Source organism: Lingula anatina, chromosome 3 (assembly GCF_051362555.1).
Source record: "Lingula anatina isolate TDL-2025a chromosome 3, LinAna3.0, whole genome shotgun sequence".
NCBI lineage: Eukaryota > Metazoa > Brachiopoda > Lingulata > Lingulida > Lingulidae > Lingula > Lingula anatina.
In genome coordinates, this window is record NC_141769.1 from 18,486,768 (window position 1) to 18,558,013 (window position 71,246).

The 71,246-nt window shown below is 38.0% G+C and overlaps 7 protein-coding genes and 1 long non-coding RNA gene across 10 annotated transcripts in view; 4 read left to right on the forward strand and 4 right to left on the reverse strand.

The window, feature by feature from the left end:
• LOC106153060 (uncharacterized) overlaps window positions 1–8,407 on the reverse strand; it is an 8,665-nt gene extending 258 nt beyond the window's left edge. The window contains exons 1-5 of one of the 2 annotated variants that reach the window (XM_013526830.2): window positions 8,324–8,407; window positions 8,032–8,088; window positions 2,740–4,724; window positions 2,263–2,476; window positions 1–2,018 (exon numbers count right to left, since the gene is read on the reverse strand). The exon at window positions 1–2,018 is cut by the window's left edge and continues 258 nt beyond it. In XM_013526830.2, the coding sequence (XP_013382284.2) occupies window positions 1,471–2,018; window positions 2,263–2,476; window positions 2,740–4,724; window positions 8,032–8,050 (2,766 nt within the window). In that variant the 5' untranslated portion in view covers window positions 8,051–8,088; window positions 8,324–8,407 and the 3' untranslated portion in view covers window positions 1–1,470. Of the gene's footprint in view, window positions 2,019–2,262; window positions 2,477–2,739; window positions 4,725–8,031; window positions 8,092–8,323 lie in introns of both variants that reach the window. The other variant, XM_013526829.2, reaches the window with a different exon arrangement.
• Window positions 8,408–16,463: 8,056 nt separating this feature from the next.
• On the forward strand, window positions 16,464–19,751 carry LOC147763012 (carbohydrate sulfotransferase 3-like). Its single transcript, XM_087009353.1, has 3 exons — window positions 16,464–16,620; window positions 17,240–17,577; window positions 17,800–19,751. The coding sequence occupies exons 2-3, from the start codon at window positions 17,388–17,390 to the stop codon at window positions 18,276–18,278; spliced, it is 669 nt and encodes a 222-aa protein (XP_086865479.1). The 5' UTR covers window positions 16,464–16,620; window positions 17,240–17,387; the 3' UTR covers window positions 18,279–19,751.
• A 4,989-nt stretch (window positions 19,752–24,740) lies between these two features.
• On the forward strand, window positions 24,741–27,818 carry LOC106153056 (FMRFamide peptide receptor frpr-18). Its single transcript, XM_013526825.3, has 3 exons — window positions 24,741–24,897; window positions 25,611–26,473; window positions 26,726–27,818. The coding sequence occupies exons 2-3, from the start codon at window positions 25,611–25,613 to the stop codon at window positions 27,480–27,482; spliced, it is 1,620 nt and encodes a 539-aa protein (XP_013382279.3). The 5' UTR covers window positions 24,741–24,897; the 3' UTR covers window positions 27,483–27,818.
• Window positions 27,819–29,717: 1,899 nt separating this feature from the next.
• Window positions 29,718–30,629, forward strand: LOC147763013 (uncharacterized). The gene is made up of 3 exons (XR_015333453.1): window positions 29,718–29,828; window positions 30,072–30,208; window positions 30,449–30,629. It is a non-coding gene; the product is annotated as an uncharacterized LOC147763013 (long non-coding RNA).
• A 2,896-nt stretch (window positions 30,630–33,525) lies between these two features.
• Window positions 33,526–41,952, reverse strand: LOC106153029 (uncharacterized). 2 transcript variants are annotated; one of them, XM_024077462.2, is made up of 5 exons: window positions 41,756–41,948; window positions 37,847–38,031; window positions 37,067–37,322; window positions 35,935–36,149; window positions 33,526–34,830 (listed from the first exon to the last, which is right to left on the reverse strand). In XM_024077462.2, exons 1-5 carry the CDS (start codon window positions 41,802–41,804, stop codon window positions 34,504–34,506), a joined length of 1,032 nt encoding a protein of 343 aa, XP_023933230.2. In that variant the 5' UTR covers window positions 41,805–41,948; the 3' UTR covers window positions 33,526–34,503. The 2 variants fall into 2 exon arrangements, with proteins under 2 accessions (XP_023933230.2, XP_086864754.1); XM_087008628.1 differs by lacking the exon at window positions 33,526–34,830 and adding an exon at window positions 35,079–35,132 and having other exon boundaries at window positions 41,756–41,952.
• A 204-nt stretch (window positions 41,953–42,156) lies between these two features.
• Window positions 42,157–46,999, reverse strand: LOC106153028 (uncharacterized). The gene is made up of 5 exons (XM_013526794.3): window positions 46,523–46,999; window positions 45,488–45,684; window positions 44,217–44,466; window positions 43,770–43,972; window positions 42,157–43,169 (listed from the first exon to the last, which is right to left on the reverse strand). Exons 1-5 carry the CDS (start codon window positions 46,587–46,589, stop codon window positions 42,843–42,845), a joined length of 1,044 nt encoding a protein of 347 aa, XP_013382248.3. The 5' UTR covers window positions 46,590–46,999; the 3' UTR covers window positions 42,157–42,842.
• Window positions 47,000–49,085: 2,086 nt separating this feature from the next.
• Window positions 49,086–65,699, forward strand: LOC106160472 (contactin-associated protein-like 2). Its single transcript, XM_013537094.3, has 17 exons — window positions 49,086–49,556; window positions 52,370–52,684; window positions 52,896–53,198; window positions 53,403–53,531; window positions 55,233–55,400; window positions 55,858–56,057; window positions 56,320–56,421; window positions 56,658–56,799; window positions 57,539–57,796; window positions 58,164–58,351; window positions 58,576–58,744; window positions 59,227–59,304; window positions 59,976–60,143; window positions 60,808–61,023; window positions 61,269–61,559; window positions 64,456–64,671; window positions 65,012–65,699. Exons 1-17 carry the CDS (start codon window positions 49,205–49,207, stop codon window positions 65,164–65,166), a joined length of 3,450 nt encoding a protein of 1,149 aa, XP_013392548.2. The 5' UTR covers window positions 49,086–49,204; the 3' UTR covers window positions 65,167–65,699.
• Window positions 65,700–66,289: 590 nt separating this feature from the next.
• LOC106160468 (uncharacterized) overlaps window positions 66,290–71,246 on the reverse strand; it is a 6,502-nt gene continuing 1,545 nt past the window's right edge. The window contains exons 2-5 of the mRNA XM_013537089.3: window positions 69,301–69,491; window positions 68,419–68,641; window positions 67,877–68,073; window positions 66,290–67,439 (exon numbers count right to left, since the gene is read on the reverse strand). Of these exons, the coding sequence (XP_013392543.2) occupies window positions 67,113–67,439; window positions 67,877–68,073; window positions 68,419–68,641; window positions 69,301–69,491 (938 nt within the window). The 3' untranslated portion in view covers window positions 66,290–67,112. The remainder of the gene's footprint in view (window positions 67,440–67,876; window positions 68,074–68,418; window positions 68,642–69,300; window positions 69,492–71,246) is intronic.

Here is a 71,246-nt window from a genome sequence, read left to right on the forward strand (position 1 = left end):
AGGACAATATTGTAATCTGACAGAAATATAGCAGGTCAGGAATAACTTGGTTTAATAATAATAAAACTTGATCAACAGCATACTGAACACATTTGCTAGTACACTGTACATGCATGTCTGTTTGCTTCTAAGAAATGGGGATACATTTTTGCAGTATCAGTCACATCCCCAGAAATGCACTGCATGACGTCACCCTTAGCCCACTGCGCATGCGTGCACTTTTAATGAGTTGCTAGATTGCCATAGGAAAATGAATGGGTTCGCGATTCGTGGGTAATTCGTGATAATTGACAAACTAACGGCCTGATGCCGATAGACAGCAACGCTGTGCTATGCTTCAAGCAACTCCTGACCAAATATCAATAGGGTTTTAAAAAAAATTCTGTTGTACACACGTACTAAGAAGTTTGCCGTGTATTGCCTATCCTACCCTCAGCAAAACGCACATATTTTCAGAAATAGTGATTTTAGATTCACTCAGAAACAAAGGCAAACTAATTCGTTGCCGATAGCACCAGCAGATAGCAGCACAATACAGAGTCTAATTAAAAACTTTCATGGCAACTGAAGAACTTTTACCACTGTACAGTGGAGTCCAAAAAAGCACTTGGCACAAATGTGAAACTGCCCAGTGCAAGGCCAAGAATTCAATCAGTATTTTCAATCATATTATCAGATTCTACATAAATTGACTGACAATATCACTACTCAGTATTTAACTAATCTCTTAATCCAAAATTCCTATCATCATTTAATAATAATGCAAAATTCTTCTTTCAGATTGCTATTTATTTTAAATTTTTATGCTGCAACTGTTCCAAAATAATCTTGTAGTAAAGGATAAATGCAAATAAGAAGTGGAAGACAAATTTTACCCACATTATTCAATTGTTTGAATATAAAAAGAATAAGATCACAATTTAACAAATTAAAATAATCTTTCATGAACTTTTTCATGAATAACATATTAAACAAAATTAAAGTTATAAATTAGTGGTAATGGCTTATTCTGGAATATATGACTTCTGCACATCATCAGCACCTGACTTGGTACAGTATAGTTACTACTTGGATACAGAGTTAATTTTAATAATGTAACAATAAGAACAATATATTTTACAATGAACTTCTCTACTCATGTCAGACGCTTGTTACCATGAACTAACACTACTTGACAATGGGCTGAGCACTTATCACAGAGTCTGTGTGCGATGCCATTGTTGTGCTGTGATTGGCTAGTTGAGTCACGTGAAGCCCTACTGTAGCGCCCTCGCGTATCGCGTGAATGCTGCGCATTTCTGGCCATGGCAAGATCGTGACAATGACCTGTTTTGTTCACAAACCCACCGTCCATTATTTTACATCTAGGCATAAATTTGATTTCACAAAGTCACCAACATCACTTAGCACAGTTGGTCAGCCTCAACAAAAATGTCAGTTTCTTTCACAAAGGCCTAAACTATGTATCGATCATTCCAACAAAGAACACTCTATCTTGTGCCAATCATGGTCTTTAGTAGGTCGCCTACTTGGAACATAAACCTGAAGCTCTTTGGGGATTGAGGGCTCTCCTTGCCCCTTGGTTTCTCTCACAATAGGTATCACATACGAAGCCTTTCTTGTCAGTCCCTCATAAACAGCCTGATGTAGCTCGTATTGCCAGTTAGAGTCCCCTACAGCTTCGTGGGATATCACTACAATGGTCTTCATGCTGTTTGCCATTCCTGCTGTAATATTTTCCAACACCTTACTCCCAGGAAGAAAATCCCTGTCGCGGAGACACCCTCTGAACTTCAGGGATACTTCCAGCGTTGTGAGCAGATGGTAACAGACCCAGTCTCGGTCGCCGTCAGCATACACTACGTAGAAGTCATTCTCAAGTTCGGCGTTTCTTGCCTGTGCGGGTTGGTCGGGTATGCTGTAGCTGATTTCGGCAGGGACAGTGATTGAATCACAGACTGAGAGCTCATTTGTGAGAAGGGCGGTGGATTGCTGTGGATCATTTCTTCTAGTAACAGCTAAATTGCAGAAAAAATGTTAGTATAGAATCTTAAATCCCTGACTGGTTCAAGGTCATACAAATAAAGGTCATGAATGCCCTGTATAAAATTTGGAGGGCAAAAGTAATAATTATAATAATAATAATATCATCAAATAAAATATTTAAGTATTATGATAAAGAAAATTAATCTCAAATAGAATAAAGATGTAAATCATCCTGCATATTGTTATCTGGTCTACAATCATTTAAGAATGATTTACCTCGTTCGGTTTCCTGGTTGACACCGATATATTGACTTGGTGTAATCTTTGCTTCCATAGCAACGGACTGCAAAGTTTGCATTTTATAGGCTCTCTTTGTTTCATCGACCAGATCTCTATCATCATCTCCCGATTCACGGGGTTTTATAGGGTTTGAAGTGCCTAAGGAACTTGGCTTTTGTTCTTCTGTCGGTTTCGCTGCCCCCTTCTCACTCTGTAATAATAGGGTGCTATACTATGAGACTCACTGGTAAAATCTTACAGAACATTACCATTAAACAGGATCTCAACTGATAATATTTGAAAGACTTCAAGAGAAGAATTATAAAAAACATAAACAAAATTCAAACTGCAATGTTGTATGTCTTACCTCTAAGGGAATTTTTCTCAGATGTATAACTAAGATAAATAAATAAAGACAAAGACTACATTAAAAAAATATTTCCTTAATAAAATTCGCATTGAAAGAAAAATTACCTTTTCTGAGAGGCTGTTTTTCGTCAAATCCAGAAAATCTTTTAAATTCTCCAATTTTTCGACATCTGAGAGCTCTTCTTGCGCGGTGACGTCTGCCAGGAAAGTCTTAAGTACTTCCGTCAAAAATATAGCTGCATTTCTCTCCATCCCTCTCTCACTCTTCATCAATTCTCCAACGAGACTTTTCAAAACCGTCGGACTGGTTGGATTTCCGGAGAAAGGATCCCAAAGCAATGTTACCTCCTTTTGCAAGTTTGTTAGTTTAAATTTTGAATAAGCTGTGATAAAACAATACTTCAATTCACCTAAGTATTTCTTCCCTTTCTTGCCGTCTCGCTCTTGTACGCATGCTTCATATTTATCCATCAGCAAGTTAACCAACTGTACAAAACTGAAAAGAAATGTGCTGTTGGCTTGTTGGGTATAGACGGCGTTCTTGAAACTTTCAATTGCGCTTCGATCCTGACCAAGATCTTGAAGACATTTTCCTCTTCTTTGATGTATATCCGGGCACTTCTCACCCTCCATGTGTTCCACGGCATATTTGAACTGAAAGAGAGATTTTCTCATCATCTTCTCATTGACGACTCGACGGTTAATATCTATGCCGAGAAAGTGGTACATCTCGGCCAGATTTGCAAAATCGGTTGGAGTCGGGTTAAGACAGACGGCCATTTTGATTTTCTTCTTTGCCTTTTGTGCCAGCGCCCAATTCAAAACTTCCCCTCTTCTGCCTTCGTTGCTTTTCTCGGCCTGATACCACTGGTTTTTGTACAACAGTCGCAGATTATCCCCCATGGACTTGAAGGCATACCAGTTGCTTTCCGATGAGTCCAATTCAATGGACTTTTTGTGAAGTTGTTCCGCTTTCTCTCTGCTTTTCTCGTCGCCCTTTCTCCACAGAAAGTAAGCATATCGGTTCAAAATGTCGGTTCTGTTTGGGGTAAGCTCATTCGCGAGTCTGTAACACTTTTCAGCGTGAGCAAGACATTCTTCTGGGGAAGCAAAATTTTCTTTATGAACACCGTGGATATGAAGCTCTTTCACAACTGCAGGAACTTTGATAGGGAGTGAACTGTGGTCCGAAGAACTTGGTTCGCCCATCGGGCTCGCTTCTTCTTTCAAATCTTTCAAAACATTCTCAGATAGTCTCCTTTCCCAGAAACTTTCCAAGAAATCCACGAAATGATTTTGTTCTGTCTCGTTGTCGGAGTGTCGTTGACTTTGACCTGCATCATGTGATCTTTGTGAAGGTTTTATGTCATACCTATATTTGTTTTTTCTTCCTTTGAGTAACGCAAAATATTTCCCTCCCAGAACCTTTCCCAGCTGCATCCACGCTTGAGCTTGATAATTGGTATCTGCGATACAAGTGACAGCAAAGAAGAATTTGACGATTAACGAAAACGCTATTTCATAATCTATCCCTAACTGAGATCGCGCAATTGGATGTCTACTTATATGTCCTAGATTGCAAGCGATGTCTTTGCACCATTCTAAAACTTCACTGTACTCAAAAGCCTCAAAGTTGTCATCCACAATCTTGAGAGCCGTCATGTAAAATTTTTGAGCGCGGATGTTGGCTTGCCCGCTCACGTCTTGTCTGGCCTCGACGAACACGTCGTAAGCCAGCATATAGCCTTGCTCGAACAGGCATCTTGCCCGGCTGGTCACCTTTGGCTTACACTCTTCGAGCCGTTTTGCGTACTTCCCTGCCTCGCTGGAAAACAAAACCTCGCTGAAGATGAACCCCAAATTGGCTAGGGCATTGAGATTCTCGGCATCAATATCTAGGACCTCTTCAAATGTTTTCACGCTCTTTTCTATGGCGCCGTCCTGGTACTCGAATACACCCTTTAGGTTCAGCATGACACTTCTGTGGGCCCCGGTCTGCAACAGCCGCATGTAGTTGTGGATGCTCTTCTTGTATTTCAAGTGTTGCTTGTTGGTCTTTGGGTTGACTTTGAGGTTCAGAATATGAAACCCTGCCAAGAAAAAATTATGAGATAAAACAATAGTTTTTTCAGGTCACAAATATAATCCCCAGACTAGTTATGTTTCCTTGGGTTTTCTTAAAGCGACTTAACGTAAAGCTGACACGAACCATGGAATTGCGGATTGTGTTTTGGGCTTTATAAAAAGTATTATTTCATTAATATAAAAAGTTTCATATCACTTGTAATAAAGTAGCACAATACGTAATACATAATATCCACGAGAAAATTATATGAATGATGTAAAAAAAAAAAAGATGAAACAAATAGATAAATAATACGACTGCATTTCGAACTCAGAGACAGTGAATACTTTAATTCATTATGTAGTTTTGTGCGAGACTTATAGGCACTTGCTGGCCCAGACATATGCATATACGCTCTTTGCTAAAAAGTTTGTGCCATCTTTAGTCCTATGTGCTTTTGTTTACAAATGATCAGATGACAGCTTTTAACTGTTTTAAATAGTGGTTGTAATATGTTATTGTTTAGTGCTTTTGATGTGGTAAAATGACATTACGAAGCTGATGTTATTTTACATGACTGCACATCTTAACTAGTAAAAAAGAATGCGGATAATCTATTTTTAAAAATTACATAATGAGGAAAAATTCAAAGCAGGCCGACCATGTTGAGACAAGAGATCATTATACAATATTCTTTATCCTATTAATATATATTTATATATATATCTGATAGTTTAGAGTCAGCCTCTATAACTCACTGAATATACAACCACAAGTAGGATGTGCTTCATGGGTACTGGGTACTGACTTAATCTTATAAATTCTCTGCCCTGCATTTTAACGCAAATGTGTTAGAGAAGCTGGACCAAATAAGTAATTGTGTTGAAGTGATAATACTATGAAGTATCTTAACATACGTCCTATTGATATTACAGCCAATCCTGCCAGAAAATCGTTCACTGATTATCGTTGTTTTTTTTTTCCTGGTTGGAATCAATATTCAAGGTGCGATAGAAAAAGAAAAAAACAATGAAAAAGAATGTTTAGACAGAGGGATGTCGATGCTTTTGCAGGTAGGGCCAGGTATGTGGATTTAGAACTTACTGGTATAGCAAGTAATGGAAGTACGATCAAATGTTTAAGGACATCGGGAAATTCCGCTTATTGCGTCTTTTGGCGTTAACATCCCGGTTAGTGTCAAAGACGCAGAGAGCAGGAGTGGAAAATTTAACATGATATACATACTGTTTATTCAGTCAACAGTATAGGCTTCCGAATTCCTAAAAATGAAAAAAACTTAGCCAGTAGGATTGACTCACTTTTGTTTGTGCAAATAACTGTTACAGAAAGGGACGCAACAACTGAACGCGGCTGAACTCAAGAAGTCACTTGTACAGAGTGTTAACAGTGGAATGACCGATATTAAGAGATTTTAAAGACCAATGACCCTGGCGAAGGAGGGGGGGGGGGGGTTCACACCGTATCTCTCTTTTTCCGCCATTGATAAACTAAGGGTGCTTTCTTAGAGATTTAGATCGACCTAACTCCCTGGGGGTCACGCTAAATTGCAGTCAGCCGAGCGGACACCATAGTTAATTACTCCCTTACAGCGTTTAGTAGGCGGGACAGACGTTTAAGCCGGCCAAGCTGACAGTAATCTAGTGAGACTCCCCACAGGGATAGATCGATCTAAAAATCTATCGAAATGGGGTGTAAAACAGGCTCGTAGGCAGGAAGAAGGTCGGCGGCGCGGGGGGGGGGGGGGGGGGGGATTTAAGAAAAGCTGCCAGAATAAGTCCACTATAAATAAAAAATTGACCTAGAATCAATGCCATTTCTCAGGTTGAGTAAGTAGATAACGAGGATAAAAGTTCAGGTCCACACTTTCAGAAAAGACTCCCCCTCTCCCGAACTTTGAAATTACTGGTTATAGGAATGTAAGGTTGTATTACCATTAGACGTACTTGTGTATATGACAGCCAGTCCGGGGCTGAGGCCTACAGTTGGGCCAATGCAGTTACTGTCAAGTGCCATAAACTCGATCCATTTATAACCTGCACATACCGACTTAAGAATAATTTGTTAGTTTGATGATTATGTGATTTTGGTATTGCGTAAGCAGGAGTCGTCATATTCTAGCTGTGGTGTTGATGGTGGGAAAACACATAATCATTAAAGGTGGGGAAAGTAGAGCGCCTCTATACACTCTGAAGCGATATTTATTGACCATCATTAAATGACGTAAGCCCTCAATTCCAAGTCTTTTATTTCAACTAAGCGTCATCATTAATCTTCAACATGTGAAGGGTAACAGGAGCCTCAGCTTTGATCTTTGAAATACTTAACATCAAAGTTCAAAAGATAAGAATCCTGATTCAGCTAACTGTCTCAGGTTAACAGTTTCATTTTCGATGTGACCTAAATATAACGCAAATTGCTCTATATGGCGACTCACTATTCATATTGTATTAATTGCATGGATCAACTACATGTCTAGCCTGGAATTTATATTGTTGCTTGCGTTGCCCATGTGGTATTTCTGTGACATTTGATGCTAACTTGGGCTTGTTCAGTGGTTTATTAGTCGTCCAGCCAATGTTTGTGAATTTCTTTCATTCTCTGCTGAAGTAGAAACAGTTCTTTGTAGGTGTACATTGTTCAGACAAGTAATTTATTCAATCTGAGTCGGGCTTGAGCGCGCGACACGTAATACGTGTCAATAGAAGTTTATAGCTCTTAATTTAAGTTAATCTCTTTTCTTATCTTATCTCCTTTAATTATAGTAAAGTCTCAATAAAGATGCAAGTCTGTCACGCAAAGTTAGGTATAAAATCAGGCTGCGACCTGGCAATAAACGAGTTTTGATTTTTGTAACTAAACAGTGGTGTTGCGTTACTCTTCTCTCCGGGCATAACCCAAGTCGGGAATCGCGTACCGTACCTAGAATCTTTCAACGGTGGATTAGAGCCCCTAGCGTCTAGATTATACCCGCGGTATATCGAAGAACTTAGTACAACATGTACCATGCTTTTGCTGTATAGACAGGCCCGTAACTTGGGGGGGGGGGGGGGGCTGGGTTCGAAAGAACCCCCTACTTAGATGGGAAAAGGTCCCCTCTAGAAAAAAAATCTAGGTACGCGAAGGTTACATGGTAAAAGGACCACTTTTTCAGCAAAAGAACCCCCCCCCCACCCCATTGAAATTGCATACAGATTGCACGTCTAGAAAAAAAATCTTATCTTTGTTTATTCCATTCATATTTGTGTTACACTTTGCGTGAATATAGCTTCCAGCGGTCCATTAATGTTAACTACATGTGATACGTTACTAACCTGGTTCAATTTCTTCCATTTTGCAGTTTTACTTGGAAACAACTGGTAGATAAACCTCTTCTGGAAAGAAGAGTTAAAACGTACAAGAAAACGCAGAATTTTATTCACTGAACGATTATTCGACGTACGAGTGGTTCGTCGCTAAATGTACGATAAAATGTAGACATGCTATCTGGCACAACATGTTTCTCATAGACTCGCAAATGCACCAAATATGCATATTTACCATTACCCACGCGTGTGCATATTCCTATGAAACCAATCACAATACTTAATACTTCCTCTAGCTTACCTTACTCGGTTTGGTTCTGTTATCTACCTGCATGCATAGCAGCTATGGAAGGCTTATATGGCATAAAGCAATGTCTGTTATTGGTCCACTTCCAATTGAAATAATCATCCAATAGATGGCGATACCAGTTGCTATTAAATTTTGTCCCTAATCTATGTAATAAGTATAACTTTTCATAAATAAAAAATTTGAAAAATTTGACAAAGTGGACACCAGAAAACGAATAAAATTAATTGCAAAAAGTTTATAATCACAAAGTGTACATTTAAGCCGACATAATTTAATCTAATTTCGATCGGTTTTTGCAATGGGACATATAGCCAGTAAAGCCCTTATGTCCAAATGTGTCAGTGACACTAAAGCTGGGATGAATTTGTGTTTGCGAAAAATACACGCATTTATCTCCACATATTACATTAAGTGTTGTTTGTTTTTTAAGTCACCGATGACGTAATGAAACACAATTTTTCATGCAGGCAGACCTCAATACAGAAAACGTGCTCCACGTTATTACCGTAGTACGTGCGTGTCAGACAGTCGACTGGACTGTAGCCGTAGCTGTAGAACGGAGCCAGTGTAGTGCAGGAATTCCTTGTCTGAGTGGTGCAAGTGTACATACCGTCAGACTAATATACGTAAAGCGTATATAGAGAGATATGTGCGCGCGTGTGTGTGTGTGTGTGTTTGAGAGAGAGAGAGTGAGAGAGAGAGGGATGTGTGTGTGTGTGTGTGTGCTTGTGTGTGTGTGTGTGTGTGTGTGTGTGTGAGAGAGAGAGAGAGAGAGAGAGAGAGAGAGAGAAAGAGAGAGGGGGGTAGGCATATGGCGGTATGGGGTTGGAGGGGAGATAAGTAGGGTTGACAAAGAAGGTGTATGTGTGTGTGAAAGAAATTTAGATAGAAAGACACGTACATTATACATGTACGTGTCAAACTTAAATTCAGACCCCATTACAGCTGCATAAAGGATCTGGTTTCAATAAAGTACTAATTTTACATTTTAACTTTCTCAACACTCATCTATTTACAATGGTCGGGTGAAGTGTGCGTACTTTGTTCGATAGCTGGCAAGCTAAAAGCTTGCCGAGATAAAGCAGTAAAAGCACATTCTGAGACTGTTTATAATACCACCATTTACTGGTTACTCAACTGTTTATGAAAACACGAGAAAATGCCATCGAACAATGATGTAGCGACACAACATGGCACAAGGGGGCATGCGAAAGAAAATTGGTTGAAAAACAGGCGCTGGAAGCATAAATATTAGCCGAGTTGATACATGTAGTATCCTATTTAAAGACAAATTTTCGATCGAATTCACAGTTTTGTTATTTATGGGCAGTACTTGCCTGCGCATTCGAATTTAAAGAATAGGAATTACATACAGTATGTGTATAACCTGATTAGCTTGGTGGGTACATGTTATCTATGACATCAAAGCGGTTTTGTGTCCCTTTCTTAAAACAAATGGGCTGAATCCACATAATCTAACTCCCCCCCACCCCAATATCCTCCAATATCCATCTATGATAAAACTGTTTATCTGTGATTCGAACTATATATATACAGCAGTGTTTAAAAATTAGAGGAATCCATTTTTTTCTTTTTTTTCTACTTTTCTCATCCCTGAACACCATCATATCCTTTCGGCATTGAAGACGTGGAAGACAGTAGAATTAGACACATGATATATGGGTTGTATACTCTGTCAACACTATGGGTTTCCGAACCGCGAAAGAGTTTTTCCGGATAAATAAAAAGGGATTGATTGAGGACGTTATGCTAGTACAAGTAACAAAAGAGGAAGATCGCGTTTAAATGAGACAAAAAATTCGCCGCGTGGAATAAAATAGAGATTTAATTGTTAAAAAAGTGAAATGAAAAACATTACTTTTAACTTCTTATTTGAGTCAGTTCTTACTTCATTTTTATTAATCTGTCATTATAATTTTTTAACCTAGTCATTATAATTTCCGTTTTATCGGTATTTTATAATGTACATGTACAGGTATATGAATTGGCTAAATAGTAATTAATAATAATTAATATGATATATACTTAAATAAATATAAAATGAGTGATGTGGAAAAATCCCACAGCAAATGGTACAATACGGAAGGTAATAAATCACTGAGCTTTAAGGCGACATTATTTCTTTACTCTTTCTTAATGAACAGTATTAAGGTTTCTTACAAGACCAGTAAGAACCTGTAGTATATATACGTATACATTTAAATACATATGTAGTATCCCCAGAATAAGACTAAATAGCAGCGTTGGTGAGAAGAGTCCATCTACGGCTTCAGCTCTTACATATGGGCCATTCCACAAAAAGAGTGAACATTTGATCAGAGTCTGGGACACCAATGTATTTTGGGTAATATTTGAATAATTTTGACATGCCCTGTTATTTTGCTGTTTTAAGCAATACATCTACCTGTATTTGTCTATTGACCCCCCCCCCCCCCCCCCCCCCGTATGGAAAAAAAACTTTGATATAAAACAGTTAAACAAATATTGCACAAATGTCTGCGTAACTGACGTGCTTCATTAATGTTCGCTAGGCACTTGACCCGTTTAAAGCATGTGCTGCACACGTCTCGTGATATACATGTACTAGCGGGGGTACACGTTACTGGTGATTCATTCCATCAAGTGTGTATTAACAAGAACATTGGTTCATGCATGTCTAGCATAATTATGGTGAATAATATCAGTTTGAATTTAACTGATATACGGGTATGGATCGACATATGCAAGCTCCAACCGGGAAGTGAAATACGCGCACTGAATAGGCCTACACTGTATAGGTTGGTTTGATGTAATGTAACACTACATGAACGCTCTCCCGCCGAGTAAAATCAAGGAAAACTTATTGGCCTGTAAATTTTTAAGTTTTTTTTTTCTTCACCACACCCTACATAAACATTTACAAAGCTGATGCACGCTAGACCACGTGATGTCTGCTGACCTTCAAATGACCTTTGTTGACCTTACAGTTAATTATCAATGTACCATTGGTCGCTTTTTCAAATGTAGGAAAGCTAAATTGTGTTGTAAAATAAGTTCTCAATACTTTTCGAAATAGCTATTATCCTGCTTGGCAGCGCAAGGCAATGAAGGGGAAATATTTTTGATTGCAAAGGACAAAAATCATTAAATCAGCGAACAACAGATGGATAGGGCCTATGTACAGTGTACATGTAGGCTATATGTTTTACACGCCTTAATGGTAATTTAATGCTTGGTGTTACTTTTTAAACAGCATTATTTATTCAGCCATGATAAGAGATAAACTCTGTGTTAATGGACATCTATTTAATGGACAAACCCACGCAGCATACCCCAGAATACGGAACCACCGCCATGCCCTGCAACCCAGAGAGCCACGGATCACGGGCAAGCCCCCCAAAGCGCGCCAACATATATATAGCGACGTTACGCGTTTTGTTACAAGACTTTTTCAACCGCGTGAGGGACGACAGCCAATGGAAGAGTCTCCGCATTCCGATGGAGTTAATACTGGTGAACGAGAATAAATTGATTTAATATCAAAGAAACATATGCATATGACATATGACAGAACTAAGAATAGCCACCCTGAATTGCAGGGGACTAGGATGTGTGGAGAAAAGAAAAGATGTGTTTGACTACTTAAAAAAAAAAAGCAATATTCGCTAATTTGTTTACAAGATACGCATTTCACGGAAAGCCAGAAAAACACAATAAGAAGTTGTTGGGGTTTTGAGATTTATTTAAGCCCAGGCAGATCAAATGCTCGAGGCGTGGCGATATTGTTTAGTAATACTTTTGAGTATAAAGTGTTAACAAGTAAATGTGATGCTATTGGAAATATTCTTATTCCCTGCAAAGCATTTTGCAGGGTAAGTGCTCGTTTGCTGAGCTGCATTAAATGAAGCTCAAAGATCCAGAGTAGAGACGAACGCGACATGGGTGGTGTCTATCTCGCATCTATGGAGTTCAGTTAGTGGCAAAACAGACTCAGTCATGTCATTTTTGGGGCTCAAAGCTCTGCAGTAAAAGACGAATGCGGTATCGGCCTTGTCAATTCCGCTGCTATAGGGATTAATAACATACGAAAAAGACACGGTGCATGTCGTTTTCGCATGTAAAGGGGCGTCTAAAACACGCACGCGTAGGCTCCTATGGGCCATGGTTCAATCCCTGGTGTTGCGTGTGACTTTTTTTTTTTTTGCTTTATTTTGTTTCTATTTTTTGCTGCATATTTAAGCATATGTTAACATTTTTTTATTTATTTATATGCCTTTTTTTGTGGTAAAATAGAATATATTATATTTCTATGATTTATTTACAACGTATTTATTGTGAAATATAGATATCATACGAAAAGTTGTTATCCTTTTGAGTACAAGGTTAAAAATCTTAGCCTCAGTTGTAGAATACCTGGCAAAAGTGCTCGAGGCAAACTACGGAGGACCTCCCTTGACAATTTTGATTTATCAGCGAGACACCTTTGGTCATGGAAGAGAACCAGAGCCCTTTGGCAAAATATCAACGTTCGTCAAACCAAGGAGTTGTTATAACCCCTTGGTCAAACGCCGCACCGGTAATGACACAAGAAGAAAAATAAGAAGAACAAAGTGCATAACTTCACCCTTAATTGAGGAGATAAAAGGCGAGACGAAGTCCATTTAAGCTAACATTCACCCGATCTTTAACCCTCGGTGTATTTTAGCGCGACCATGCGCCAATTTTCTACTTTATCACCCGCTGGAAATTTTCGCAACCTGTCAATAAAGGGAACCGGAGAAGATCAGCATTGGTCAGAATTGTGCCGGAAGTGACGTGCAGTGGTGTTAGAAACGAAGCTGAGTGGTCATTTTAACATAGAGGTGAACGGCAGTGAAGACGGGTTGTCGGAGGAAAAAGAAGTTTTCTAAACAACATGGTAAGATAACACTTTTTCTTTACGCATTTTGGGCAGAGAAAACTTGTAGAAATAATAAATGCATGATATGAAAACGTGACACGGAACTTGAAGGTGCAAAATCGTGCTTAATTGACGGTCAACTTGTTTTAAAATGAATGCTGCATCGACCGCCATTGCGACAAAGAGTGTAAATGGAAAATAATTCCCGGGAGGCTGTAAATCGTTGCCATGTGGAAATTTGGCATTAATATAATCCGATATGTCCATATCTAAGTATTTTTGGGGTGTATGAGCTGCAATTAGAACGAAGTTTTAGAGGTCTTGAAGGACCTTGTGAAAACAAGGAAGTAGTTCGTAACTAACAAGTGAAATGTACCGATCTCCGACTGCTGTGCACAGCTGTATCTTTTTTCAATATATTGACGAATTTTTGTCACAGGACAAATAAAACATTTCACTGACAAGATCTTCCCAAAAAGACAAAAAGAGAATTAAGGTGAGCTGACAGGTAATTAAGACTAGCTCAAAGTACTAATAATTGACATTATTATGCAATACTCAGTTGGTAAAACGATTCTCACAGGTAGATAACATGTAACATGACCAATTTCTATAGGCTAATGATTGCCAGCCTGAGGAAATTGATTGCCAGTCTCTTTTGTCAGTGATTTTTAACTCAGATAAGAGGCTGTCAGAATGTCACCTTTGTCTTGGCATTTGTCACTGATTAGCGCCTTCCCCAGTGTAAAAGGTATATCAGTGTGATCATGTGTGTGGAATTTCATGCCAGATGGACATATAAAGATCTAAAAGTTCGTCAATATATTGAAAAAAAGATACAGCTGTGCACAGCAGTCGGAGATCGGTACATTCCACTTGTTAGTTACGAACTACTTCCTGGTTTTCACAAGGTCCTTCAAGACCTCTAAAACATCGTTGTAATTGCAGCCCATACCATAAAACACCCAAAAATACTTAGATATGGACATATCGGATTATATTTATGCCAAATTTCCACATGACAACGATTTATAGACTCCCGGGAATTATTTCCCCTTTACGCTTTTTGTCGCGCTGGCGGTCGACGCAGCATTTATTTCTAAACAAGTTGACCGCAAATTAAGCACGATTTTGCACCTTCAAGTTCCGTGTCACGTTTTCATATCATGCATTCATTATTTCTACAAGTTTTCTCTGCCCAAAATGCGAAAAAAAAGAGAGTTATCTTACCATGTTGTTTAGAAAACTTCTTTTTCCTCCGACAACCCGTCTTCACTGCCGTTCACCTCTATGTTAAAATGACCACTCAGCTTCGTTTCTAACACCACTGCACGTCACTTCCGGCACAATTCTGACCAATGCTGATCTTCTCCGGTTCCCTTTATTATCTTGACAGTTTTGAAACGTATGCAACCCGGAAGTTAGTGGTGTGGTAAAATTTGAAACCCACACTTAGGGCCTTCATGTAAGTTTGTATTTCGCGTAAAGCTTTGCAAAAAGTGTTTTACTTTTTATCTAAGATGGCAGTTATAGCAGAAGTCATAAGTCCACTCCGTGCTCTGTCTTGCAGTCATTCGAGTTGTGTTTCGATCTCTTTATACATGTACACGGGGTAAAACTCGTCGTGGGTTTTTGCTTTTTGCTTGGAGAAATCTCTTGCCGTGCGTTCTGTTTGTAAAGGAAGAGCATGGAAAAGAACAGCCAGCCGAGTGATATCACACGGATAGGAGTCACCGTATTTCTGGTGGCATTAATATGTGCTAGTCTCTTCGCTTTGAAGTCCACAACTCGAACGATCCAGTGGAAGTATACATCACCGCAATCAAATCCAAGTGAGTTTAAGTGATCATCTGGGGGGTGGGGGTGGGGGGCACAAGAATAAGAGAGGCTTCGCTTCACCGTGCGAAATCTCGTATTAAATTTATTGGCATTATTTTTATCATTATCATTTTTATTTTAATTTTTTAAAAATATTATTATTACTGTTGCTATTATTATTATTATGACATTTCGTATGTATACTATATTGTTGTATTGTACGGTGAAAAAAACTATCACGGTGAAAAAACTATCACTATCACTTGAATAATATAAAACAACAGAGTAGGATAGCTATTCATGGCTTACTTGCGCCAAATGTTATCATTTTGATGTTAAAAGAGCAAATTTTAGTCTCAAAATGCAGTTAATAATGTAATTATAAAGTAAATAAATATTTTGAATGTAATGTAAAAATTACTAAATGATTTAATATGAAAAGGATTTATGAGCCTTATAAATTATTATTTAGATGATTTTTGAATACTTTCTTTTCAAATGTGATTACATTTGACAGAATACTTCATGTAAATGGTGTCAAAAGATAACACGTTTTTATTTGATTATAATAAAACAACAAAGTTAGCACTTTCCTCTCACCGTGAAATACAGATTGGTTGTTGTTGTTAATGGCGAGTATGAAGAGAGAACAGAAAAAATCAAGAGGGCGTTGCTCCAACATCATGCGGTGTCGTCACTTGTTAAGTTGAAGGGCAGTTTGGTGTATTACCGGACGTCGCCCTCATACATGGAGACATCTAGGTTCCACCGTGCGTTCAGTTGGTAAACTAAGGCTATGAATGAGAACAGCCAGGCGAGTGTTATCGCCCGGATAGGAGCCACCGTATTTCTGGTTACATTAATATGTGCTGGTCTCTTCACTTTGAAGTCCACAACTCGAACGATCCAATGGACGTATACATCAAAGCCGGTTGGCGCGGGGTTCGGGGCCCGCTGAAGGGACTCGAAAATTGTTGATACTTTAAAGGGCGAACGGTGCCATTTGGTACGGTTTAGAACTATAATGTTACTAGTCAAAACTCTAACTTTAAGAGGGGAACATTGGTGTGATTTTTTTCAGAAACCGAAGGGGGGTCAAGACCCCCTGGCTGCCCCTCAAACGTGCGCTAGATTTTGAGCTAATAATAAATAACAAAATGATTTTTAAATAATAAAAATACTTATGCTTTGACAATTTCGAGTCTCTACTTCTTATCTGTTTTTCTTGAGCAAAAATGTTCATTAGCTTTGTAGTTGGATCATAAATGATAATTAACAAACACAAGCGGAAAAAACTTTCATACCGTTAGCTTACGAGCAACCTGGACGTAAGTTTATCAGACTGATGTGAGCAGATGTTGCCACTCACTGACCGCTGGATCTTTTTTTTTTCTTCTAGATGTCATTGCCAAACAAGTGATTCTTTTAACTCATGACAGATTTGGATCGTCCTGGTTGGGGAGCTCCTGAATTACAACCCTAATGCCTTATACTACTTTGAACCTCTACACGCTCTTAACGGAGATATCGAAAGAAGGAGACAGCTCCTATACACATCAGAGAAAACAGAGTGAGCAGTTACCGATAGCCCCCTGTTTCCCAAAGAACAGATGTCAAATTTGAGCTGTAAACATAGCGACCTCATTTTTTCACTGGATAAGTCTATAGTGTTTCTGCAGAAGTGGGTGGATAATGACTTTTCTTTGTCTCTTTTTTTTTTTAATTTTAGGGTGAAGAGGAATGATGAATTCCTTGGTAGCTAAGATGGGGTTAGGGGTGGGTTCGTCATTGTCTTGTGTTCAAATTCAAATATGGCCGTTGTTCTTTTGTGAAACAGACCAAATTTAGTAAATCATTTTAGTAAAATTGTACTTGTGCCATTATGTCATGATGTGCATTTCTGCTAGTTAGTTTATTTTTCTTGTGTTTTAAATACATTTTTGCCGCTTTACAGGTTAGGTTGTGTAACATTTTAAAAATGTGCTTAATTTTCTGTCTCACTTTTTATTTCGTAATGTCTGGATTAATGGTATAAAAATTATCTGTAGAACTCTATAAATTTGTCTATAAAACCCTATGCTTACTTTTCATTTGAGTATCAGTCGGCTTATTTGTTCGTTCGTTTAATAATCAAACAAAAAAAAAAAAACAATATAAAACAATTAAACATTCTATGTACATTTTTACAGACAAGCACCGTTTCCAAAAGAATCGAGAGTTTCAATACGGATAACAGAAAATTTCTTGAACTGCCACTTCGAGAATGTCCCTCTCTCCGTGCTCGCTCCTGGCGGACTAAAACACAATTGGTTTACTACAGGAGGACGTCACCGCCAGATGACGAGATTTAAGTCATGTATTTTATCCGAAAACGACGACCGGACATGCATACCGCTGTTAACATCTGCGTGCCGCAATGCCAGCATCGTGTCATTTAAAACCATCCGAATGACCTTACGGATGACAGCAGGCATGTTGGAGAGAAACCCGGCTCTGAAAATCCTGTACTTAATACGTGACCCTAGAGGTAATTTGATTTAACCAAGTGTTCTGTTATATATATATATTTCATTACTTATTTATCAGACTTTTTGTATATACAGACCACGAACTTATTTTTTGCTGAATATTTTGTTCAAAGTAATTAATTTTGTTGTGGTGAAACAAAAAACTAATCGTCAAATCCTACTCGTAATATTTGTATCAAATTCAATGGCATGCATCAGACCCTTTTAAATTTTCTTTGTAGCTACGATGCTTTCGGCATGGAAAACATTTGAAAAGCTGAGGACCGAAACAATATCACCCGTTGGGATAAATTTGTTAATTTTTATACGGGAATACTGCAACAACGTAGGGGATAACGCCAACTTGTATCGAGAACTGGAAACTAAGTTCCCTGGAAGAATTCTTGTCATACGTTACGAGGATGCCATTAAAGATCCCGTGCGAAAGGCAGAAGAGGTGTATCAGTTTCTAGGACATCGTATGCCTTCAGAAGTAAGAGATTTCGTACGGGATAGCGCCTCAGCGAAAGAAGACAACGGGGTTTTTGGTACGTCACGTACGGATCCCGCTCAGACGGCGTACAAGTGGGTTCCCACCATCCCGTTGAAACTTGTGGAACTCGTTGAGGACGCGTGCTCCCATGGGATGAGGCATTTCAACTACACGCCATATGACAAACTTAGGAGCAAATATGATGAAATTCTATCTCAACTTGAATGAAGGACAGGAGTAAACATGAGGACTTAACAGTCCATGCTGGTGAAATGTTTGTTATGGAAGACGTTTCCAAGCCAGCCCCTCCTCAGATCGCACTCTGCGTTCAACCGACAGTCCCCTGGTTTGTTTAAGTAAAGTATTAACATAATTTGCAGTGGACAAATAGCAATTTTGTGGCCTTAGGTATAACACTTAATGCAAATTTGGAAAATATTGAAGACTTAAATTATTCGGATAGATTAATGGAAATTGAAAAGGAAATAACGTGTTGGAATAGGAGAAATTTAACTCCTTTGGGAAAAATTACAGTAGTGAAAACTCTACTTTTATCCAAATTTACTCACTTATTTCTTTCCTTACCCAAACCAAAAGATGAAACGATAAAAAAATTGGAAAACGTATTTTTTAAATTTATTTGGAACAATAAAAGGGATAGGATAGCTAGGAAGGTGTTTATTCAACCAATAGAATGTGGAGGCTGTCGAATGATTGACATAATCTAATTAACTTGGATAAGGAAACTAATGACAAGAAATGAAACAGACTGGGTTAGACTTATGATAGATACACAAAATATTAATATAAGTCGACGTATTGATCGGGGAGACTTGGTTAGGTGTGCGGAAAACGTGACCAATTATTTCTGGAAAGAAATCGTTCTTTATCTTGCGGATTTTAAAAGAGATATCTCGAGTTCAGATACTTTAAAAGATATTTTGAAAAAAACCTATATGGAATAGTTCAGAGGTGATGGTGGATAATAATGATATATATTCCAAGTCTTGAAATGACAGGGGTGTAAATATAGTAAATGACCTGTTTGAAAATAGTGGAAAACTGCATTCTTTTGAAACATTTAGTTCCCAGTATGACATTAAATGTCCGTTTACATTATTTCTCGGAGTTAAGACTGCAATTACACAACGGTGGCCACAGCTAAGGGAAGAAAACGTCAAATTGGCGCTACCCTACAGACCTAAATTTATAGAAATAATCTGTAAAGAATCTAAGGGATCGCGGTCAATATATGATATATTGATTAATAATGCGTATTGTAAACCGGCATCTGATACAAAATGTGCAGCCATTAATATACTCATACTGGTAACGAATTATTATATATATGGAAAAAGAATGAATGAAAAAAGATTAGATTCTCAATGTCTACAAAATAAACTAAAAAACTATTTCGAAATGGAGAAATACATGTATATAAGCAATGGAAAATATATAGAATATACTGAACGATGGAATTTGTTAGGTAATGTGTTTCAGTGACCTCCTCACATTGTGTCTATTTCCCACTGTATATATTTTATATATGCTTACGAAATGCTATATGATGATTGATATTACTGATACTATTGACAATATTTTGTACGATTCCTTTGTATGCTTAAAAAATATTATTTATTGTCCGGTTGAATGTAAATAAAGCTAAGTAACACCACTGTTCAAGCATAACAGCTTGTTAAATGTCGATTTTGATATAAAGCACACTTGTTTAAAGGCGTTTTCTTGTCAATACATCGGCCGGTGCCGTATATTGGGGGGGGGGGGGGGGGGGGGGGGGGGCGGAGGGGGTGCAGGGCGAAGGGGGGGGGGGGGAGGTGATCCAGCGTCTGTACGTACCTTATCGGTGACAACGTAAAAGCTGGTTTGAAATATGCCACGCTCTCTTTCCAGCTTGCACATGTATCACGAACGGTTATTCGATTTCACGAAGGAGGCGTCATGATGAAATCTAAACAAACGCCGACATGCGATCAAGAACGTTTGCATATCTAATCACTCACTCCTACACCCTCTCTCGAGCACTGTGACTCAAAAACTCAAAGATCAACCTTTAATACAAACAATTATCACACATTAAAAGCGCCAGTTAATAACAATTTATTTCAACTTTAAGAAGGCTAAAAAGATAACAGAATAAATGAACTAAAACGCAGATATTAAAAGTTAATGGTATGCATGAAAGAAAAGTAAAAAAAAAAAGTTCTTCAAAGATTTACACTTCACCCAAAGTAAATGAAAGAGAGAAGTGCATAGTTTTTTTTTTTTTTTTAATTTGAGTCAGTCTTATTTCATTTTTATTAGCCTGAGCTAGTCGTTCTAATTTCCGTTTTATTGGTATTTTATAATAGACCGGCACCGGTGCAAGTACATGTACAGGCATATGAATTGGCTAAATAGTAATTAATAATAATAAATATGTTATAAACCTTATAAAAAAGTAAATGAGTGATTTGGAAGAACTCCACAGCAAATGGTACAATACGGAAGATAATAAATCACTGAATTTTAAGACGACATTATTTCTTAACTCTTACTTAATGAACAGTATTAAGTTTTTTTACAAGACCAGTAAGCGCCTGTAGTATATATACAGTACTTATACATTTAAATAATATCTCCAGAAGAAGACTACATAGCAACGTTGGTGAAAGGAGTCCATCTACGAGTCACGTCTGGGACACCAGTAATATTTGGGTAATGTTTGCATAATTTTGACATGCCCTGTTATTTAACTGTTTTATGCAATTCATATTATTTGTCTTTTGACCCCCCCCCCCCCCCCCAGTATGGTAAAAAACTTTTAAATTGATATAAAACAGTTAAACAAATATTGCACAAAATGTCTGCGTAACTGACGTGCTTCAATAATGTTCGCTATATTTGTGGAATGATACATGTACATATGGTATGACCCGTTTAAAGCATGTGCTGCACTCGTCTCGTGATATCCTAGCGGGGGTACATCTTACTGATCATTCATTCCATCAAGTGTGTCTTGACAAGAGCATTGGCTCATGCATGTCTAGCATAATTATGGTGAATAATATCAGTTTGGACTAAACTGATATACGGGTCATATGCAAGCTAGAACCGGGAAGTGAAAGACGCGCACTGGATACGCTGTATACATTGATTTGATGTAATGTAACACTACATGAACGCTCTCCCGCCGAGTAAAATCAAGGAAAGCTTATTCGCCTATAAATTTTAAAGTTTTTTTTTCTTCACCACACCCTACATAAACATTTACAAAGTTGATGCACGCTAGACTGCGTGATGTCTGCTGACCTTCAAATGACCTTTGTTGACCTTACTGTTAATTATCAATGTACCATTGGTCGCTTTTTCAAATGTAGGAAAGCTAAATTGCGTTGTAAAATGAGTTCTCGATACTTTTCGAAATAGCTATTATCCTGCTTGGCAGCGCAAGGCAATGAAGGGGAAAATATTTGATTGCAAAGGACAAAAATCATTAAATCAGCGAACAACAGATGGATATGTACAGTACTAGTGAACATGAAGGCTATATGTTTTACACGCTTAATGGTAATTAAATGCTTGGTGTTACTTTTTAAACAACATTATTTATTGTCCGGTTGAATGTAAATAAAGCTAAATAACACCACTGTTTAAGCATAACAGCTTGTTAAATGTCGATTTTGATATTAAGCACACTTGTTTAAAGGCGTTTTCTTGTCAAAACATCGGCCGGTGCCTAATATTGGGGGGGGGGGGGGGGGGGGGGGGCGGAGAGGGGTGCAGGGCGAAGGGGGGGAGGTGATCCAGCGTCTGTAAGTACCTTATCGGTGACAACGTGAAAGCTGGTTTGCTTCGCGTACCAGAAATATGCCACGCTCTCTTTCCAGCTTGCAAATATGTATCACGAATGGTTATTCGATTTCACGAAGGAGGCGTTATGATGAAATCTAAACAAACGCCGACATGCGATCAAGTACGAGTGCACATCTAATCACTCACTCCTACACCCTCTCTCGTACAATGTGATTCAAAAACTCAAAGGTCAACCTTAAATACAAACTATATTTATTTCAACTTTAAAGCAGGCTAAAAAGATAACAGAATAAATTTACTAACAAGCAGGTACTAAAAGTTAATGGTATGCATGAAAAAAAAAAAAAAAGTAAAAATAAGGTTCTTCAAAGATTTACACTTCACCCAAAGTAAATGAAGGAGAGAAGTGCATACATGTTTTTTTAAACTTAAACTTACAGCTTAATTACCAAGAACAACATTATCTTTTTCAGTTGATTAATAAAACCCATTGATAATAATGTTGTTCTGTTACTGTTTCTGACCTTATATTTTCATGATAGAAATCATATTCGAGGTAGCTTGTGAACGAAGCTGTGGACACCGTGAGACCTATTATAAGGGCGCATTCCCATAGATTTTAGACTCCGTGGGGAGTCTCACTTGATTACTGTCAGATAATCCGGCTTAAATGTCCGTCCCGCCTACTACAAGCTGTAAGGGGGTAATTAACTTCCGTGTGCGGTCGGCTGACTGCAATTTAACGTGAACCCCCAGGGAGTTAGGTCGATCTAGGAAGATCGATGTAAATCTCTGGGAATGCCCTCTTAGGGAACTGCGTACAATACGCGGGAAGGGGTAGACGTTTTTTCGGTGATAAGGAAGAAACGCCCTATGTCCCGGGAGGTCTACCTAGGAAGCAATACAGAATTATAACTTCATACCTTACTGTCATTTACAGTGTGCATGTATGAAATATTTAGAAATTCATTATTGGAAATTTCAATCATTCACTATAATTGTAAGAGTCATGGGATCACTCTTGATCAAAACGCTGCCACACCTCCAAGTCCACATAACTAAAAATAATTTGCATCACAGCTGTTAAGCGTTTCAAATAGTGATTTTTTTCAGATACCATATCAAACAGGACTAAGTTACTTGGAGACCGCTACTTTTAAAAGCGGTTGGTGAAAAAAACGATGGAGGTTGCAAAAATATTTCACTTAAAACTGACTTAGTGCCAGGTTGCAATGCTGGAGACTTGATTAAGCGTCCAATTCTCACACCGTGTGGTACACTTCTCTCTTTCGCATCGTGTTGAGAGATTGACAACTTAATAGCTTGGCAAGATTACGTAAGTGGGTCTCCTAAACAGAGTCCGCTCGCTCGATATTAATTTCGATTGGTCTGAACAGTTGGAAAGGAACTTGTGGAAGCGAGCTTAACCCCTTGTAATGTAACTATATACAAGGTGGGGGCAGGCATAAACTGGGTTCCCATAAACCTATCGTACTAGCAGGATCGATCTAACTCCGAGGGGATTCTCGTTAAACTGCATTCAGTTTAAGCGGCTTAAATGTCTGTCACGCCCACTGAAGCTGCTAGGGGGGTAATTAACTTTCGTGCACGCTTAAACCGAATGCGATTAGCAAGGATGGCCTCGCATATAGATCGATCCCGCTAGTAGACCTTTATGGTCCCATAAAGTTGCTTACAGCCAAGCATACCACACAAGGTAAAATGGGCCTTTGTCACCGAGTCAACGATACATGTATACCATGCTGATACTGATTTGCGTCTTAAGATATGTTGTGAAACATCAAACGCTCACCCAGTAATGCTATCGTCCACTTTTTCACCCCATTCTCATAGATTAGATCGACCTACATTGGATCGACCTAACTCCCTGGGGGTTCACGCTAAATAGCTGCCAGCCGGGCGGACACGAAAGTTAATTACCCCTTAAAGCTTGTAGTAGGCGGGGACGGACACTTAAGGGGGATTATCTGACAGTAATCTAGTGAGACTCCCCGCGGTGATAGATCGATCTAAAAGTTGTGAGAACAGAGCCTTTGTAAACGGTATCAGAGAACTGCTAATGATGGTTCTTGCTAACTATATATGTCAGCTGTTTGAGAAAAGGAACTGCGCTGTGCCAACAGCAGTAAAAAGTACATGGAAATGTTAAAACTTTTCTGTGTAGGTAATTTTTTTCATTAACCTGAAAACCAATTTCTTCTTCTAAATGGGATAACATATTCGATTATCTGTAAAATAAGTCACAGAACATGACACTTCTCGATTTCGAAAATGGCATTCTTCGGCTCATTAGATTAAGAGAATCACCTCAAGCATCGTCTAAAACGAGACTGAAACAAGTTCTTTTTTCTTGGATGAATGGTTTCCATTAATTGTTACTTGTAGTTACTTTTACATACTTTTTAAACCTTTATTCCCTATTAACGCCAAAATCAATTAAAGAGATTTGTACACTTTAACTTCCTTCGATCACTTCCTCGTCTCGTGATGTGTTAAAATAGTAAACGCTGTGGACGTTGTTGTATGGGAATTCCTAACATGGCAATACATGCCAATCCAGATGGCGGTTGAGTCCATTAATTGTAATAAAGGGGCGTAAGGTAAATCATTTGGCTGACAGCATTCATAAGAAATGTTATATACATATAGGTCCGTTTAAAAAGTATTAAAAGCAGCTAGCACTTAACAGTAAGTACATTGACATCTGCATCGGACAATATGAATAAACGGTCCGCTTTCATCAGAAAGTTATCACCCCCCTTTCTTCTGCCGTTTTCATTCTTATCAGGTCACGGTTATAGGTTATGACTCAAGCGGTCGGGTTTCCCAAGCGTCGTCTATTTCCGTCCGTTTCCGCCTGTCTCATCACTCAAGCTTGTCAAGTGTCGAACCCTATATAAGACGGCCTCGTCGGAAAGGAAAGAGAAAACGGACTCTTTACGTTACGCTCTTAAGTCTCTACCATCTTCCAGCAGATCTTAATTCATGAAAAGTTAAACATTAAAAGTTAAAGGTAAGTGTTTTCTTTTTCAATCAGTTTAATAATAATTTTAGACTAAATCTGTGTCTCTAAAATTATGTTATTTGTAACGAAAAAAATGTAAATTGTATATTATTTTTCACGAAAAAATGTACATATTTTAAACGGAATATTTATACTTTAAGATGCGTTGAATTCGAATATATAAGGCATTTAGTTTCTCAGTTATTATGAGAAGTTACTGAATGAAGACGTACATAAACAATATACGTTCATCCTTTTCTAAGATATTGCAATTGAGTAAATTAAAAATTCAATTCGCGACAGAAATGGTGTAAACTTAAAAAATTGTGCACTTAAATAAACTTGGAAACTGTGAAGTGAAAAAAATCAAAAGCATGCTGTGAAACAAAATAACATTAGGAAATAAACCAGATGCAGCGTGACAAGGTAAACTATCCAGAACAAAAGTGCCTCGAAATGTTACAGCAAGTAATGTTTAGTAAATAGTTTTTTCTGGTTTTCTCGAATGAACGATGTCTGGAACTTGTATCAGTTTCATGACCTTGAAGTGCCTTGTTAGCATAAAGTAGAACCTTTAAAAATAGCAAATACACTCAACTTCTCTTTTTTCTCGTCTGTCGATAGCATTTCTAGTGTTTGATTTATTGGGTATAAAGGTTTGCCACAAAGCTACTTCAAGGACTACCTTTTAAAATATATAAAATATTTTTTATTTCTCCCAGATGTACGGTAGGCGCGGAGATCACTTTCTTGTCGGCGAATTCGGTGGCTACGAATTTGGGGATTTCGGAGGAGGAGGCGATAATGATGTAAAAGACCCATCTGGAATCACCACTACAGGAAGCGTGACCAGCGATACACCCACGACTTCCGCCACTAGCATCTTCTCGCCATCAGCGGCATATACAGGAAATCCGCAAGCAGTGACGAGGTCGAGATTATCTGACATTCTGACCCAAGTTGTCACGGGTCGTCCAGATACTGTCCCAGTTCATTCCACAATCAATAAAAACATTTTACAGTCAGAGAGACCAGATTCTTACGATATTTTCAGCACTGCGGCGAGGACAGGAAATATAGATACCACTACCTCAACAACAACGGGATCGGATAAACCCATCACTGATGTCTTTACCAGGACATACGAACTCATTTCTAGCCATACTACAGACTTAGTCACACATTTAAACACTTCAGTCACAGCGCACAGTGGCAGCCAAGCACAAACACCAGAGAGAAATTTTACTTCTCATACAAACATATTTGAACTTTTCAATTCAACAAATATTTCATGGTCAGAGCTACCTGAAACGGATTTTCGCATGTGTCTAGGATGTACACATATCATTCATGACATTGTTCTTCCTGTCGTCATAGCTATTGGAATTCTAGGAAACGCAGCAGCGTTTTTGGTTTTGATGAGGAGAATATTCCGGTTGTCTGCTACAGCGCGTCTCCTGATTGGTCTAACAGCGTCTGCTTTCTTGCATTGTGTCATTGAAGTTCCTCATCTTCTGTGCAGTGATAAAAGTCTGTATGCTTCGGAAGGTTTCCAGGTTTTCTACAGGCATTATCTCATCGCAAGGTATGTGTTTATCGCCGCACTGACGAGTGTTTAAATACATTTTATTATGATATTTGTTTTCATTTTATTAAATTACCTAATTGTACAGAAATAAGTACTGGTCAGTTTTAATATTTCCGTTAGTTTGTAAATTTTAATTTATACATTTGCGGTTTTGATAAAAATACGTCTTTTTATGCGCTGCACTTATCATAAAAATATAACTACTTAATTGCTGACTACTTACGCTCATCCTTATTCTTCCATTTTCAGGAATGCATTGAACCCAATCTTGCTGTCAGCTGTCACCTGTCTGACTGTCGCTGTCGTCTTGGAAAGGTTCCTGTCTCTTCGTTACCCCTTTTCTCCGTCCATGCACTCTACCGTCCCAGAAGCCAGTAAGACAATTCTTGGGGTATTTGTGGCCGTCACGCTGTTCCATTTGTCTAAGTGCTTTGAGTACGCACCAAACCCTGATCTGTCGTCTGCGGAACCCCTGATTGCGACAGAGCTGCTTCGGATTGCAGCTTACAAGATATTCCGCCAGTACGTCAACACGACTCTCACGGTCACCCTTCCATACGTCGTTTTGTTTGTGCTATTAGTATTGTTGGTCATCGCCATTTCAAACTTTAGATCTCAGTGTAAAAAATCATTCATAGGACAATCGTCTACCGGAGATGCGAGTCACATGACGTCAGGGGTGGTTGCTATGGCAACCATGTTTCTACTGTGTAATTCTCTCAGCTTGTATTTAGCTACAAATATCACAGTTTATGGCAGCGAAAAGACATTTTCAAGCAGCCTGAATGTTGAACTGAAAGAATTATCTGAAGTTATGATATTTGTTTACATGTCGCTCCCGTTTATCTTGTTTTGCGCCATCTGTCGGAACTTTAGAAAAGCTACCTGCTGCTGTGGGTCCAGTAATTCAGTGGGATTTTCTACCGACGTCTCCCAGAAAAATTCCCGATCAAACAGTACATTCACTGGTATTGGGGTGTCGAATTGTAGTCTAGATTTTGTGTGATTCTTTTGTGTACCAGTAACATATCAAAAGCATCTTAATGATATCTAGATGACCTCTACAGAAATATAAGATTTGCATTGCATTTTTTAGTTGACATATCAAGACTTATTTACATATCTTTTACATATAATTTTCTATAATAATATTGATATATTTAAAAATAAATCTTCTTTTCTATAATTTTAGAAACAACATATATAATGGTATAAGCGTTAAATGCACAAATGTATAAAATTATAGTTTTTTTCAAATGTTTTCCTTGCTTTATCATGAATTTATACTGTACATAATTTACTGTATATAATTTACTTGTACATCAATAAATAATTTTTCTTTAAAATGGTGACTGGTTGTATGGGAAATAGTGTCCAGTGGCGGATTTATAGGGGGGTCAGGGGGGTCCTGACCCCCCCCCCCCCCCCCCCCCCCCATTCAGTCTCCGAAAAAATCACACTAATTTTCCCCTCTTGGAATTAGAATTCTGACTAGTTGACTTATAGTTCTAAACCGTACCAAATGGATTCGTTCGCCCTCTAAAATACCAAAATTTTTCGGGGCTCTTCAGCGGGGGTCCACAGATGCGAAGCCAACCCCCCTCTCCAAACCCCTCGCTAACGGGGGGGGGGGGTTGGCCTCGCATCTGTGGACCCCCCCCCCCCCTTCAAATATTCCTGGATCCACCCCTGGTGTCGGTAATCAAATGTTATAGAAGTGAAATATCATGTCTTAATGGCTCAGAACTTTCCAAACAATCATCTAAAGTTGCTGTGGCAGTATTGAAATAATTTTCAATAAAATATATAAACTAAATCAATTTTCTGATGAGTGCAGTACGGGCATGTTAGTTTCTTAGTACAAAAATATTATCAATGATGTGAAAAAAGATGTATAAGGAGTAGGGTTGATTTGAAAAGTAGAACCGAGTTCCACATTATTCACATTGGTGTTGTTTCAAGACATTTTCATTTTTATATCAACAAAATGCGAAGGATGTTGCATCTATCAAAAGCATCATCTCTTAAACACAAATTGGTTTACACAGTAAGATAGCACCCTCTACCACGGCGGCAGCTTAATTCCATATTTTTTCTTCGAATCGTGCCATGAATTAGCCAAAAACATACTAATATGTATAATACTGACCTTTTCCCACCAAAAAGGGTGTCTTTCGAACGCCCCCCCCCCCCCCACACACACACACACACACACATTTCACAGTGTCATATCCCGACACAAATTTTGAGATGAGATGCACTACTTTCCAACCTCGCTCAGAATCATCGCTATATCACATCGTGTACTAGGCAAGGGCGGTGTTGGGTCTGGTACTTCGAAGCGCTTACTGATACACACCTTGAAAACGAGTAGTGAAAACGATCTACCTGTGAATTCAGGATCATTCGGTGCCGAGTCTGGTAGTTGGGTAGGCTCTTGTGGGCCATGGCAATCTTTTACAGGTGAAATCGCCGATTCTTTATGATATTTCTCGTACATATCTCATGTTTACTTTGAAAAAAAGTGTTTTTATAAAAAAAGAAATAAAACTGAAAAACAGATACGGTCAACAAAATATTAACATGTGAAGGCATTTGAGAGGCATTTCGTATAATTAGAAGGCATTGATCGATCGTCAAACATCTGTGTAAATTTTGCTTTAGGAATTCAGTTCAGGTACAGTGTAGTTGGCGATGCAGTTCCACATAGTGTCGATTTCACTTACGTTCATGAAAAACCCCAATATAACCACTGCATCTCTACTATCTTAAAATCGATGTATGAATCCATCTCACATATGAATAGGAGTCCACATTTACCGATAACAGGCTAAAAAAGGGATAAATAAAAAATAAAACGTAGAGAAAAAGAAAAAAAAAGAATAAAAACATTGAAACGTCATGACACCCACGTGAAAATCCTTCATAAAAAAGGTAATAATTTCAATAATTACCCAAACGCTCAGTGAAATAAAGTACGAAAATAATGAAAATCATTCAATATCATAATCACATCAGCCTCATACGACGAAGGAGATTGCCTTTACATGAAATCATCTTATTACCTGATATATCTCGACTGACTTGGTTATCAACGTCAGTCATTAATGTATTAACTTAAACAGTTAATTGACTTCAAAACAGGACGCCGGCTTGATAAACGTTTCCTGTAATATGCTGTAATGTTTATTACCACTCTAGAAATAATCCATGCCTATAACTGACTAATGTATTACATAATTTTTTCTACCAACAGTAAACACTATAAATACATAGTACAGAAACCGGGATAAATTGGTCTCTGACTTCAGCGAAAGCATTTCAGAAATACTGGCCGACATTCTTTGTCAAGGTAAGTCCTGGCTGAACTTATGATATGGTAAAGCAAATTAACGTACGGTGAGTGCCATTTTAGTAAAATACAAGGAAGTGAGTTTTTTATAATCAAATACAGAACCAGAAGGGGAAAGCAATAGTCGACAGTATTATAACACGGAAAATGAAAGCCCACACGGTTTCAATGAATGTTTTTAGCCTTTAAAGCTCTTGGAAAAGTTCCGCTGGTGTAAATTAATTATTTCTTATCTTATCACAGACAAGATGAACAAGCTGCTGGTTGCGTTGGTGGTTCTTGTAGCGGTTGCCGCCATACAAGTGGCAGACGCTGCCCCAGGGGTGGTTCTCGAACGCTTTACAGATCTTCAAAACAAAGAGGCTTCGTGGATTAATCAGGTATCTCCTCTATACATAACACGTTACTAAAGCATCAATTCACTGCAAGAATGCATGTCTATATACACCGTGCTTTCCAGAATTTAAATTAATAGTTTATATATTGGTTATGTATGTAAACAATATATTACCAACACAGATGTGGCAAACTTTTTAATATTCATATTTGAAATGAATATGCATGTATATATGAAAATACCTTTATAAAACTGTTATGTTCTACTTTCTGTTTGCTTTCAGGGGATAAAGAAACGTGCATATAGGTGTGGTTGTGATCCATCTTGCTACAGTAAATGTGGCAGGTATTGTTGCTAAACAGAGCCGAAATGTATCGAAACCTGTTAAATTTGGCAAAAATTGGCTGTAGCAGCATACATGAATGAATACAAGTAAAATAAAAGACGTGTTATGAAGTAAAGTATATACCGACTATTTTCATCATGGATAAACAAGCTTTATACTGTATTCGATGAAAAAATCTAAATCGATGTTTAGTTGCCAAATAAAAGGTGATTAAAATTAAATCAAATTAAAGCCAAATTTCATTTGTAATGTTAAGGCTGTATCTTTTAACCAGAAAAATGAAAGGTACATGTATGTTTGGTCATTTCCCTAGAATAATAAGCAGTACTAAGATATACTGTATATGCAATCCATCTAATCGCCGCACATTAATGAACTGAGCTTGTGTTCCCGCCGAAGACGCCGCAGCAAGAGCTCTTTCAAATCTGGTCTTAAATGCAAGTCAACATATGCTGTATAGGCCTATATTAAGTGATGATTTTGGTTTTGATCAACTTTTATCTGGGACCTGTTTCACAAAATGCCTCGTTTTTTGAACAGTGTAGACTGCCAAAGTGGGACGGCCAAATTATCTTTGTATTGCTGTTCTATGAGCATTTAAGAATGATAGGGTCACAATAAATGTACTTGACCTGTTTGAACTACTGTCACCAGAACTTGGTAAAATCATCGAGTAAACGATTTTCTGAAAAGTAACTTACATATAAGCGGCTAATCTTAGTAAGTCCACAAACTAAATACTTTTTAGGAGACAGGCCCCTGATAAGAAATATAAAGAACAAGTTGCAATAATCATAGATAATAAAGACTCGTGTTGCGAAGCTGCTGTAGGTGAGCCTGGCGTTTTCCTACACACACTGGACTATGGAAGTGTCACCCCTAATGAACCAATACTTTGGGGGAGATAAATGACTGTCGAATGATATGTTCCTGGTATCATTTTATTAACATCAAATTTCACAAAAGAAACGGTTCTGACTGAACAATCCAACTGTACCGATATTCTGACATTACTTATATTCCGCCTCTTCAGGTTAATAACTGTGATTACTCCGATTCAGGGGTGACACTTCTATTGTCCAGTGCGTGTACTTTGGTAACGCTATATTATTGAATGGGTGAATATATTTAAAAGATATAAGATAAAATCAACACTTTTTTCGAAAGGAAAGAATGGGTAGAATTAGATGATCTGGCAGGTATGAGCCAAGATACGTTTTCGTTGAATGAACTAGAAAAATTTAGAATTTAATCAATTTACTGATTGTTCTCCTCATCGTGGTAACAGTATATCTGAAAAGCTAAAACTATAATAATCATATCAAAATATAAATGCCTATGGGAAGAACTGTCCATGTGAATAGCACGTTAACACCAGTATTATAAAGGACTGATACGTTAACAGCTTTAACGCTTTGCCATTCCGTCCAATGACCACGATGATGTAAACACACTGACCTATGACTGACCAGTAGTGGACCATACCCCGGCCACGGTTCAAACCCTGTCCCTATCCGCCAATATAGAACATTACTCAAGTACAGCCTTGACAAGTCCAAACATTTATATCTGGCGCGGCAGCTATTTGTTAACGTCGCCATGACAACGTGGCCTCGTGCTCCTCTATGAGAAGGGAAAGCTATGTATTCCAGTACGCCATATGTCAGTATGCTGAAAGCGTGGGCGGTTATATTGACAACTTCGCCATCCTCTGCCTCCCACATACCTGAATATTGATCCGCAAAGGTACCAAATCTGGTTATTTTATTGAACGTATTGTTGCAGTGCCCACAATGCTTGAGGCAACGGTGCCCGGCAGGACCTATCGGGCCCATATCACAGACAGATTTATCATCACATTGTCTATCGTCTTTGCAAGCTGTTGTTTGAATGGTCATTTGTTTGGCCAAATGCAACGAAACAAATAGAGGGTTCATTTTTTGGTCGCCTGTTGAATACGTCGGGTCGAAAAGAGCACCTTTTATCAGAAGAGCTGGGAAGTTGTTGTCCGCGTTTGACGTGAACCTTAATGTCAAGACGTTTTTATTGATATTGGTTTGTATAAGTATAAAAATGAACCTCCCTGTATTCAAATAACCTAAGCACGTCCCTAACACTGTGCTGCAGTAAGGATGGTAAACCACATCGCTCAGTTGGCAAACTTCTTCCCTAAAATCCAACGCAACTGGTTCGCCTGGTAGGCAGCCTGCTTCCAGGATAAGAGATTCACATTCTTTTACACGATAGGCGACGCTTTCCCCATATACCGTCTTCCTGAACATGGTACTGAGAACACTCGCGAAGGACATCAAGTAAGCTCCGTCAAGGGGACATTTGACCTCGTATTGCCTCATCTCCTTCCAGGTTTCGAAGTGTCGAACCAAAGGCCACGTGACAGTCTGAAGACGCTCGTCGTCACAAATGTCATTTCCCGGGTGACCTTTTAGAAAATGCCTGGATGATATTCTCAATTGTATCACACCCATACTTATATTAATGAACTGGAAACAACTGTAGGCAGACATGTTCAGTGTATTTATATATTCACTAAGAATATACTTCTGCCCGTCTACGTCGGTGGCGTTTTCCTCCCCGGTCACTTGGCTGTTGCATGTTAAAATATAAGGGGTAATCTCTTCTGTACTATTGACCATATTTGTCGGACGAATCGATTCTCCTGTCATTGCAGTTTCATTAAAAATTACCTCGGTTCCTGGACTTGGAGCGCCGTATTGGGATGTGGTGGTAGAGCTACTAGGTATATCCCCTGTCACGAATCCTGCATGCCATCTTTTGGCCTCCCATACTGTACTGGGAAAAGAGCACCGCTTCACTACACTGGTTGTGTGCTTGCCAGTCGTTTGTAGAATTATCATGCTGAATAACCATGCCAATGAATTGCTTGGCATTGCTCCGATATACTTATTCCTTTCCAACAAAGAAAATGGATTTCAAATCGAAAGCCTTGTCAGCAACACATGAACATGATTAGTCCACGACAGAACAAACAGAGGTTAAAAGCATCTGGATGATTTTTATTACATTTCTCAATACTTAACTTGCTGCAGGAATAAATGATTCAGGCGATCGTTCCCCTGGGTTTAATTAAGCCGCCGAACTAAATTTATTTATAATGCATCAAAGTCTACTCGAAATATCTGGCGATTTCGTGTAAGGAGGGCATTACATGTACACATTCCTTTTCATCGATTGATACGTCACAACCATCCTGGATTAACAATGAACAATCGGTAAACCACGTATATAACCAGTGCAACTACAGCTGATGCAGAAAGTCCCTTTACACTAGATTACGGCTTCGTTAACGCTGTATGCAGTTTGCAAAACTTTAACAGTAACGAATGGTACATGTTTTTAAATGCTTTTTTATAGTTTTTTAAACATCGCAAACTATTAATCAATTTACAATAAAATTTTTTTCAATATTTCACAACCAAAAAGAGATTTCATTGAATTGTTTACATACTTCATAGCAATAATTAAAGGTACACTCCATGGGTTTGAAAATCCCCAAAATGCTTATATTCGCCATCCACATTTTATCATAAAAACTGACTAACACATTAAAATGATTTAACCCCTTAAATATTTTTAGAGCATACCTGACGTTGATATTTCCACTGGAGCGTATAGAAAATGATCACTGTTATAACACCTGGTCAGTCATTTTAAGCTAAAATCAACCTTTATAGATTTTATCAAAGGTCGAATCCAAGTGCAGAAAGGAATAGATAAATGATTCGTGAATACGAAAAAATTGCTTATTTTTTTCAGGAAAATCCATTTTGGTGGGTAAACCTCATGGAGTGTACACACCAGCTACACTGTACGTTAATAAGTTTTGGTGACAGAAAATTTACATTTGCACTGTACAGCATTTATAGGCCCTGCTCTGAAAATTGATATACTCCAAATGGGCTAATATTCAACAATTATACATGAACAACAAACGCATCCCTTAAACGTGCCTCTTATTTCCAAAACAAGACCGTTACAATGACTAGCGCCAAAACTCTGGTCAGCTCACGCACTATGCTACGGACATTGTATCCATGCCCGGCACTCGTTTTCTGCTCGGAAGTCAGTACGTCTCCTTCGTTACACCCATCTTTGTTGCACGTGCGCCAAGTTAGCTCAGCATTGAAATATGCTCCGGCCCTTTGCTTTAAACTCTTGATAGATTTTGGAACGAACTGGAAGAAACTTAAGCCGTCTTTGTCACTGAGGGTTTGAATCTGGTCACGTAAGTGTAGTCCCGCACATTGCCGCTTTATCATGGTTATCTCTAAGTTCTCCTCCTGAAAAATGTTGGTGTTATTATGAACGTGATTTAAAACAAAATCATATCATTAACTATATGGAAGTGTTCCTTGAGTTAGTTATCGTGATGATGCTTAATTGGCCTTGGTCAAAGCATAAAAGAGATACATATACTACATGTATGGTACACATGTACCTCTACAGCCTTTGTTCATTAGTACATACTGTATGTCAAATTCCAAATCAGCTTTTCACATTTTGAATAACATGAACGGTTTGCATACGTTTGTGTATATTTTGATCAAATACATGTACGTACTTTTTTCCAGTGGTCTGGTGCCTGTGTAACGAAAATGAGGATACGTTTAACAGAAAGTCCGCCATCCATTTAGTTATTATGGTAAGGGTAAGCCTGACGTAAGTGAGTCAAAATCTAGGGCGAGGCGGACTCTCTATCATGGGGGACTCTAGGTGTCACGTTACACCGGTATTGTTTGAGTTTCAATTTAACTTTATGGCGTATTTTCACACTTTTAAATCTCAGGTGAAACTAAAGGCGACGAATGGATAAAAAAAGCAAATTGAATTTTAAATAAAATTGAGTTCTTTGATACAATCATTCCTGCATGAGAAACACTCCATTTTTCCTCAAATAAAACTATACTTCATGTTTGTCAACATCTTTATTAAATCTTGTAAAGCTAGAAAACAAACAGACTATTATTTTTACTTTATTTCTATTTTTCATTATTTTATTTAATTATTATTGTTTTTAATTTTCATCATTATTATTTTTTAATGATTACTATTATTATTATTTTGCATTTAACATTCCCCGAGAAGCAATGCGCTGGCATATTTCATAAGAAAAGGACTCTCTGAGCAGAATGGTCTGGTCACGTGACGGGGTGTCCTAGTCACGTGCCACACCGGCTTTGGGCCTCATTGATCCAGAAGATAAATGAATAAGCCTATAAACAAGAAAATTCAATCTGCGCTGAAGAGCACATTCAGAACTGCGGACAAACAGTTCTGCGGATCAGATATGGTTGTCACACTCGAATGCTTGTTGCGTAATCCCCGCGGGATTAATTTGATCCGCCGATATGTTGGTCCGCTGTTCTGAATACGCTCTAACTCACCGGTTTGGGGTACTTGTTGATAGACATATTTGCTTTAAACTCCAGCACGAGACAGGAGCCAGCACACTGCACGAGTGGGGTGTTAGCTGTGTCATTCACACACTCCACATCGAGACCAGCACTGGCTGGATTTATCTGGTCGTACTGCCGCTGAGACTCGGGGTCTGAGGAATTGTACTCCATCCACATACATTCATGGCACTGCGTTTCTGGGACTGAAATATGAAAAGATTTATTAAACTAAGCTCCACTTGCACCCGGGCGCTGTGTGTACCGTACATATGTGGGTACATGCATTGTAAATTGTAGATTTTTAAAATAATTTTTATAAATTAGCGATATCACAAAAAGAGTTGAACAATGAGTGGCTAAAACCATTATATTATATTATATTATATTATATTATATTATATTATATTATATTATATTATATTATATTATATTATATTATATTATATTATGCATTTGCTAAGATATAACCTGCGTGAGCAGACACTTGCCACTCGAGTTGGCATTTGGCAAATGCAGCTAAGCTATTTTAAATGAAGAGCCCAGACTGACATTTATTAACCAAGATAAGGTGCTTTTTTTCGTTGGGTAATCTTTCGAACAGATATTCCAACAAGATAGATAGTTTGGATAAGGCCATATATCCGCCAACGCCAAAACACCGTGATGCAAACTGGCCTCTAATTCATTATTTTTTCTATATAAGAAACGTTGCTTTTTAATGTATTCGAATAACTGCATGTATTTTTTCTATGTATTCTACACTTGCTTTGTTACTGTTGCTGATGTAATGAGTAAATTTTCATGCATGTGTTTTCGAGCACGCACATGTTCATGTTTGTATACCAACGGCGGTTCCGGGAGGGAGGATACAGTGAGTCTCGTGTTCTCTTTAAAATTCTCAGGGACAGGTGCCCCTTTTCCCCTCCAAAAAAGAAGTAGATCAAGCTAAACGAGATAAAATCAACAAATTATCCCATGTATCCCTTGCATATTATAATTAAATTGTTTTCGTTTGTTTTATATGTTATAACTTACATGTACATATAACGAGACAAGCTGACCCCCATCCCCCCCCCCCCCCCCCCCCCCCCCCGGCACCACCCGCCAGGGCATACCTTACCTTGAACAACAGGAGTCGACAAGTCTTGTCCGTTACAGCTATCGGAGTTGCAGGCACAGATAGACCCATTCAAATTTCCCATTATTTTAATAGCGTAGCCGCCCTTCAAAGTGTAATCCAAGATTTCCTGGAGGCTTTTCTGGCCAGGGCTCGTGGTGTTGCTGTCCTTGGGGTCACTGGACACGGAACTACACCCCTCATTTTGACTGGCAACGGGACTGCAACCCCGGTAGGTAATGGTGACTGGCGAATCTTGCTAAAAGCGAACATAGCTAAGACTGTTGAAGTTGGAATATGTGTAACCATCTTAGGCCGAATTCAGGGTCAAATATGGCGACCCACTAAAAAGCTTGCCGTGTAATCCGCTAATAGAAACTGAATAGATTCCCCTTGAGAAAGTATTCAAGTGGGTCGGTCATATTTGATCTGTGGACTTGTTAGTCCGCTGTTGTGAATGCAGCCTTAATTTCGTCATAAAATGTACATGTATGTATACTGCACATGTACATCTATAGTATGCTGACGTCATAAAATATACATGTATACTGCACATGTACATCTATAGTATGCTGACGTCATAAAATATACATGTATACTGCACATGTACATCTATAGTATGCTGAAACATATATGGGTTTTACACTACTACTACTACAGTACTATTACTACTACCACCACGACTAATAATAAAAATTATTATAATTATAAATGATAGATAGATAGATAGATAGATAGATAGATAAAGTTTGGGCCATGATCATTTCTAATTCTGGTACTTACCGCTCTATATATATTCCCTGTAACGCGGCTAAATATGCAAGATCCTGGACAAGGAACAGTTTCATTGATGCTTGTTGGGCTATCAGCACATCTACTATCCATATGCTCCCGGTATATTAACTTCAGCACTGATATATCTTGATCAGACTCAAGGTACAGACAGGACACACAATCAACCGCAGAACCTGAAATCCCAAACGAAAACAAGTCAGAGAAGAATTTCATCAGCTGTGTAATGTTATAAGAATGAAGAATTTTTTTCTTCAGTCATCAGCTTAACATTGAAATAGTTTGACCTCCAATATTTCGATGTCAAACAGAATTGAAAATGATTAAGGTGATTGACAGCGAACCAACAGAACATAACAGGAAAGTCCTTGAAGCCATCTACATCAAGAAGACAGGGGCCAGTCTCAACAGAAATGATGGTACCATCCTCCTTGACCTCTACCTCCCTTTCCTAGGGCAAAATAGTGGGGGGGGGGGGGGGGGGGGGGGCAAGTATATCTCCTGAATAGAAGCTATTCACCTGGGCCCAGTTTCATAAAGGATGTTCAGCACTAACCAGTGTTTAAGTCTAACCAGTGGATAAATTCTCCTAACACCCGTTAACTAAACAACGGTTGAAATTGTGTTCATAAACAGTGTTTAAACAGCCGGTTAGTTAACTGACCTTTAAATATGTTATCCAGTTAAACATTGGCCAGTGATGACGATATTCTATAAGACATCGAAATATTGGAGGCAAAAGTATTTCAATATTAACCTGTTGATTGAAGAAAAAATTACTTCATTCAAATGAAAATATGAATTTAATTGTTATCTGAAGAGAGAATTATTTTCTCGGCATTTTGAAGTAAGAATTGCGGAAAATAATATTCTTTCTGCCTTAATGTTGTTAAGACTAAGATTTAACCTACATATACAAGAAGGGGCTTTGAACAATGCGCTTGCGAAAGCAATATATTCCTTTTATTCACGATATTTTAGGCCTTGAACAGTGACTCATATGTTTCTTTTCAGTTTTGTACAATTGGTAAACTTGCTGATGGATAAATATGAATCATGCGTACAAGAGCGAGACGACAAGCAAGGGAAGAAATACTTAGGTGAATTGAAGTATTGTTTTATCACAGCTTATTCAAAATTTAAACTAACAAACTTGCAAAAGGAGGTAACATTGCATTGCTCCTCTGGTTTACTGTAATATCAGTTTCATTTCTTAACCTCATACATAACATGTGGTTATAATATTCAAACCGCATCATTCAAGATTGCCCGTCTTTGTGTTTGAGTGCTGTGCATAAAGTAATAATAATAATTATATTATATTATATTCCAGATACATAAAGGACCCTTCCGCATTTTCTTCATCGCCAAATCCAAAAGATAAATAATCAACATCACAACATACATTAGGGATTGGTGAAATAAAACAAGAGATGATATTCCAAGATAACAACATACAGTATAACTTTATTTCACCGTTTTAACTAAGTGCATTCTCTTGTATGTAAATTCCGGAGTCCTAAGTACTGTACCGCCATTTGTGCACATTTATGCACTCCTGTAATGTGGTTCTCGTTGCTTTATTACCCCTTTTTCGCGCGCGGAACATTTCCAGGGCATACCTAGCTCAAGGTGATATACTCAGTATCTGAATACTGGACGAGTCAATGAGGGGATTTCCATAATGATCTTCCCCAAGTAAAAGGAGGATAAAACGTTGCTAATAGGAGAGAAACACAGTAAAATAAAATAAATCAAAGAACAGGACATTATTTATCATATCACTTTGGACTATGGTTTTGTACCAGAATTCACATGGATCGTATGAAATCTGTAAAAGAAAATTACCTTGAGCTAGAATGCAATACCTTATATATTGTATAATAGCGGTACAAAGTGTAAAGGGAATATACTGTACATCATTAGCAGCGATTTTTGAAAAATTAATATTAAAGAGTTAATTAATTAGTTAATATTAAATTTAGAGTTGGATGCGTTTTTTTTTTTTTTACTCACACTAATTCCCTTTATCCGCAACGAGGAAACGAAGCACCCTTACCTTTGTCAGCGCCTTAATAACAAGAGCTTCAATCTATGCAGGCAGGTTTTTAGCAATCTTGCGGTCTTAAGACCAGTCATGGTAAAAGGGGCATGCATGTTGTCTGGGTTTTCGAGGTAATTCTAACTTTCCTCAAGAAAAAGGCATTTTAGCCTACGAACCATTGATCGACCCGTCCCTGCACCAGGACTCGATATTCATACCAATATTAGATATCTTAGTTCTGAATACATGGCCAAACATTAAGATCTGCATTGTCTTAATACCAGAAATAAATATATCGACATCGGGCACTCATAACGAGTTTTATTATTTTAAGGTGGGATTGTACTTAAATAGGGCTGAAAATCACGTTTTTATAGATAAAATCAACAATGAGTCTTCACAGAAAAATCCCCAAGCCCCTTTTGTAGTATTTTGTTCACTTGTTTTAATGCCATTAAAAGCATGTTTATAGCTATCCAGGTGCCTGAGAAAATCATGAAACCGAAAATGATGTTTTTGCCCGAAAAATTCCAATATTACGTCTCGGGAAGAAAAGGTAGCTGTGTTTCAAGCATAATTAGATGTTTTGAAGATCCATTAAATGAATGCAACAGGAATAAAGAAACTAGCACCTTTAATTTAAAATAAAATCTCCAACCTGCAGTCCAACCTTTAAGGTCTATATCGGGAAAGATAGGTATCTAGCTTTAACGGGATTTTTAGATATACGTGTATTAACATGACTTTGGGAATAAAGCGGTTTTTAGTATACGTTTAATGGGGAAAACACATTCTCATGTCCATAAACTGCACTTGTTTTCGATTTTGCAGAGCGTTACGCTCGTATTCATACGAAGCTACAGCCACATTTTACAATGATTTATATCCATAAATGCCTGCAATACGAAGGAAGGGTCAGTACGCGAGGCACTATTGTAATGCCAAAATGTGAGAATAGTACACAATGCAATGTGTTTAAAGTTTTTCAACAACCGTTTGCTTTTTGACCAACTTTAAACAGGTTTTTGGCGCCGTTTAGATCTTTGGTTCCTTATCAATGGCATACCAGATTATAATACTCATCAGTCAAATGCTTAAAGTAATTAGGTATCTATCCAACGCGACCAATTAATTGCAAAAGGACAGGACTCTTTTTAATCAGAGCGGTATTATTAGAATTTTATGGGAATGACTTCATTAGTTGTATCTCGACAATTCGATATTCCACACATAAGAGCTCGAGGTGGTAATTAATGCCATTCAAGATTACAGAAATTTAAATAAAAAGGTCTCGAAAACGTTTTTGAAAGGGGATTTGGAGAAATGAACCAAACGGAACTGACACAAGGCAGAGAGAGGATGGAAGAGAAAAGGGATAGAGAACTAGATTTAGATAAATTTCATAAGATTTCACGATTCATAAACACCTTTGCAGTGATTGATAACAAGGTAGAACGATTGCTTTCTATAAATTAAGTTGGAAGTTAACCCAGTAAGTGTCTTATGCAAGATACGCCAACGGACTGAACATGCATAACAACTAACAGCTCGGACGACGATCTTATTCTTAAGTAATGCAGAATTTTAAGAAAAATTATCAAGCGGGACCAACATGTACCTAGTTTTAATAGTACAACTCACCTTCGATTTTTCACTCTCAGGCATAGCGCTCCTTCTTCTGTTAAATGCTATGAGCATTGTTTTAATTTGTTAAAGTTCAAACACATATGAATATTTTCAATAACCATCTGCGGGAATAGTTTTTGAAAACCCTTTTCAATAAAAAACACAGCTTCAACAATTCTAAAATTTCATTCAACCGCGTCTCAAAATAAAGGCTGTCAAAACACACTTACTTCCTTGCGATTCAAGCAAGACTAGAGACAGGATGATGAAAATCTTCATTTTTCTGTTGCAAATCTCCGTACAAATAATCCGATGCTCAAACCTGCTTGAATATTGCTAATACAAAACAAATCTCGGTGCAGCGCGTCTAGCCCTTGCTTTCACTCCTTCTTCACTTCCACCAAGCTACTGTAAAGACCTCCGCTAAGCTATACGGAATCAAAAAACAGTTTAACTCGGGTGAAGCACGCGTAATATGACACCAAGTAGCGGGAGCAAGTACGATTAGAAATATGGAGAGAACGTTGGCATTTCTGGGCTGTTTATGGACCATCAAATGACTGAAGGAGAGAAGCACAGGCGAGGGCGCGCAGTTATTTTCTAGTTAGATTACCTTGGAATAAGTACACTGACTGGACTGACCATTTAGCCTGTTCAGTGGACTAGAGGAAAAGGGCCAGATTGTGAAACTTTAGGTGTCCCACCTCTTTATTAGTCCTATCAGTATAAAAACAATGATAATATCCAAAAATATGCAGAATGCGCATGTGCGTAAATAAGCTCTGGAGATAGTTGTCGCCATAAAATCTCGTTTGACTACGCCAAACTTTCCTTGCTAATTCACATTGCAATTAAGTCTTATTCGGGCGAGTTTCCAGTGACAACTGAATATCGGGGTAGGGTCATACTGGACCTGGTTCCTCTAAATACAGTATCAGTATAGGTTTGCAACGGTCATGGATGGATTTTCATCATTTGTACATTTGTGTTTGTTTGTTTGTTAATCTATTTATTATGAAGTTTTTTTTTCCGTAGATCAATGTGTAAACATCAGTATATGCCACATGTTCCTCTAGACCTACAACAATACACCACCCGTACCCTGTACAGGAGATCTACGTACATTACCGTTAATAAACCCAATACAGCACACATATATTGTAAAAAAATAAAAACTGATAAAAATACATAAATGTACTTGCCACTTGAAAAGTGAAATATGAGAGAGAAATCTTTTCAGTTTGAAAGAATGCTTCCAAACTTTATAAAGAATAACAGAACACGTACAGCAGGTGCCGCGTAGGCCTCTGTACTTCGCTACCAATAAAAATTTGTTAAAACGACAAACACAGTCAACATCATAACCACCCGTGGATAAAAAGAGCAACTGCTGACCGCCGATGTCAATGACACCCGACTAAAGTCATTACAACTGTGGCTGTCGCAGGTACAAATACTAGCCACGGCTCCAGTAAAAGTGAAATCATTGTCTTCCATCCTCTCAACTGGCAATAATTGTTTGACGACTGGCTCGCTGCCAGAAATATCTTGGCAGTGAGAAGACGGCGTTGTTTTGATACCGGTGCAATATCGGTTCACCAAGTAAAGATCCGCGTTTTTGGTTCCTCCAAAATGTCGTGCTTTCTACAACATAAAAATATAGTTAAAAGGATGTGAAGTTGAAAAGGACGTGATTGTGACTCTGTGATAAAATGTGAATCCCCATGACTTTACTGGTCCACTAATGAGGCACGTACACTGTAAATAATTTGAATGACCTTGAATTGCATAAAACAGGACCGGTTATACTTTTACTACTGATATACTAGGCTGTAACAAAGGTACACTAAATAAGACGATTTCCCAATAATTAAAACCAATTTCATCAATCAAAATTTAAATAATTAGTTAATAAATTGACTATGGAATGAAAAGAAAATGTATGAAATACAAGAAAAAACAAAAAAACTGCGTAAAATGTTGTTACGGTCGGTCCTAGCTCTGCTGCGACGTGCCCATTAAATTATGAATTATTATGGGCGAAATTGGATTGCAGAGAACAAATATCCTTTATATGCATAAAAACTGACAAAATGGTTTCTCATATTTTATCAAAATATATCTCATGTAAATAACTGAATAAGTAAATTAATGAAAAAAAATATATATATAAGGAATAATAATAAAAATCTAAGGACAAGAATAAAAAGTAATGAATAAGCACATCAGATAACATGTTCTTACTGTTGTTAACTGTACTCTGATTTCCGTGCTCTCACACGCGCCGTTACACATGGAGGACGGCGTCGCGTGCGTTACTACCCTGCAATTCTCGTCGTGTCTCGTAGCGTTTCTCGAACCAAACTTTGCCTGCAAGTCTCTCTCCAAAACGGTGTCATCGGATGAATATTTCATCCATAAACAGTCATGGCATAAGCGGAGCTTTCCTGGAAGAGTTAATTATTCACACGTTACTCTTAATTTTCCCTGTTTTCCTTATTTACAAACATATTACCTAGTCTCTTACTAATATATATATATTAAAAGGAATTCTTTAACAATTATTTGTAGGCTGCTTTGTATTTCAAAAATCATGTTGAAGGACTCCTCTACAAGAGACACGATAAGCCATCTTAATGTAAAAAATATATGAGTAATATATTACCGAACACAATCTAGACCGTAGTTTACCTCTCTCTAACGTGTCCAATAATGTAGTGTCTTCATTGCACCTATCAGAGTTGCAGTAACAAACTTTACCAGTGCGTGCTGTGCCCTCTAAACCAATCATAAAGAGAACATTAAGATACTGTAGGACACTTGGCAATGCGTTTGCAGACAGCTGCTTGCATCCCGATCTGGCGCTTTTTATAGGATTGCAGGTTCGCAGAAAAAAGTGTACTTCCATTGGTTCGGACTTCTGGAGCGAATTCATTTGGTCCTAGGAGAACGAAGAAAATAGCCGTAACCCCATTAACATTGTTCAAAGGCTGAAAAAAGCAATAACAGTGGAAATGATACAATTATACTCTGCATTTCTGGTATTTCACAATCATCAGTGGATATAGATTTGAAACACAAACAGAACAACAAAAAATCTCACCTAGCACATTCATTTATACCGCATAGTAAGGTAATTGCCAGTTTTGTTGCAATGCAATACTTGACTTGGTAGCAGCCTGTGAAACCTGCTGTAAGCTAAATGTTCTTAGTTCAATGAATACATATAATGCAAGCTTACTGAGGGAGAGAAAGATTTTATCTTATATACTGCACGCTTTGAAAAACAACAGCTGTATATCAAAAAATGTACACGAGTAACAGGCAGGGCAGGGGATACAGCTCCATTAAGCACACCAGCTGTTGGAATGCAGAATCCTGCAGCGTTTTCCACTTGAGATGCTAAATTAACTGCTACTGCAGTAGTCTTTTGTATCCGTGAGGTTACCTACTCTTCGGCTGACTGTTTGGTCTGATAGATCTCAAGTCTGTATCCCACAAAGACAATTAGAAATTTCATCACAACCTCACTTGAGTTCATTTACATTTTACCGGTACACCAAAAACAAAAAAGAATTCACAATTACACTGCGTAGAGAGTGCCCGCTAAAGTTAACGCACTCACCAGGCTCATGCAAACTTACATTTCATACATACAATACGGATCTGGGATTATTCGAAGGGGGGTGCGGGTATTTTTTTTAGTTTTAGGAATGAAAGGCCTCGGATGCAAAGCCGACCCTCTCCCCCATGGCGTGGGGTTAGGACCCGCACAAGCCCCCATCCCCACCCCCACCCCCACCCCCGAAAAATGTTGATGCTGGAGGGCAAACGGTGCTTTTTGGTGCGGATTAAGATTTTGATTCAGCTAGTCAAAATACTAAATTTAATTTTTTTCCAATTCGATAACCAAAGGGGGGGGGGAGGACACCCCCCCTCCCCGCCACTGCATTTACATGTACCTGTCGGGCAATCCTCGCCGTAAACGTACTCTGTATACACGAGCCATCGCATGACACGGTTCTGGCTACCTCGGTCGGGTTTCTGGCACAATCGGAGTCATACCAAGCCGCAAACTGTTTGTCTAACCGGTCCTTCGTCCCCATGTCCTTGCCGGTTATTTGGTAAGCAATGCAAGAGATACATTCCAAAGTCTCGACTGAAAAAAAAACCCTTAATATTTAGACACCAAATATATGGTTCTCCAACAGCATGAGGAATCATGTTATTATGACCTCAAAAACATGCACTGTTGTTCGAAATATGTTTTTCAGTTGCTATGGCATGCGGTAACTGTCTGACATCACACTCTTTGCACATTGCCTTAAGTACAATTATACCGTCACGGGCACTTGATTATACATATTAGCCACTCTTCTGTTTCAATACTATCATTTATTATTTTTACGAGAATTATTAAAAATGGATTACTAGCTATAGCTTACTGTCTTACTTTATTGATCAAGTTACATCAAATAATTACAATTTTATTGGGACAGCAGAGAAAAAAATATGATGAACTACATGTACTTACATTTAAATGCAAACGAAATATACATGTATTTGTATAATTAGCCAAGATGCACGTTATTAATCCTTATTTGACCTTAATCATTTAACTTAAATTTTATAAAAAATTATTTTACATTATCAAGAAAACTAAAACATTCATTTGAACACCACTGCAGAAGCTCGATTAAAAGTTCTCCCGATTCAACATAGAACAAGTACATATATACCTAAGAACGAGCCACATGTAGCTTATTTTAGTGTGTTCCTAATATCAAACCACAAACACTCAAAACCTAAATGTTACATTCTCTTTTCCTCTCATGTCACCTTACTCAGGGTCAACATAGATGGTGGAGTAAGGAGCGTTAACAAAGTACATATATACATGTAACGATGAACATCCGCTTAGAACTTGCTGCAGAATCACTCTACGTGGAGTAAAAAGATCCACATTGTATCTAGTGGATTAACATCTTTTATCTCACCTGTGGACCATGCAGTCGATGTAACAAGAACCACAAACGCAAACTGGTAGAGCAGATGACTATCCATGTGAAATGCCCTCTTCTAAATTAAAGTTAGGTCTCAGTCAGTGATATAGAGGTACGCGTAATGTTAAGAAATGGCCTATAGCTTCCTGGTAATAACTACCGCATTGCACACATAATACACACTACGTTTTAGGACACTTCACCAAAACCACATTACTTTCTCCATTATAGACCGACCTGCGAAGGTGCTGATTACATTAGCATTGGATCCCTATATACATGAGAACTTGACATCAATGTACATTAGCCGGCTTTCCACTAATAATATGCAGAGTTATATCGTCCCTAAAGAAAAAAATATTCACAGATGATTTAATGAAACCGCAAATAAAAATGCTGCATAGCATTACCTCTGTGCAGCATTTTGTGGTGGAGGATATTTATATAATTATGATAATTAAATGAGCTATTCTTGTCCCCACGCCTCCCAAAACTGCATTTGGATACATATATTCGTGTGAAGTCAAAGTTAATTCAAAACGACACGGTCGAAGTGAAGGTTCATATTTGTATTGTTTATAGCGATCCACGTGGAAAAAATTATGTAGGTTTCTCACAGCGTGCTGGCCATATGCATCTTATTTAGGTATTCAGCAGAGCGGAATGAGAAAAATAACACACTGGACTAAAAATCACAACTAGCACATCCCCCTCTAGAGGAAACGTCTAAAGTCGTGGTGCTCCTTCTGGTTAATGTATAAAATGCTGTATAAACTGTTCCTTATAATGAAAATTTGCCTATGATATGGCTATCACAAAGTGAAAACACTCATACATAATGTAATAGTGGCATTTTATGACTCACAGTGTTTATCCATTGAAAATCATCAACCAATGAAGGTAAAAAATGTAATAAAACTCATTTTTGAGTAACAAGTTTTCCCCATATTGATATCATACATTTGTCCCCTGACAAAAGGGCAAACATGTGTATAGTTAAAATTTGTTATTCATAACATATGTTTTTTCTTAGAGCCTACCGCTCCTTTTTTGAAAACGAGGCCAAATCTAATATTTTCCTAAATAACCGTCTGGTGGCTCCCGGGCTGCATGTATTTGTCCTTGGCCGAAAATGGAACATCTTCACCTTAAGGGATTTGCATTCGCCATTAATTATCTCACGCTCTAAACTATCCATAATTGCTTCTTTGCTGTTTTGACGTATAAATTTCATAATATTTAAATTTTAAAATAATTATTTAGCGGCATATGACGTGGAAAATGGGGAGTGTTTGGGTCTATTGTTGTCATATAAAATCTCTACATTCTACCTACCACGACTTTTAAAGTTACCACCCTTCTTTTCAGACGAATATCCTGAAAACCAAGATGGCTATCACTAAAAGTGGTTTTTGCATATTGATGTCCCGACATAAGGTTACATTTAACGCACCCAAATTGTATTCTGCATTATGCTGATGTGTCATCTTTTGAAATAATTGGGTCAATTAAATATAAGGGACGTCCAGAATTATAATGAAATCAATAACCATAAAATTAAATATATTAACCAGCTCAAGCTAAACTTTGAATGATAACCCATGACTGGAATTAATGCTCATCGTTTACAGACGTGCGATTATTTAAAAAATGTACAAAGAATGCCGTTGAAAAAGGCAGCACTAGTAGCAACGAGTTATATTAATAAAGAAAACGCTTAGAATCTTGCGATACACAACAGCCGTCTGTATTAAAGGGACAAAAGATAGGATCTGAAACGCTTTCTTAGTGCATGGATTGCTTCTTTTTGAACTTATCTGAGAACAATTGCTATATTTAAAACATAGAATGGCACATAAATGGCCTTAATCAATACCAATGTACTCATACAGCTTTATTAAAATTAAATATTCATACGTATCACCTAGGTAATTTCGATGAGGACAATGTCCACCTTTAACGATTTTGATGCATGGTGCATTTATTATTAAAGGTCCAAGCTTTTATATATAGCTTGGTTGTCATTGACCTGGAGGCGCACTTTCTACCAGACACCCAAATCTGACTGAAGGAACTTCATTCAACATTGTGGCTGCTAGAACAAGTGAGTGTGAGTGTCAGAGCTGTTGCTATGACAACAAATGGGTTGAGTTGATTTTTAATGCAAATTAGCCGTGACTCTTTGTCAAATTATCAGTTCACTATCAGTTCCACTTCAAAGTTTGACATTGGTAGACCAATAAAGTAGGATGTATATATTTAATTCGGATTAAAGGCAAACCAGTTCGACCTCCTAAGGTTTCCTTTTTTCGTTAAATTACCTTCTAATAGCGTATCGACTTTTGAGATAAATTTGCCGTATACCAGTCAATATCATCATAACGTGATATAATCTCAACAATACAGTTGCGTCTCCGGCAATACAATGCATAACAAAAGTTGAGAAAATGTTTACTCCTGGTGTTATTGGATATTCGTTTTCCGATGTAATTGGTCCACACGACCAATAACGTGATCCACTTTTTATACATGTATTTTGGCAGAGCTGCTTAATCAATGTTCTTTTTGTGCCCAAACTAGTCCGATACTTCGACATCGCCACTGGGGGTTGTGAAAGAGAGCCGTGAATGACAGCAAGGGATATAGATATTTTATTCTAATTTTCCTTACTGATATATGTTTATAAGCTACGCAATGGGGTCGCGGATAAAAACATCCGTAGTTCTGCTTTGTTTGCTGTCCATTCTTTTATGTAGAGGACATTCATATACCTGGGGATATTTCAAAAGTTCCAACGGCTCAAGACTTACAAATGGAGTTTTCAGTGGCGCACAACCAACGACGTACAGCGTGCGCGACAAAGCGCATTGCACCGTTCTCTGTCTTCATCTCGGCATAGCGAGCTGTACATCTGTCAACTACCATAGCAGTAGTAAAACGTGTGAGATTAATGATAGAACAAAATACGATGACGCTGGAACAGTGTCTGTAGCGGATGAAGACTGGGAACACCTGGATGCAGACTTAGGTGAGCTGATTTTTATCTGTCTCTTACATGTACGTGCGACTTGATGAATCTTTTACTTTGTTTGGACGGTCTTAGCAGATACATCGGTGCGTCTCCGCTTGTGTACGGTCTTCCACTTAATTACGGTGGTTTTTTTAACATGTATGACCATGGGAAAAAGGCTTTTATAGTGTTGGGGAAATATAAAAGTGACTTTTTAACAAGTGCCATATACAAGTTTCAGAATTAACATATAGACTTTGATTTCTTGTTTTTAACTTTGCATGCATTTTAGTTATGTTTTAAATTTGTTTACATATGTCTTTTAATATTCCTTTATTCCTACTTACTAATGGTTTTATTAAACTATGATGCAATGATTGTAATTATCCAACCCTCGGGTTGCAAGTTTGGTAATAATAATAATAATAATAATAATAATAATAATAATAGTCCTCCTCGGAACAACACACATACTACGGAGGGTGCTATCAATGAAGTAGAAAGGAACAACTAACCTCTAGCGCCTTAGGACCATTGTTTAGACCCGGTTCTTTAGGATGTAATAAACAACGCAGAAAGAAAACTAAATAATAGTAATAATACTAATAATGATCCAGTGTAAAGTCTTGGTAGAGTCCAATGCCAATTTTACTGTATCATACAGTTTACTTAAGTTCAGGCCCATGACTGGAATATACAACATTGGTCAAAAAGGTTGTCCCACCCCCATTTCCATGTACTTTTATTTACAAATGATCACCTCACAGTTGTAAATTGTTAGAAATAGTGCTTTTTATTACATATACCGTGTCTAACATGATTAATGGTTAAAAAAATACAAAATAGTGGTGAAAATATACACATGTTATACCATTTAGTAAATTTTATTAGATGTACCCCCTCAAATCCACTGTTTCACTGTGACATCTACAGATGTAAAGAAATGTCAATTAAATTGAAAAGACGCCATCAAATGTCACCAAATTCACACACAATTAGCATTAGGGTGTGCTCGTTAAAGATCACTTGCCTAACAGCATGTGCGTATACTGAAAAATCTATTCAAATTATTGTCGATCTAAAGGTATCCCATCCAGGATTTTCCCACCAAATAGATTATCACATGAAAAAAATGCTCTTATTACAAATCATTGCTCGACTCCTGCTATTGGATTTTACATCATTTTTGATAAATGAGTTCTTACTATTTTGTAAAGGTTGAGACCATTATGTCTTCCAGTAAGTTTCGGCAGAAATATCGACATCAGGAAGTTTCATTGGAGGCGTTTCCTCGTTTTTTTGCTCTGAATAGAGAAAGATAAATAGCATTTGCCGGATACGCAGATAATGAAACCATCAGCTTGGGACAGTTTCAAAAGCGGAGTAGTCCTTTATTTACCTAGTTGTCAAAAGGGTCCATGCATTTCAGTGATTCTTACAATTTATATGTCAAAATGCTCACCATGGCATGTTCAATTGTTTGCACATCACTCAGGTGAGCACTAGAATAATAATCGATTACTACCAACTGCGCTACAACATGGTTAGTTTTACACAAACTCTAACCGGGTTATACGTAGCTGAACCTTTAGTACTAACAAAGGGAGGCTACTGTACCTATGCGTCAGCCTCATGTACAGATGTATACGTAGAAACATACATTGTAACGTCAGCGGTGTCAAACATTTTCCCCAACTAATTTTTTAAAAAGTCTAAGTGAATGTTTAGTCTGTCTTTTTCATATCGATCACGCATTTGCTTGGTTTTCGTAACATTAGCTTTGCGTGATTACCACAATTTTACGTTCTGATTTGTCATTCGCCCATTCAACATGCCCTCTTTTGTCTCCAATTAAAAAGTCTAAAATCTACTTTTGTCTTCCCTGTCTGAAAAGCTACGGAGCACTTAACATTCTGAATTCAGACATTGAAAGACTTTATGTTTAAAAAATGCCCGCCCTCAACTTAAAGTTCCTGGTGTTTACATATCCTTCTGCAAAATTACTTATGGCTGTCTACATTACTGGATAGTTACACATTACTATAGTACCTAATTAGAAATGGTACAAAATATCGAGCTCCAGTTTACGGATGGGTCGAACAATGATTCGTGAGTAAGAAATTTTTTTATTTCCTATTTAGGTATGATATCTTTAATGACTACTTAACAGCTCTTTATAAAGGGTCGGAAACAAACCCTCTGTTGATTGAGGATTGTTTGGGTTATACATACAAGCCTCTAACTGCATGTGATATTACATGTAGCCATTAAAAGCAATTTTTAAGCAATTTGATAATCCTGTAACGCTTGATGTGAGATCAATATTAACATGCTTAAGAGCAATTTAAATAGTTAGAGGGAATCGGGAGTACGAACTTAACAAAAATATACCATGGGTTATTTGTGTAATTATGCCATCGATTTTTTCTACCGATGTAAGTATCACTCTCAAGAAGGTTAACTTAATCATACTATTATTTTTACAAAGTGCTCTGTACGATTGAAAATCGATAAATAAAAAATTCGATTATACGGCAGTCTTTTGTGCCTTTCATTCCGGCCAAGCAATGCTGCTTTCATTAGAAGGAGACCCTTTTTCGATTGCAGGTCAGTTAATTGTAAAGGATAAGTCGGGTAAATTGCATTTACTTACTAAAACGCTTTAGACAAAGAAATGATTTTGTTAAACAAATGTTTTCCATGAGTGGTACGGGTGTGTATAGCTTACAACTTTCTAGTGAATAAGGAGGGTGCCTTCTTGGCTTAAAAAAGCTCTCTGGAAACATCCCCATTGAGCTTGACAGTGTTTTAAAAGTTCCTTTTTGTTCTAGGACCTCCACAATATCCAAGTTTTATCTACGTGAACGAAAGCCAAACCAATTCCCTAGAAATCACGTGGATGTCCGGCTTCAATGGCGGGTTAACTCAAACCTTCACTTTAGAGGTAACGCCCCTGAGTGCTGCTGACGTCACCAATGCAACTGTACTGCGCCTGGAGGACCCTGGGTACCTTCAGACCACGACTAATCTCATCACTGGGCTACAAGAAGGGGCGAGCTATACCGTACGACTGACTACCGAAACTAACAGACCTGTAGGTGTCCGGAGCAGGAACATATCGACGACAGCCACCACTTATTCCAGAGGTAGGACAAACTTTGCTTCTTGTGTTAAGAACTTTCATTAGTACATATTCTCATATTTCATTCTATATACTACTCTTTGAAGATACATTAATTACATATGAAACTTTCAATTTGTCAATTAGCAAGAGATGATGGGAACATAGCCTTTTATCCCATAAGCGTACACTGTCATAAGTATAATTCAAATGCTCAGTGATTGAGAATTTTACAGGACCCTTCACTTGCGACAAACTGAAGCAAGATGGTTTGAGCAGCGGGTACCATACCATCCAAGCAGAGGGCCCTGGGGTAATGATCCAGTTTCAGGTGGAATGTGACATGACCTTTGACCCCCCATTGACCATTGTCCACCATGATATAGAAGGTCGAAGCAGTCAACTTGGGCCTGGTCAGGCGGGCTATACTTACAGAGATCTGACGTATCCTACTGCTTCTATATACCAGATGACTGCCTTATTGAATATGTCTGGTCACTGTCACCAATACAGACAAATAGAGTGTCACGGGCTAGGAAGTAAGTACGATAGAAACCATTTCTTTATTGTTATTTGGCTTGGAATATTTTAATCATGTGCGTACCAATAATGGTGTCATAAAATTTATAAATCGTGTTCAATGTTTTCAATTATTTCTACGATAAATATGAATTAAAATTTGCACGTTTTCTTTGATGTCTTGACATGACGCATGATGACGATAAATATAATTTCTGTTGTAGATCCAGGGTCAGGCACTGAACATACTGATCGTACTGGGGTATACAGTTATTGGGGCGCTTACTTCCCTGGAGGATCCCCTGTCTCCAGGTGTCTGTGTGGGAAATATTCCGCATGTGAAAACGGAAGAAGTAAGAGTAGATTAAGAAGGAGAATTTTTAAAGCTATATGTCCTGGGGCCGGTTTCACAAAGCAGTAGTTAGTTAGAACAACTAACTACTGAACTACCTCGCTAACGAGCAAACTTAGCGATTTTCGAGGGGTGTTTCACGAAGCAGTCGTTAACTCATCGCTAAGTTCAGTCGTAAAGTTCGGTCGTTAGTTCTCTCGTTACTCACCGTAGTCTCGAAACCGTCTGCCGTAAGTGAAACTCTTGCGTAAAAGTGTCACGAAAGCACAAACTCTCCATTTTTTGGTGGCTGGAAATGCATAAGAACGTCTGCTTTGAGGTCGTCGTAAAGGATCTCCACCACCTTTTTGCCGCTCTTTTTGTCACAGCTAGGCGCAACCTCTCGTAAATTGCATCATCGTGTGTATATTCTAATAGATTCTGCCTTTCATGAAAACGTCGTAGTCTACGTTGCCGTCTGGCGGTACGGATAGCAAGAAAAGTAGCCGCCATATTGGATACAAAGACAAACGACAGACAACGGTAACTAAGCAACCTTTTTATTTCACTCATTACGCATGCGTACGATGAAACTCTAGAGTTAGCGACTGGTCTGCAATCGGCAATCCTCGGCTCATTCCGCAAGCTCCATACTAACCTCGGATGTGATAGGCGGAGAAATATGCACCAAATCCATGCATTTTGTCCGCCGGAAATGCCTTCTCACTCAATCGATCATTACGCTCATAAAGATGGCTGTCAATACCCCTGATTTTTATGATGCTTTACAGTTTGCCAAACAATGCACTAAGATTGACTTTGATTTAAAAGATAAATAGATACAGGCGTTGAAGGAATTAGGTTTAAATTAGCGCGAGGTTGAAAGTAGTTCCTTCCCAACAATCAACAATCAAATATGTCTGCCTCCGTATTACGTCCGAGGTTATTGTCGAGTGCGGAGACATCCGAGTAGTTCCGAGTGACTGGTCTGACCAGTCGTTAAATATCCAAGGCAACAACGAGACAATAACGAGCGAGAGAACTAGCGACTGCTTCGTGAAACGCCACTCTAACTAGCGAGAGGCTAACTACCGATCGCTAACTAACTACTGCTTTGTTAAACCGGCCCCTGTTGTTCTTTCGTATATATCAGTCTATAGCATCTTGCATATACGAAGGGACTATGTAAACAATATATTGATAATATTAATAGGTGGGCTAGTCATTGTTATAAGGTGCCCTTTTTAGTTGTAGAAGTACCTGGAAGCTTATTTTCGACCATTACTCAATAATCTTAATTGGATGTTACAGCAATATTGATTCGAAAAGTAACTCCATATTCGCTGCAGAAAAAATCACCAAAATTGGTTGTTTTTTGCCAAAAGATTGGACAACATGTTCCCCTGCCACATATTTGATGACCTCTTTTAAACCGATGTTGGGCTGTTTTGTTAATAAATGCCCATTGAAAATTGGTGTAAATAGCTACAAGTGATAAAATCAACTGTAGCAATAAAAATAGTCGCACTGTTATATTGTTCCAGTTTAAAACTCTTATTTCCCGATAGATTTTTTTCTTGATACAAGCCCAGGTAATGGAGAATTCCGAGTAACCGAAGTGGCACTGTGGACCCCATGCAAAACCACTGATATGACACCATCAGCAAAATGACCAAACTCTTAAAAAAACAAACTTTGATCATTATTTTTATATATATATCAGGTGATTGCAGCTGTACACAGAACGATGCCGTATGGAGGAAGGATTCCGGGTACCTTCAGGAAAAGAATATTCTTCCCATTGTGCAGACCAGAATTAACGATATTGATGGCGGTGATGAAATGGGTTTTGAAACACTGGGTCCATTGGTTTGTACCTCCTGGGTGGAAGGTGAGATTCATTTTAAAGCTAATATATCACATAGAAACACACGTAAAGGTTTTAATTTAAATGCAGTGCGAAGATTGTAGTTAGGAGAATAGGTGCAATAAATGGCACAAGTAGCATATTCTGTACATCATACTGACGCTGAAAAATAAAAGAGAGAGAGAGAGAGAAAGAGAGAGAGAGTATATGGGTTGTTTGGCTTATGGCTCCTGAAATTCGTATAATGGATGACGAAATAATATTATCTGACTATGTATCAGTCATAACAACCCATCCTAGTACTGAGAAGTGAAACGGTTTCTTTTTTTACGAGAAGGAAAATACTGGTGAATTGAACTGTGATAGAGATTGTCCACAAATTGTTATAAATTCCTTTTGCTTATCTTTGGTCTATTTTTCCCTGCAAAAACGACACGCAACTATTTTGCAGATTGTCTTTATATTTTTTTTTCTGTGCCAGGACGCGAGCGACCTCTAGGGATGCAGAGTAACCACATACCCACTTCTTCTCTCTCCGCATCTTCAACACACAGCACTTGCGCTCTTAATGGCGGCAGGGTGGGAAGCAGCCCCACTTGGTGTGCCGGCGGCAACAGCGCCACCCAGTGGTACCAAATTGATTTTGGAAGGAATATGACCATTACAAAAGTAGCAACAGTGGTATGTTGTGTTCACATAATAACCCCACAGCAATATATTAGCAAAAGTTTCTCTTCTTCACCAAATAACTTATTTGTACAATTCTGCATCTTGATCCCATTTTGGCAATTGAATTATAAACAGATTAGGTATTAGGTTTGACGGTATTTTCCACATACTTCATAAGAGAAATTAAAGGTACAGTCTATAACGAGCTGAAAGTCAGTACGAGTTTTATTCATGACACATGATTCTTCTGTCACACTATAAAATATCATTTCAGGGACGTTCATCCCACACACAGTTCGTGAAGAAGTACACGCTCCTCTTCTCCGACGACGGCTCCAATTTTGAATGTTATTCCAAAGCCGATGGAACATGCAAGGTAAGATGGCGCCCGTTCTCTCTATAGCGCTTATACCGAACCAACTTTGTGTTGCGTATACTAAAAGCATGTTAGATATTCAACAACACAAACATCCGTTAAATTTGAAATAAATGTACACTTATAGGGCTTAGTTATAGTTAGGGTGTGCTTAGGCTCCGTATGCTAACAGTTTAAGATGAAGCGCTACTTCTTAAGGATTATTGGAAGTTAATAGTTTGTGTATATTATTTTAGAAATTTCCAGGAAATTGGGATGCTACTACGACTCGACACAATTACCTGAGACCCGCCGCCAGAGGGCGCTCCATACGTTTCAACCCCCTAGAGTGGAATAGTCACGTGAGCTCGAGCTTTGAGGTGTATGGCTATGATGAAGGTATAGTTCCAGCGCGGTAAAGCTAGTTTAGGGCTTTCATTATATTGTTCTAAGTACTGGTACAAAATAAATGTACATGTTTGGTGAATGCATTGTTTTAGCTGTAAGACTTTTAGAATGGTGTCATAAGTAGATTGAATCAACTTGCCCCAATTTCACAAAAAAAAAAAAAAACTTAGGTCAGTTCCCTGACATGCAAGTTGACTAACACTGTTCCTGATAGGGTAAGATATACCCATGTGACCATGTAACGTTGATAATATAGTTCTTAGCCAGGGAAAATGGCTTAAGGTTTTTTTGTGAAACAGGCACCTGAACGTGATCTTTTGTTATATTTTGTGAGGGTCCTACGCATTTTGAAGGGTAAAATGTCATTCTGGTGGCAGCGATTAAATGGTCCACGCCACACCTACAAAATGCCTTAGGCATTGTGAAGCGATTGAAAAGGCTTCAGTGCCTGTCACGAGTTTTTTTTCAAGTTGTAATGCAGTTTTGACCGGCAAATATGAGAAACCCTTGTCTTCAATGGTTTTCTGTCTTCTTAGCTTCATACACGTATCTCTGTAGAAAAAAAAATGATTAAAAAACTAAGAAACTGTTTTCTCCTTTGCGTTCCTACACAATTATTGTAAGTTATAATATACCTTAAATATATATAAAGCTCAAGACCAATTGTGATGATGAATTATTTCAAATGGATGCGTAACTTGATCACCGTCTTTATCCACTTTAACTTAAGGATATACTAATACCAGCCAAATAAACGAGGGCAGTTCCGTCTCTCTGTCATGTCCTACTGGGACCTGGATAGACATTCTGGATGCGTTCTACGGAGTGGAGAGTATTGGTTGCAGGGCAGATCAGAGAGCTTCTATAAAAGCCGTCAAGAACCTGTGTCAGCAGCGTACTAGCTGTACAGTCAGTTCAAGTACTGGAGTATTTGGTGATCCGTGTGCAGGACCAGCAAAATACATGTGGATAACCCACAAATGTGTATGTAAGTACATGTATATGATGGGAAAGTTTGATATCCATCATTATTTTTTAAAACATTTTTACAAGAGATATTAAGATGTTATAAAAAAAAATAATGCCTGGAAAACTCAAGGTACCGGTAAAAGGTGTTGTCTCCCCGTGAACGCATTTATCGTAATTTCCTCCAAAATAATCCAATACCTCTGTAGGTCTCATGCAGCCTCCTGTGTAATTCAATTCTTATGATGACTCCGTCATTATACTTTCCTTTATACGAATGCTTTAATTTATGAATCCCGATTTTCAATATGTTATAGAATTTTATATTTGTGTATGATATAATACATTCATTACAAAAATTATGACGATTATATGCTACGATTTTCCAGCCATTTTGAGCTCCTGCTACGAATATTACAAGTATGGATTTCGGTACAGTGGTCATTTTGAAATTGACCCTGACGGAGCTAACTACGGTGTTGGTCCTTTCATGGTGGAGTGTGACATGACTACATGGCCCCCTGGGAGGACAATCATACACCACAGTAGAGATGACACCGAGTCCAGTCAAATCTCAGTAAGTATTTTGCCCCAATAGGAAGAGAAACAATACGATATGTAAATGTTTCACCATTTCTATTTTCACTTGCTTTGTTTAAAAAAAGACCCATTCCTGAAGTCAACATTGTTACGATCTGGACAAGGACGCTTTCAAGACAAGATTCTCACCTAAATACCAGTAATCTTTTAGAATTTGAGTCCTGGGTTGGTCCTGCTTCAAAGTGATATATTTTGTTATAGGGCTACGAGGCCTGTGGAAGCTGGAGCCAAGACTTGACCTATTACGGCATAGACGTTGCCAACCAGATGGCGCCGTTTGTAGACACCGTGGCCACCTGCTCCCAGTATGCCAAGTTACGTTGTAACGGAGCGTCTGGCGTTGGTTCCTGCAACCAGGCACAGGACAGAAGTAAGCACAGAGAAAGTGTGTGTGTGTGTGTGTGTGTGTGTGTGTGTTTGTGTGAGAGAGAAAAAGAAAGAGAGCGAGCGAGAGAGAGAGAGGGGGAGAGAAGGCCATGGGTATAAAGGTACGAGGAATGGGCGAACTCGACAAAAAATGACGCAAATACATACACTGGAGAATAGAAGTGTCACCCCCTGAATCAGAGTAATCAAAGTTATAATGCCTGGTCTACTTATAATGTGACTAATGAGTATAAAACCGCTGTACCACGAACTTGTATTGTTGGTCTTTTTGTGAAATTTGATGTTAATAAAATAATGCCAGGAGCATATCATTCCACAGTCATTTATCTCCCCCAAAGTATTGGTTCAGTAGGGGTGACACTTCTTTTGCCCAGTGTGTGTAGATATATATTTAGTACAAAGTAGAATTCGTAAAGCTTACTGCTTCATGACAGCATCTCAGCATGTATGTTTTCGTTCTAATAGGTGGCACGGCAATCGCTTATTGGGCCGGCGGTAATAGCGTCAATAAATGTTCATGTGGAATTGCAGGAACCTGTGTTGGTAAGTTAATCATTCCTTGTTGTCTACTTCCTATTTCTTGGAATCAGTTCTTTAATGTAGAGTCCCGGTGGGTTTGTTTTCCTAACAACCCGAAAAACACAGAGCGTTTTATAACGTTACCATAACGTGACTATAACGTTTTTGATAATAATAACGTTATGGTAACGTTATAATAACTTAATGTTTGCTGGGAAGCAATGTGAAAGGGTAATCCTTTTTATCATAAAGACATTCTCTTGTATTGTTTTTAAATGTTTAAATGTTTACGACTGTTTTATCGAAAAAAATATGCAGGGAATTTGATAAAAAGAAAGTAAGGGCATTGTCGTTAAATATTTCAGTTTTCCGCGGCATATGTCTTGGACTTATGTAGAAGTAGAAATACAGTGAAATCGTGCCAAATAAATATCGAGAAATTGGCGACAGATATGAGTGGCCCTCTTAGAACTGGCCGATATTTGAAACATTTTATTGTATTGTAATGTTTATGAATCCGACTTTCGCCATACAGAGTAAAGAATAAAACAAAAATATAAATATTTCGCATTCTGCTTTTGGTTTTGGAAAGAATGTATCAGCATTATGATCACCGCTTTTTCTTGATTCCAGGAGTTTCAGTACATGCATGTACATACTCAGAACGTAACCCAAACTGTATTTTTTTTCGACAGATGGCAGAACTGATTGCAACTGTAACAAAAACGACCACGTGTGGAGAACAGATGAGGGGTATTTTACTGACAAGTCCTTACTACCCATAAAGAAATTCCTCTCTGGTGACACTGGAGACGCCGGAGAATCTGCCTATTACACTGTTGGTCCATTAGAGTGTGAACCAGGTAGTTAAGCTATTGACTAATGTCTTGAGATAATTTTTTTTTTTTTTGATCAAATTTTTTTTATGGGATATAATGTCTGCCTATTCTTATTTCTTTAACCCCTCAATCCTAATATTCTTATTGCTTTTTTTATAAAATCAACTTGATTATTGGCTATATGGACAACGGCAAGCATTGTTTAAGGTGAGATTAGACAGGACATCTATAACAATGGAATTATTATGCAGATAAAAATTTTATAATGTTTCGTTTAGTTTTCTTTCACGAGGTGTCACAATATTTCCACATTTGATTTCACAGTATACGTTTTGTGTGTATCAGTATTATTTTTCATGAATACGACAAAAAGTTATTGTGGGCCACATGCACGGCTAGATTTCAAACCGTCCGATTGTTTCTTTTCCATACGCAAAGGGCCCCTAGAAATTTTGGTATTTTAGAGGGCGAACGGTGCCATTAGGTTTAAAACTATTATTCAGCTAGTCAAAATTCTAATTTCAAGAGGGGACCATTGGTGTGATTTTTTTCAGAAATCGAAGGGGGGGGGGGGGGGGTCAGGACCCCCCTGACCCCCCCCCCCCCCCCCTCTAAATCCGCCACTGTATACGGTATGTTAACATGTACTATTATAAGCTGAATGTGGTATTGTTATTTTTTTATTTAGCCTTACCGTCTTGCACTGAATGGAAAAAGTTTAACAGCACTAGCGGCCTCTATTGGGTTGACCCAGATGGCGGTGGAGGTGTGGCCGCTTTCGAGGTGTATTGTGATATGTCAACTACACCACCCACTGTGACCTTTCACCATGATTATGAAGACAGGACCCACGTCAGCGGCTTTGATGGTGCTTATTCGTACTCGAAATCGTTGGCGTACAAACGTGAGTAATTATAACGCAGCCTAGTTGTGTGTACCACAAGTCAAATCTTAATTAGACAAGTATATTCGGTTTGACGCATTTACACAATTGTCAGGGGATGATAGGGTTTTGTATCATCCCCCACTGCATCGGTCAGAAACCCCTCCGCAATGAAAATGCAATATCAAGTATTTTATACAAAGTATGCACACTGCCCTAGTATGCACGAAAGGGAGAGTTTTCATGAGTTTTTAATTCCTTTATAGACTACCATAGCATTGGTTGCTGGACAGATACTAGTACCAGAGCTATTGCCACGCTGGAAGGTGTGGACTCAAATTTGGATGGCTCTTACCTTACAAGAAGCAACCCAATCTACAAATGTTACCTAGCGGCCAAGTCTCGCGGCTACACATATTTTGCTGTCCAGCATGGCGGCTGGTGCGCTTCTGCTGCTACTGCTGGCGACACCTACGATAAATACGGATCTTCAGATGGCTGTAACAGTGACGGAGAAGGAGGAAGTTTGGCTAGCGAAGTGTACAAAATTTATGAAGGTTTGTACATGAGCAGTAAACTTTTTGAACAAAGGGATCGAATTGATATTTTGCATAGCGCGGGACATAGTCCGGTGGCTTAGGGCAAAAAAAATGGCCAAATCGTGACACGGCGGATAAAAGCACCAAATTTTGCATGTGGGTACCTTTTGACATACTTAATCAAATTAGAGCCGTAGCCCACGGAAAAAAATTTACCGTTTGGCCAAAAAATCCAAAATGGCCGCCAATTTGTGAAATTCTGTAGAAATATATACATACCTATGTTGATTTTTATAAATTAAGTATTTTCTCAATATTTTCCACATCCTTATTACCCATATTATGCATTTGTGTCAGGTAACAAAGTAGTGTCCTTGGACTTTTTGAAAAAATCCAAGATGGCCGCCATATGGCATAGGAATACTAGATCTTGTACACAGGTTTTCAACTAACTAATGCCAACTAGGAAGATGCATTGTCCACTATCTAATTGTTTCTTTTTACACAAATTATATATTTGTGGTGAGTAACTAACCTTTATTCTCAGGCATTTCGAGAAAAAATCCAAGATTGCCGCCATATCAAAGAAATACTAGTATACACATAGGGCTTATTCTGCCATGGAGATTTAATATTAATTGATAAATTAGGTTTGTTTCTGAGTATTTTCCACATCTTTTTAATTCACATAATATATATATGATGAGAATGTTATGTGTATCCTTTTTGAAAAGAAAACAAAAAAAATTGGCTGCCCTTAGCCATAAAAGGTGGGGTTCAGTTAATACCTGTGGGAGATAGGCTTACATATAAAGTGAAGCTGAATTCAGTTGTTATTCTGTTTTTTTTAGTATTATTATCCCATGATACATATCTGATAGGTAATTAATGTCCATATTTTTTCATTTTGGGGAAATCCAAGATGGCCTTCTTTTCCCCATAGGAAAACTGGTGCATTAGATTTTATAGGCACTTCTAAGGCAAATGAGGGTAATCATGATATTTTGTCAAAATACTTAAGGGTATACACTTGTTACCCACCAGATAGATATCTCAAAGTCCAAAAAGAATGTGGGAAATACCGAGAAACAAAATTAATTTTACATTGAACCCAATATCTCTCTGGCAGTAGTTGAATGTACTATTCCTATTGTGAATTGCAGCAATCTTGAATTTTCTCAAATGCGCAAGATGCACACTTGCTACACACCAGATTTATATAGAGTAAGGTTAATAAGGATGTCAACATGTTTGAACATCAAACGGCTTTATTTCATGTTGGAATCAATGCCTGAACTGTTCCATTAATTGACACCTATTTGCATTTGAATGATATATTCCTATAACAACTGGCAGATATTTTGGGTTTTCTCCGAAAGGATACATATACTTTCTACACACACAGAGTCTTTCATAAGGATAAATAGGATATGAAAAACATTTAAAAATGATCTAAAGTTAACTGCATTTAAATTGTATTCATTGTATCTCTGGCATTATTTGATTATGTGTTCGAGTATTCTAATGACAAAGGCAGAATACCCAAGTTACACACATGCTACAGACCAGGTATACATCATAGTAGTAATAATAAATGGAATGAAAAACATAAATTATTTTTAAAACAAACCCATGGTAATGTAATTGTATAATAAACCATATGCCTCTCTAGCAGCATTTGAAACCCACCCATTTGTATTCCTATGTCAAATTGTAGCTATCTTGGATTTTCTCAGAATATCCAATTTACCCACCAGATATATATATCACAGGACTAATAAGGATGGTCAAAACTTGATAAGCAAACACAATTTCACCCTGGTAGTAGACGAAAAGCCATGGATGTGCAGTTGTAATTCCAGTAGTATTCCTATGGCCAATGACGGCCATCTTGGATTTTCTCGAAATGATCAAATATGCACATTTATTACCTGCTAGATATGTATCACAGTGTTATAATTACGTGTAACACTAAAAAAATAAACTGAATTTGATAGTGATTTAGCTGGCATTAGTTCCAACCTTTTGTAACACTAGAAGTATTCCTATGACATATGGCGGCCATCTTGGATTTTCTCAAAATGCCCAAGAATACATGTTAGTTACTCACCACATACATATTGTGTGGGTGCAAAGGGTGTGGAAAACACCCAGAAACAAACTTAATTTGATAGTGGAAAATTAATCTTTCCAGTTGCCATTAGTTGAATCCCCCGTATACTAGAATTCCTGTGGCACATGGCAGCCATCTTGGATTTTCCGAAATGCCCAAGAACACTTCGTAGTTACTCACCACAAACATATTATGTGGGTGACAAAAATCTGAGAACAGACTTAATTTGATAGTGGACAACGTATCTTTCTAGCTTGTATTATTTGTGCACTAGTATTCCTATGGCTGTTTCTATGGCATATGACAGCCATCTTGGATTTTTTCAAAAAGTCCAAGGGAACTTGTTTGCTATCTGACATATATGAATAAAATGGGTAATAAGGGTGTGGAAAACTCTGAGAAAATAATTTATTTGATAAAAATCAACATAGATTTGTACACATTTGTATAAAATTCCATAAATTGGCGGCCATTTTGGATTTTTTGGCCAAACGGTAATTTTTTTTTCCGTGGGCTACGGCTCTAATTTGACTTAGTATGTCAAAAGGTACCCACGTGCAAAATTTAGTGCTTTTATCCGCCATGTCACGATTTTTTCCTTAAGCCACCGGACTAACATTCAAAAACTTCAGAACAAATAGGCCTACATCAAATAGAAAAATAATTTTGTATATAATTTTGATTCCCTGAAGTAGATTTTGATCTAGGGAAACTTAAATTTGATTTTGTATCAACAGAAATAATGGAAATCAAATGCTAAATTTCAGCAAGGTAATATCTTATATCTTTCCTTACTTACAGCGAGTGTTGACCAAGTGGCGGCATACGTAGATTACATTGGATCGGAATGCACTCAGTACATAAAGTACGAATGCTACAATTCTGTCATTAATGGCTACGGTGGCTGGTACGATCGGCATGGACAGAAAGCGCCATTTTGGGGCGGAGGAGATCCAGACGGTACCTCTACCAACTGCGCATGCGCACAAGATGGCTCCTGTTCAGTCTCTTCTAATAGTATGTTAAGTTACTTGCTCTATTTATAAATGAACGTTTGCAATTTTTGATTGTTCTTATACATGTACATGGACATAATAGTTTATAAAATGTGTCACACAAACCCATAGGCATTGTCTGTTTATAGGCCTACAGTTTATCGTTTGAAAGATTTTATTCTCTCCCACTCTCACACGCAATAGGACGCGGTACAAAGGGGTCCTTTGCATTCTGGGGTTGGTCTAAATCTTGAATATATATATATATATATATATATATATATATATATATATATATATATTTGTGTGTGTGTGTGTGAGGTAAAGTAATGCAAGAAACGCCATATTGTTTTTCTCTGCAGGATGCAACTGCGACAAAAATGACAACGTTTGGCGGTCAGACGAAGGAAACATCACGGAGTCAGGCTATCTGCCGATATCGATGATTAAATTTGGAGACACTGGAGCTGGAGAACAAGGATATCATACTGTTGGACCCCTCACGTGCCGCGGGTAAACGCCTTGCGGACCACTCGAAGTGATACTGTACATTTCGTTCAGAAAAGAATAAAAGTTGCTGTCTGTGTTTTCTTGTTTTCCAGCTTAACAATTTGGGCATATAGTTCCCAAAAATAGACAAACGCTCTCATATCTTGAATTTCGTCGAAGGATTGGCAGAAACCGAGATGGATAATTATCAGCATGAACCAAATCGGTTTCATGCCAAACAATATCTATTGTTGATTTCTTAAACGCTTTTCTGTGAACTTACAGATAAGGTAGTTCACTGGAAAGAATTTTCCCGTTAAAATCTAAATAGCAATACTTTACCTAAAAGATTAAAAGAGCGTATGCTAATTTGTCGTCTTTTGCCTAACTTGGACAGAATGCGGTCAATTCAAGCAAAGTAAATTAATGCTGGATTATGGTGAAAAAAATTGTTCATTCTTAATTTTGGCCCAGTTTTCAAAAAGGTCCAGTCAATTATGCTGAAGGTTTTGACCTCAGAGTAATGTAATTAAAAAAGGCTGACTTATATATGACGTTTAACCTAACCTTGGACCTATTTAGGTCCAAGACCTAACATTCATGAACATGGGGCGCTTCTTTACAATCTGATTCAGTATGTTTGTACATGTAGGTATCTTTTTCATTTGTCAGAAATTTTGGGTATGGGGAAAATTGTATGCATCATATATCATTAACTTGTATGTTTATCTTGATTTAAGAACAATATTACCGACAATACTGTTTCCCTTTATACGTACTGTATTACTTACTGGGTTCAACGGCGCTATCGAGAACAATGCTGTTATTTTCAACATGTATTACTTTTGTAGAGCACAGTGTGAAAATCTACTAAATATATATTATGAAACATGTTAAGAAAAGAATGTTCTTGTTTTTTTTTTTGTGTGTGTTTATATACAGGGGTATTTCTTTTTAAAACTTTTGAGACTTTTTGTAAACAACAGTATATGGTCTGGGGCCCAGAGAGTGCAGGTACATAGTCGTTAGGTTATGGTATATATTTGTGGTGCTTCCTCAATTTTTATTGAAAGCAGCTTTCAAAAACCTTCCCCTTTTTCCCCTTTCACGGTCGCTCAGAAGATAACAAGTTAAAACACTAAAGAGAGTCGTGTTTTTTTTAAAGACAGGTTTATTGGGATTTATTTCGTAAATGATGAAATAATGCTGTTCACATGGAAGCTAACCAAATGCGAATATACATAAGCCAATGTGGGAAGATCTACCTACAACTACTTTGACAAAACTTACCATCATGCGTGTTACAATGAGATTATAAAATGATAAAATGGAGTCTACATGTAGCCATAGGTAAATGATGATTGCTGCTCTAGAATCACTTGTCAAAACGACACGGACATGTCGGGATGCATCCCTGCGTCTTACACTTAACATTTTCGGTAATTTTTTATTATCATTTTTTACAAATATATATATGGTTTTATATATGGAAACATTACGATATACGATCCACTATCAAAACATAAGTCAAAACCTCGTAGCGCTCGCCAAGTTAGAAAAGTATTCAAATATCACAACACTTCCAGAGGAAGAGTGCTTACACTGTATTTCTTTATAAAAAGATTGTGTTTCAAAGGCCACTGAAAGGTGACCGTATTCCTCGGGCTCTGTTCATATCTGATACAATCCCTATTCGTGTATGTCTTAAATTATTGTCGTGATACTTAATTGCCTGACAACTGTTTGAAGAGGGGAACCGATCACTGACTCTTTTAGACTGGTCATTTCTGGTTCCTTTCACTGTTTAGAGATTTGAACATGTATTCAGTAATGAAGTCAATCCATATTCTGTAAACGAACATGGGGAAAATGATATGATCTGGTTAACAATGGACAATGAAATTCATATTCTAGTCTTTGTACGTCGTAAAGCAATGGGAAATATAAGTTCTGAACTGGTCATAATCGCGTCCATCAATAAAAAATTAGTAACAAAAAGAGACTTGTCGTGGCTAGCGCAATCGCACTTATCGAAGTCATTCTAATTGAGTCGGAGCGAACTTCCTCGGGCTCCTCTGGCTCCTCATGCTCGCCTGTGTGACCGCCATTACAATCCTCTTCCGAGCAAGCGCAGTAACCAAGGGAAACTTCCATATTGGTGACGCCTGCTGCTTTGAGAGAGTTGACCGGCAGAAGCTGCTCCACGAGCTTATCTTCTTCATTAAACATGGTGCACTTGGTCTCAGCTCTAACGGAGGCACATTGTCGCTGGACAAGATACATACTCAAATTGTTGTTGTTCTGCAATTGTAAAACCAGAATACAGTGAGTGGCATGTGCAATGCCATTGGTACATATATAGTTACATGTTTGTAGACCTACATTATGGTGTAGATGTTTCTCAATTTGATATAATTCCATTGATTTTTCTATGTTCAGAGAGGTTACGGATATATGCAAACAACAAATATTCCAATTTGGTTCCCAGAGAGACACAAAGGACAACTAATGTAAGGGGGTAAAAACGTTAGGCCCATTTAGCAAATATAGGCCGCATTATTTCTGAGCCGGAAGTTCAAAGTTCATTGCAAATGACATGTAAAGTCGTCATGGTAAGCCAAAATTCAAATGTTAGATTGTGACAAAATCTTTCCATGTTCACAAACCACAGAATAAGTATTTAAATGCCTGTGGAATGTCAAATAACACAAAACAAAATCACTTCCACTTGGACTTACCATGGTCATATTGACCGTTCCTTCAGAGGACATACAAGACCCGCTGCACAGAATGTATGGGACGGTGGCTGGGTCGTCACGGCAGCGAATGTCTAACCCGGGGGTCTGTGCCATGGTGTTATCAAAGTTCTGCTGGATCTGGGGGTCGCTTGAGGTGTACTCCATGTATCTACATGTATGGCAGCGGGTGGGCTCACCTGTGAACCAATGGGTTATAATTCATATTACAGTGCACGGGGATAGTTGATAGAAAAAAGGAACCGCAGGAGACACATTAATTTTGTCAGTGACTTCAGTCTGATAGAAGGTACAGACAGACACCATTCACGGATCCTCACAAATTTGAGATCATTCTATAAGTCTGAAACGGGCAACAAGTGATGAAACCCTTATTTGATTTCGTCTCGTGTATTTTAAGGGTAAAAGTAGATCTGTTGGACTGGGTCCAAATACAATAAAGATGTTTGCAATGGTGTTTTGTATTGTGTTTTATACACATTTATATTTAAATCTTTTTTATTTTAACGGTCAAATGTGCCTACCGACTGGCAGCCCTTCGAGTGTGCTAATATCCTGGTTACATTTATCCGTGTTGCAAACACAGTATCGCCCCTGTATCTGGTTGTCAAGTGCCACCCCGGCTCCAACAAACTGCTGGACATTTTGCACATCGTTATTAGACAGGTCCCTGCAGCCGTCGTCTAGACTAGTCACGGGGTTGCAGGTGCGCATGAACATCTGGAGAACGATTGGCTGTGAGAAACCCTGCAAAAGAAATACAGTGATTACTCAAAAATCTGTATTCATTTAAGTTCACTGGTACCTTGAATACCAAATATGACTAGAGTTAAACTGAGGCAGACTAAGAAGTCACCTTATGTGGAATTCCCCACGTTTGTCATCTAAATAAGGATGCATGAGCCCAGGGGAATGGCCTAAAAGGCGTGGGAGGAAGATTTGGAGCGTCAACTTCAACCCCCTGACTATGGACCAGTGCATTCATAAAATTGCTAATTGGATGAAGCTATTTGAATTTAATTTTATAAGGCGAAATATGAACATGTAATGGAAAAAAATGAAAACTGGTGAAATTCTGGTTCTCTTTGTCATAAATGTTAAGGGCATTGGCAGTTGCAAGGTATATAAATTGTGAAAAGCCCTGCAAAAGAAAACGAATTGCACGAAGTCTCGTTAAAGTTAATATTTGCAGACTTATTATTATAATTATTTTAAGTTTTTTTTTTTGTATAATTGCTTGTATGTGTATTGTACATAGCAATACACATACATGCAATTGGTGAGTGAATGAATCGAATTCAAATGAAATTTAAACTCATTTGAATTCTAGAAATCGCGACATATAGGTAGGTGCATTTTAAAACAGGTGAGGCCCTTTGCGTCTCTCTCTCTCACTCTTCTCTCACCTGCAGAATTGTGCTAGAGGTGACATTGATGTTCATGCATGATCCGCTGCAAGGGATGACATTGGTGATATCTGTAGGGTTATTGGAGCACCTGCTGTCATAATTGTCACCATACATCTGTTGGAGACTGGTCATCACTTGGAAGTTGGTGGTCATCACAGATATACACGAGATGCAATCTACGGCAAGGGCTGAAAAAAAAAACACGTTAATACATTGAACTGATTTATACGTGAGAAGCCCCTGAAAATTCCAGATAATGATGAAATGTAACAATGAAATAATTTTGGCAACCGTGAGGTGAATTATCCGTCGTGTAATAAAAAGTCAAACGTAGATACTTGTACAATGTTACACTGAGATCCGTGAAAACCAAATTAGAATCGATATCATAATGAGGTGATTCGAAGTATATACTAGTACTACTAATTCATCAGATGTAGTCTTTGACAAGGATTGTGAAAAAATTAAAAATGCAGTGAACTATATTTTAATTAGGTTACGCCTTGGTAAAAAGTTAATTCAGAATAACTCTAAATGATTCATTCCTTTTTTATTTACCGGTCAATTAAACTGAAAACGAAATAATTCGCTAGTCATTCGAAACGGGATGAAAATGTTTCCTTCAACCAGTGGTTATTAGAATCAATTTATTCCACAAAAGTCGTGGGAAACTTTTCCTTTGGGGCTTTTGATTGGTTCACACGGGTTAGTCACTATCTTAAATATCTTGTAATTGGTCAACGCCAGATTAGTCAGACTAACAAATAGCAATGAGCCACCCAATCGTCCTCGTCTGAATTATAGTGCTACCAAAGCAAACTGATGATTTTCACTTTTGTCCATCGGTGTGTCCTTAGCTATCTGTCCATTTGCCCATATATTTATTTTTTTTCACGTATTATCACTTTTCTCACAGAAAGGAGTGGCCCTGTGTAGAACGATTAGACGCTGCCTGCCTATGGTGACATTCCTTCACTTACGAGATAGATTTGCGCCTGCACGTAAATTCGTATCTAGAATTTGCTGTATATCATTTCCCCAAGCATATGAGGGAAAACCCCATTGTTCTTAAACTCTTGGGAACTTATGGACCATCAATTTGGGTATAAGCACATACACACACACAAACTCCATATACCTATTTTAGGAAGTTGTTGGCTGGCGTCGGTCTCTACATTATCTAAAAATGCTAAGCGTGGCGTTGCATGAGAGTAGCCATCACAAAGGTGACAGGTATTGTTAGAAACGCATTAAACTGACGGTCTAATCTGGACCGGACAATTTTAATTGACCACTACGTACTAAATCATCCGCTTGTTAAGACAGACAGCTTGTAGCTAAAACCACGAGGTTCCACAGTCACACTTAAAGGACTCTCTTGCATTTTCATTTTCTTAGGCCTACTGTGCGACCATAGAACAAAATGACCTTTGCTTTTACGTTTATTGATGTGCTTATTTTTGCAGGCTGTCTTTCGTATATGAAAGACATAAATGTTTTTAAAGACGAAGCAAAATAACATTATATATATATATATATATATATATATATATATATATATATATATATATATATATATATATATTTTTTTTTTTTTTTTTTTTTTTTTTTTTTTTGCATCAGCTTCAACAGAAGCAATATTAACAACTCATTACAACTAGTCGCATTAAGGTCCGCATCCTTTCAAAGATGACCTATCTTTTCGGCGTAAAGAGTGCGTTAATTATATTGTATATGGGAACACGCGACCCCTAAGATCAGATTAGAAATAAGTTATAATTCCGAGATATTTTCGATTTTTCGGTATTGCAGTTCCCGTGTCTTTAAAATATCTGTGCTAAATTTTTCTTTCGTTACAAATGCTGTCTTTGTCGCTAAGTTTACACACGCAATATTACCTAAAAAATTATTGAAGTATGGATGGACGTACATGTATTATAAAT

Bases quoted from the DNA above. Each gene is read 5' to 3' on its own strand.
- LOC147763012 (XM_087009353.1), top strand. From the start codon at position 17,388: ATGACGAGATTTAAGTCATGTATTTTATCCGAAAACGACGACCGGACA. The intron at 17,578-17,799 runs GTAATTTGATTT...TTTTCTTTGTAG, and splicing joins CTTAATACGTGACCCTAGAG to CTACGATGCTTTCGGCATGG.
- LOC106153056 (XM_013526825.3), top strand. From the start codon at position 25,611: ATGTACGGTAGGCGCGGAGATCACTTTCTTGTCGGCGAATTCGGTGGC. The intron at 26,474-26,725 runs GTATGTGTTTAT...TTCCATTTTCAG, and splicing joins AGGCATTATCTCATCGCAAG to GAATGCATTGAACCCAATCT.
- LOC106153029 (XM_024077462.2), bottom strand. From the start codon at position 41,804: ATGAAGATTTTCATCATCCTGTCTCTAGTCTTGCTTGAATCGCAAGGA. The intron at 38,032-41,755 runs GTAAGTGTGTTT...TTGGGATTTCAG, and splicing joins CTTGCTTGAATCGCAAGGAA to GTTCTGCGGTTGATTGTGTG. The intron at 36,150-37,066 runs GTAAGGTATGCC...TTCATATTTCAG, and splicing joins GTCGACTCCTGTTGTTCAAG to TCCCAGAAACGCAGTGCCAT.
- LOC106153028 (XM_013526794.3), bottom strand. From the start codon at position 46,589: ATGGATAGTCATCTGCTCTACCAGTTTGCGTTTGTGGTTCTTGTTACA. The intron at 45,685-46,522 runs GTGAGATAAAAG...TTTTTTTTTCAG, and splicing joins ATCGACTGCATGGTCCACAG to TCGAGACTTTGGAATGTATC. The intron at 44,467-45,487 runs GTACATGTAAAT...TCGTTCTCCTAG, and splicing joins CGGCGAGGATTGCCCGACAG to GACCAAATGAATTCGCTCCA.
- LOC106160472 (XM_013537094.3), top strand. From the start codon at position 49,205: ATGTTTATAAGCTACGCAATGGGGTCGCGGATAAAAACATCCGTAGTT. The intron at 58,745-59,226 runs GTAAGCACAGAG...TCGTTCTAATAG, and splicing joins CAACCAGGCACAGGACAGAA to GTGGCACGGCAATCGCTTAT. The intron at 61,024-61,268 runs GTGAGTAATTAT...ATTCCTTTATAG, and splicing joins GAAATCGTTGGCGTACAAAC to ACTACCATAGCATTGGTTGC.